The 72,089-nt window shown below is 38.6% G+C and overlaps 2 protein-coding genes across 9 annotated transcripts in view; one reads left to right on the top strand and one right to left on the bottom strand.

Moving 5' to 3' along the window:
• Positions 1–22,672, bottom strand: part of LOC106093541 (spermine synthase) — a 25,621-nt gene extending 2,949 nt beyond the window's left edge. The window contains exons 1-3 of one of the 2 annotated variants that reach the window (XM_013260604.2): positions 22,252–22,672; positions 8,417–8,528; positions 3,690–3,812 (exon numbers count right to left, since the gene is read on the bottom strand). In XM_013260604.2, the coding sequence (XP_013116058.1) occupies positions 3,690–3,812; positions 8,417–8,528; positions 22,252–22,533 (517 nt within the window). In that variant the 5' untranslated portion in view covers positions 22,534–22,672. Of the gene's footprint in view, positions 1–3,689; positions 3,813–7,258; positions 7,368–8,416; positions 8,529–22,251 lie in introns of both variants that reach the window. The other variant, XM_013260605.2, reaches the window with a different exon arrangement.
• Positions 22,673–24,921: 2,249 nt separating this feature from the next.
• Positions 24,922–64,704, top strand: LOC106093537 (inositol polyphosphate 5-phosphatase E). Of its 7 annotated transcripts, XM_059369682.1 has the most exons (8): positions 24,928–25,370; positions 45,187–45,332; positions 48,876–50,012; positions 53,810–55,237; positions 55,307–55,435; positions 55,507–56,164; positions 58,888–59,141; positions 59,200–64,704. In XM_059369682.1, the coding sequence occupies exons 4-8, from the start codon at positions 53,970–53,972 to the stop codon at positions 59,306–59,308; spliced, it is 2,418 nt and encodes an 805-aa protein (XP_059225665.1). In that variant the 5' UTR covers positions 24,928–25,370; positions 45,187–45,332; positions 48,876–50,012; positions 53,810–53,969; the 3' UTR covers positions 59,309–64,704. The 7 variants fall into 7 exon arrangements, with proteins under 7 accessions (XP_059225669.1, XP_059225673.1, XP_059225665.1 ...); XM_059369686.1 differs by lacking the exon at positions 45,187–45,332 and having other exon boundaries at positions 24,922–24,967; positions 48,883–50,012; XM_059369690.1 differs by lacking the exon at positions 45,187–45,332 and having other exon boundaries at positions 24,922–24,967.
• Positions 64,705–72,089: the final 7,385 nt, after the last annotated feature.

Below are 72,089 nucleotides of genomic sequence, written 5' to 3'. Positions count from 1 at the left end.
AATATGGTACTCACATAAAAGGTATTTAAAATTGGACTAAGAATCTGATATTTGTTTTCATGGCTAAGTGTCTGGGAGACCGCCCCATCTCCAAAACATTCCCCAAACCGGACATATTTACTGATCACGGCAATATGGGGCTCAAATGAAAGGTATTAAAGAGTGCAGTAAGACTCTGTAATGAAATTATTAGGGATTAGAGCATGAATTTGACATCTACATTTGGGCCGAAACTAAAGAGTGCATGTCCCATCCCTAAAAGATCCTCATGGAAATACGGGGTTCTAATAAAGGTTTTAAGGAATGGAGTAGATATTGGGTTGCCCAAAAAGTAATTGCGGATTTAATAAAACTTAGAATGAACTTTAATCAAATATACTTTTTTTATACTTTTTTTCTAAAGCAAGCTAAAAGTAACAGCTGATAACTGACAGAAGAAAGAATGCAATTACAGAGTCACAAGCTGTGAAAAAATTTGTCAATGCCGACTATATGAAAAATCCGCAATTACTTTTTGGGCAACCCAATATAATATTCAAAATTAACTTCTAAGCTGAAAGGACCTAAGCCCTGACCTGAGCTATTAGAACAATAAGAATCATATGATAATTACATTTATGCATTTTGAAATATCCGTCGTACAAAATTTCAGGCAAATCGGATAATAATTGCGACCTCTAGAGGCTCAAGAAGTCAAGATCCCAGATCGGTTTATATGACAGCTATATCAGGTTATGAACCGATTTGAACCATACTTGGCACAGTTGTTGGATATCATAACAAAATACCACGTGCAAAATTTCATTCCAATCGGATAAGAATTGCGCACTCTAGAGGCTCAAGAAGTCAAGACCCAAGATTGGTTTATATGACAGCTAGGGGTAAAGCGCTTATTGACATTTGTCTTAAATCCTTGGATGTCAAAGTGGGTGGGAAAAACATTAACATTCGGGCAAAATAAGAATTCTCTCTATAATGCATTGTGCAGTTCGCTGGCCAATCAATTACAAACGGGTGTGAGTTCCTGGAATGTCTAGTATCCCTGACATACATCCTTACATCAGGAATAAGAAGACTAATATCAGACGAACACACACACCATGAAAATACCGATAGAACAGCGCCAAACAACCCACATTGCGACGATGATGGAGGGAGGCAATAGAGTTGGATACCCCACGCCATCGTTCTCCTCTGTACACGGTCCAGTAGCTCCAGGGATGATTTTGAGGCACCAGCACATACATGTGAGTTGTACTCCATTTTCGGTCTTACGAAGGTGGTGTAGATGTTAAGAAAATCAGAAGTAAGTCTTACATCGTTTAAGAAAGCCTAAACACTTGAATGCGTCTTTCGAATACACGTTTAGAGGCCAACGGACATCACTTTGCATTTTCGTGCCCAGAATATCAAGAGCTTCTGATTGCTCAACATCTACACCGTTGATAGACAAAGATGATCGTAATGGATCAGCGAATCGTTTGTATGACAACAAGCAGCACTGAATCTTCCGTGCATTAAAATCTACTCGATTCATTCGACCCCACTCAGAAATGGGCTCATCCTACTGTAGGTGAGCGAGCTCGTTCCGGTTCAAAGGATCGTGGAAATTGGTTATTTAAAGGCCCCAATAACTTGTCATATCGAGAATCATAGGCACTCAGTATTTGTGCGAGAGAGCCGGTGCCGTCCGGGCTCTCTTTGAGACTCTACGCTCGATACCTCTGATAGTCTGCGATTGCCCTTGCAGCTACTCCGTATGGAGCATTCCACTATCCGCTGTGGACTGTGGACGCGGTAACTCGCAGCTTAGCTGCTTGTGACAGCAATGAACAACACACATATCGGACCTCAATGTTCCGCCCTGTGTGGTGCTCTGACAAAAAAAAAAGCATTTTTGTGTCTTTTAATTACGCAGACCTAAGCCGAACCAACTACAGCGGTCAAAAAAAGTATTCATCATTCAATGTTTTTTTTTTAATAAGTCTACAAAAGACAATTGGAATAAAAACATATTAAACTAATGATGCAGTAGTGCTTGTGGGATATATATGTACACAATTTCATTGTTTTTAAAGAAAAAAATAGTATTTATTTGAACAAAAAGGGCCATTTTACAGCTGAACACAAAAAATTAAACAAAAAAAGTATTCATCATTGCAAAAAAACAAAAAAATAAATAACATAATTTAAAAAAATTAATACTTTGTTATTCGACCACCGCGTCTTATAACTTCTTTTAAACGGTTTGACATCGATTGGACTAATTTAGCGGTTATATTTTGGTCTATATTAGTCCATTCCTCCATTATCACCTGTTGCATTTGACTCTTGCTCGAAAAATTGCGCGTTCTCAATTTGCGTTCGAGATGTTCCCAAAGATGTTCAATTGGGTTCAAGTCGGGACTTTGAGGAGGAGTTTTAATGACTTTGGGGCAGTTATACAGCATCCACATCTTGGTATTTAAAGCAGAATGTTTGGGGTCATTATCTTGATAATATTGAAAGTTATTACCAAGCCCAAGTTTTACAGCACTATCTTTTAAATTCCTCTTTAAAATGTCAATGTAATAATTATGATCCATTACTCCATTAATAATTTCAAGATTTCCCGCTCCTGAAGCCGCCATACACCCCCAAACCATTAAACCACCTCCACCATGTTTTACAGTAGCAACTGTGTTTCGTTCTTCAAGCTCTGTATTTGGTTTTCTGTACACTATGACCTTTCCATCGCACCCAAAAAGATTAAACTTGCTCTCGTCTGCAAAAATTACTGTTTTCCAAAATGATTCGGGCTGTTTTACATACATTTTTGCGAAGTTTAGCCTTTTCGCTCGGTTTATTTTATTTATAAAGGGCTTCTTACGTGCAGTTTTGAGTGTATTTCGAATTGTTTGTGTAGTAACTTCCTTCCCTAAATATTCCATAGTGTTTTTACGAAGAATGGTCGCATTTGTCTTCGGAGTTTTCTGAACTTGCCGCACTAGCCAACGCACATCTCCAACTGAAAGTGCTTTTGGTCGACCAGATCTTGGTTTATTGTCAACAGTTTTCGTTTCTGTCCACTTTCTGATGATAGATTGTATAGTAGATCGTGGTCTATTTAATATTTCACTGATAGTTTTTTGAGTTAAACCATTCCTGTGGTGTTTTATTATCAAAACTTTTACCTCATCAGAAACCTCGTTTTGCTTACGACCCATTTTGACAAAAACTATATTTTCAATGAAATTAAATATTTGCTGTCAAGGGCAAAGCGTCCTTTACTAAATAAAACAGAAAAGGGGGATTCCCAAATAATATTTGAATTTGACTTTGATGATAGCACATCAATGATGAATACTTTTTTTGTTCTGTTTTTGGTGTTATTATATAAAATTGCATTTTTTGCGCTAATTAAATTTATTTTTTGAATTTATTTTAAAACATATTACGAAAAATAAACTATTGCATAAAACTGCATTATTTGTTTACTTTAAATTTTCTTCAATTACCCAAAATAAGTGAATTTATTATCAATTTTGCTAATGATGAATACTTTTTTTGATCGCTGTAGAAAATTAACAACAAAACATTTTAAGAAATAAATTTTTTAAGTCGGATATTATTTTGCAGTTTTCTGCAGTTCAATACGTTAGACAACAACCTTAAAGTTTTTGCTATGATTTTACTCTATTTATACTTACTTTGCAATTCATCCAATATCAACATGTTGCCCAATGTCTTCGAATGCAAGATTTGAATCTTCTGGAATGGTGAACGTGCCTCGTAGACCAAGGAATCAATGTCGTATTCGATAATACGTTCATCTACAATGGCGAAATGGAAACAAGGTAAAATGTCAAAAATCTACATACATATGAACACGTATACATTTTGTATGTCGATATGCTTCAATGTGTGTGTGTGAGAGTGTTTTGTCAACCTTAGGTATTAATGAACTACAATTGTAGGCTTGTTTTCTTATGAGATTTGGATTTATTTACACATATGGAATAAAGGAATCTATTTTTATGAAAGCGAAAATGTTGGGACTGAATGGATTTTCGGCTTTTATGCATGGTGATGATGAGAACGGTTATGAAGACTGTTACAATGGTTCAAAGGTATTCATATTCTGTTAGATGATAGTGGTGGAGTGTCATTTCTCTTTATACACATATACCAACACACTTGTAATTCTTATTGCAATCGTATCCACAAAAGACAAACAGACAGACAGTCAGTCAGACAAATATATGTACATACATGCTATTTTAATTAATCTGTCTTTCAAAGGATTAGTTCAATTAGAAAGCGATTACAGATGCATAAACAAAGCTTAATGTAGGAGCACTTAAAACATGAAAATATACAAAATAAGAGCAAATTTATGCCAATTTTTATTTATTTTTTAATAGAAAATCCGTGACAAAGATAATGGAAATACACGCCATAATTTTTAAGGAGATAAAATATTATTCAACAATTTATAAAAAAAAATAGCGCAAATTATGAGAATAATAAATAAAATTATTAATTATTATTAAAAACATTTGATAAAAAAAAGTGATTAGATCGGTTTTTGAAAACCGGGGTTTCGGTTTTTTGAGCTGAATTGGTTTCTTTCAATTGTTTATACCCACCACCAAAGGATGGGGGTTTATTCATTTTGTTATTTCGTTTGCAACACAACGAAATATCCATTTCCGACACCATAAAGTATATATATTCTTGATCAGCGTAAAAATCTAAGACGATCTAGCCATGTCCTTCTGCCTGTTGAAATCACGCAATTGCAAATTTTGCCATGAACATTCCACTAAGGAACAGGCGCAAACTTCTCACATATCAATGACTGCAGTCCGATTCAAGTTTTAAGCTCAATGATAAGGAGAAATCACGCAATTGCAAATTTTGCCCATGAACATTCCACCAAGGAACAGGGGCAAACTTCTCACATATCAATGAGAGCAGTCCGATTCAAGTTTTAAGCTCAATGATAAGGAACCTTCTTTTCATAGCCGAGTCCGAACGGCGTGCCGCAGTGCGACACCTTCTTTGGAGAGAGGTATTTACATGGCATAGTACCTCACAAATGTTGCCAGCATTAGGAGGGGAAAACCACCGTTGAAAATTTTTTCTGATGGCTTCGTCAGGATTCGAACCCAGGCGTTCAGCGTCATAGGCGGACATGCTTAACCTCTGCGCTACGGTAGCGTTGAAATCACGCTAGTCTTTAAAAAAGGAGATATTGAGCTGAAACTTTGCACAGATTTATTTTTTTGTTCATAAGCAGGTTAAGTTCGAAGATGGACTATATCGGACTATATATTGATATAGCCCCCTTATAGACCGATCCGCCGATTTAAGGTCTTAGGTCCATAAAAGCCACAATTATTGTCCGATTTCGCCAAAATTTGGGACAATGAGTTGTGTTAGGCCCCTCGACAGCCCTCTTCAATTTGGCCCAAATCGGTCCAGATTTGGATATTGCTGCCATATAGACCGATCCTCCGATGTAGGGTCTTAGGCCCATAAAAGCCACAATTATTGTCCGATTTCGACAAAATTTGGGACAATGAGTTGTCTTAGGCCCCTTGACATCCTTCTTCAATTTGGCTCAGATCGGTCCAGATTTTGATATAGCTGCCATATAGACCGATTTCTCGATTTAAGGTCTTGGGTCCATAAAAGGCGCATTTTTTGTCCGATGTCGCCAAAATTTGGGACAGTGAGTTTTGTTAGGCCCTTTGACATCCTTCTTCATTTTGGCTCAGATCGGTCCAGATTTGGATATAGCTGCCATATAGACCGATTCTCCGATGTAGCGTCTAAGGCCCATAAAAGCCACAATTATTGTCCGATTTCGACAAAATTTGGGACAATGAGTTGTCTTAGGCCCCTTGACATCCTTCTTCAATTTGGCTCAGATCGGTTCAGATTTGGATATAGCTGCCATATAGACCGATCTCTAGATTTAAGGTATTGGGCCCATAAAAGCCACAATTATTGTCCGATTTCGCCAAAATTTGGGACAGTGTGTTGTGTTAGGCCCCTCGACAGCCCTCTTCAATTTGGCCCAATCGGGTAATAAGTAAAGCTTTCATGAGCTTCAGACCCTTTATCGGCAGATCGGTCTATAAGACAGCTATATCTAAATATAGTCCGATTTGATCCATATTAAGGACAGATTTCGGTAGGCTTAAAATAACCCATTGTTTCAAATTTCAACTCAATCGGGTAATAAATAAAGCTTTAATGGGATTCAGACCCTTTATCGGCAGATCGCTCTATAAGGCAGCTTTATCTAAATATAGTCCGATTTGAAGCATATTTGGTTAAGATGTCGGGAAGCTCCAAACAATTCACTGCTTCAAATTTCAGCAAAATCGGATAAAAAATGAAGCATTTATAGGCATTATATTCTATACTGGCAGATCGGATAGCAGCTATATCAAAATTTGGTCCGATTTGGGCCGTTCAAGAACTTAACCAGCGTGCATCAAAAAGACGTATCTGTGCCAAATTTCAGCGTTAATTTAACGGACATCGTTAAATAGTCTTAGAATTTTACGACGATCTGAAAGATATATACTTTATAGGGTCGAAAATTGATATTTCGATGTGTTGCAAACGGAATGACAAAATGAATACACACCTATGGTGAGTATATACCCCGGTGTTGGGTATATACCCCGCTGGTGGGTATATACCCTGGTGGTGGGTATATACCCCGGAGGTGGGTATATACCCCGGTGGTGGGTATATACCCCGGTGGTAGGTATATACCCCTGTGGTGGGTATATACCCCAGTGGTGGGTATATACCCCGGTGGTGGGTATATACCCCGGTGGTGGGTATATACCCCGGTGGTGGGTATATACCCCGGTGGTGGGTATATACCCCGGTGGTGGGTATATACCTCGGTGGTGGGTATATACCCCGGTGGTGGGTATAATAAAATGTTCTTTGCCTAAACAGGCAAGAAATTTTTACACTGTTGGAATAACGGATTATTTCATTTTAAGGAAAATTAATTTTAAAACAAAATTTGTTAATAAGGCATTTATAAAACATTTGCATAGACTAAACACAAAAGCAATAACGTACATATTTCAATAATTATTGTATATTATCATCAACAAAATAAAACATATCACATTTTATAAATCAAAATGACAATAAATATAGAAATAGAAGAAGTAGGAGAGAGATAGATAGAGATAGAGAGAGAGAGAAGACAAGATAAATAATAAAAAATGGTTTTCATTACCTGATGATGGGAAATATCTAGCAACGTCGCCACGTTTCAGTGGAGGCAATACTTGTCCAGAATAGACTTTCAATTGCTTGGCAATGTTATTTTCAAGACGTTTTGAAGTCTTTGGTTGGTTCGTTTGTTGGTTGATTGGTTGGTCGGTTGGTTGGTGGTGTTTTAGAGATTTTAGATCGAGCGATGAATATTGAAAATGTTTCAAATCAAATAGTAGTGGTTGAGAGGTGGTGGTGGTCAAAGGTTGTGGTATTTATATATATATTTATCATATTGATTGATTGATTGATTTTTCGATTTGAAAGTGGCAACAATAATGATGATTTGGTTTTGGTTGATTGGTTGATGGTGAGAACAATAGCGAGAATAAAAAAGGATAGAATTCAATTTTTTAAAAAATTTATTTCAAAATAACAAAAACGAATATTTTATATCAAATTATAATTCAATAAAATGTAAAAAAAACACACATTAACAAAAAATTCGCTAAAAATCGTATAGCAAAGTTAAGGGTCTGGGTTGTTGTGAAAAAATGAACTCGTGTGAAACATTAGGCTCTAAACAATTCACTTTCGTTTGATACGAACAAACAAAAACATGCAAATTTGTAGGCAAAAAGCTTTTCAGCATTGTTTTGTTTCCAACTCAAAAAGACATTTTCTAAATGAAAGACCTTTACACAATTTTAAGCTACATAAGAAGACCAATGATGTAGGGGATTAGGGAACGACAAAGTGACGTTCCATCCAATCTAATCAAATCGGCTAGAAGAAGCTTAGGAATATCAATGGATAACTAGCAATAAAACAGCAACAAAAGTAAGGAAGATGTATTGGGGGAGACAGTACATACAAATATAGGTACCAAAGAATACAAGAAATGCTTGAATGGAAACGAATGGGGAAAATAAACTGTAAAAGAATTTTTGTATTGTTTTTTTTCTTTTTCAAAATTTCTGATTTTTCTGCTAATTTGGTGTCGTCTTTAAAGGATAGAGAAGTTGGGACTTCTCTACACGATTTGATGTGACAAATGATGAACAGAATATTTAGAATGAAATCTTGAATTCGTTTGAAAGAATTGAATTAACATCGTTGTGATTAAATACATAGGGGGTGGTGGGTGATTCATTCATTCATATCATATCGCTATGCTAACCTGAAGTTGTCATGTAAATATCAATGTATCCACCACGTTTAATAGGCGGCAAATATTTGGAATTATCAGAATTTAACTTTTGTTGTAATATTAATTCCAAAGCACGCATGGTCTGTAATACATTTGAGACACATACATACATTTATATATATTTTTTTTATTTACAAACAGAAATTTTTTAGATTTGTTTTAATCGAAAATATTGTAGTAGTTAAACAAACCAACAAAGAGAAACAAAAAAGAAAAACAAACAACAATCAACAGTCTAGAAAAGTGTTGTGAAAAATTAAAAAAAAAAAAAAAAAAACAAAATAAAATTAATTGTAACAACAAACGTAATTTCTCATAGCATGTGTTGTGATACATTATTTGTTTTTGGTTTTGTTTTATCATCAAGTTTAAAACACACAGAAACAATCGAAACTGCAGCAGATTATTATGCATTTTATTAATGCAATAAAAAAAATAAATAAGTAATAAATGCAAGGTATGAGTGATGAGACTGACGGATGTACAAAGATTGCACAAAAATAAACTAGGAACCCAAAGGTTCATTATACTTTGGCCGTAGAGCGCATCGTATTATATTTGTAACAAGTAAAAAGCCATAAAGTTCGGCCGGGCCGAACTTTGGATACCCACCAACTCGGGTATATATGTAAAACCCCTTTCGTCACAATCCGGTGAAAATTTGATAACTTAACCATCCAAATTCGGCACGGACATTGAGTACTCTAATGTACATAAGTCACCATTCAATTTTGTAGAACAAAATATTGGTCTTTTTGGCAGCTATATCCAAAAATAAACCCATCTGAACCATATTAAGGTCGAATATCGGGACGCTCAGAACAAATAACTGTATGCAATTTCAGCGAAATTGGGTGATAAATAAAGCTTTAATGGGCTTCAGACTCCCTATCGGCAGATTGGTCTATATGGCAGCTATATCTAAATATAATCCAATCAGAACCATATTTAGGTCAGATGTCGGGATGTTTAAAATAACCGACAGTTTCAAATTTTAGCGAAATCGGGTAATAAATAAAGCTTTTATTGGCTTCAGACGCTTTATCGGTAGATCGGTCTATATGGCAGCTATATCTAAATATAGTCCGATCTGAACCATATGTAGGTCAGATGTCGGGAGGCTTAAAATAACCGACTGTTTCAAATTTCAGCGAAATTGGGTAATAAATAAAGCTTTTATGGGCTTCAGACCCTTTATCGGAAGATCGGTGCATAGGGCAGCTATATCTAAATATAGACCGATGTAATCCATATTAAGGTCAGATGTCGGGAGGCTTAAAATAACCGACTGTTTCAAATTTCAGCGAAATCGGGTAATAAATTAAGCTTTTATGGGCTTCAGACCCTTTATCGGAAGATCGGTGTATATGGCAGCTATATCTAAATATAGACCGATGTAATCCATATTAAGGTCAGATGTCGGGAGGCTTAAAATAACCGACTGTTTCAAATTTCTGCGAAATCGGGTATTAAATAAAGCTTTTATGGGCTTCAGACCCTTTATCGGAAGATCGGTGTATATGGCAGCTATATCTAAATATAGACCGATATAATCCATATTAAGGTCAGATGTCGGGAGGCTTAAAATAACCCACTGTTTCAAATTTCAGCGAAATTGGGTTATAAATAAAGCTTTTTTGCGCTTCAGACCCTTTATCGGGAGATCGGTCTATATGGTAGCTATATCTAAATATAGTCCAATCTGAACCATATTTAGTTCGTATATCAGGAGGCTAAAAATAACAAACTATTCCAAATTTTAGCAAAATCGCTTAAAAAATAAGGCTTTTATGGGCTTCAGACCCTTTATCGGCAGATGGGGCTATATGACAGCTGTATCTAAATATAGTCCGATCTATACACTATTTGGGTCGAATGTTTGGAGGCTTAAAGCTATTCCAAATTTCAGCGAAATTGGTTTATAAATAAAGCTTTTATGGGCTTCAGTTCCCTTATCTTGAGATCGGTCTATATGGCAGCTATATCTAAATATAGTCCGATCTGAACCATGTTTGGGTCAGTTGTTTAGAAGCCTTAAAGTACTCCCTTTTTCAAATTTCTTCAAAATCTGAAGAAAAATAAAGCTTTTATGGGCATTTGACCATTTATCGGAAAATCGGTCTATATAGCAGCATCTGCTACCGTGTCTGCATGAATGTTGTCTAGACCTGCATGATCTAGAGGTTCTCTCTTGTAGCGCTGAACGTTCGAGATCATGTAGATCTACCTTAAGGCTTCTGGCGGTGGATATTTATCCACTAGATGATGATTTGGATGGTCTCTGCGATAACAGCCCAAAAGATATTGCTTAGACAGCATGTATTTATGTCTTCGCACTGGTAGGATCTTTGTCTCCTGATAGAGGTGGTCCACATGAGAACTGAGTAGACAGCCCGGCGGCATTCTGACAGATCTGAACATTATTCCACTGCGTGTCGGCAAAATTGTGTAAGGTTGTTGCTATTTGCATTGTTGGATTTGAATAAGGGAAGTAAGATTTTACTTGTTTTCTATTGCGCTTGTGCATCAAGTCGTCTTAAATAGCCCTGTTCAAAATTAGATGTGTGCTTTGCAACATACTCTAGTTGGGTTGGTATGCAAAGCACCGTGATCCTATTGACAATTTTCTGATGATGATTCTGGCGAATCAGAAATCGCTTTTGAGTAACATCACACATTTTGCCTTACTTTTGAAAGTTCTTTGCTGTATTATTCTTTGAATAAAAAGCATTGAACGAAATGGTCTATAGCCGGACAATATCCTGCAATGGAATCTAAAGAAAACAATCAACTTTGTTTTATTAAAAGATTTATTGATGACAAAAGACGGACGACCGCGAAAACGGATGATAGATAATCAGATAATTTTTTGTAGCGTTGCCAATCTAATGGATATAAATTAGGGTAATTCTACAAAGTGCTGCAGATGGCGCTGCATAGAAAATGCTGCTGCTCGCTGTTGAAGTGACTTCAACATACTCCCCAGCTTGCAAGACTGCAAAGTCATCTTGGAGGTTAATACTGGTTTGTTGTTGTTTATGGCTCGTGAAGCACATATACTATATAGGTAAAAAATGCAAATGCAAATTTTGCCCATGAACATTCCACTAAGGAACAAGGGCAAACTTCTCACATATCAATGAGTGCAGTCCGATTCAAGTTTAAGCTCAATGATAAGGGGCCTTCTTTTTATAGCCGAGTCCGAACGGCCTGACGCAGTGCGACCCTTCTTTGAAGAGAAGTTCTACATGGTATAGTACCTCACAAATGTTGCCAGCATTTGGAGGGGAAAATCACCGATGAAAATTTTTTTCTGATGGTCTCGCCAGGATTAGAACCCAGGCGTTCAGCGTCATAGGCGGACATGCTAACCTCTGTGCCACGGTGGCGTACTATGTAGGGTAAAACATATTATTATTTACTCGAAAAGCTCATTTCCATGTAAGGGTTGGTATTCTATTTTGCTTTCGGGATAGTCGCGGAAATTTTAATTGTTCCGCAAGCGGAATTTGACAACAGTTAAATGTTTTTGTTTCCATACCAAAACACGTTGTTTATCTGCACATTTCGTTTTCTCTATTTAACTTAGTTTTTTCGCAAATAAATAAGGAAAAACGAACCATTGAAACCAATAAAACCTACACAAATGATGCCGGCAATGGTTTATGCAACACATCGAAATATCCATTTCCGACCCTATAAAGTATATATATTCTTGATCAGCGTAAAAATCTAAGACGATCTAGCCATGTCCGTCCGTCTGTCCGTCTGTCTGTTGAAATCACGCTACAGTCTTTAAAAATAGAGATATTGAGCTGAAATTTTGCACAAATTCTTTTTTTGTCCATAAGCAGGTTAAGTTCGAAGATGGGCTATATCGGACTATATCTTGATATAGCCCCCATATAGACCGATCCGCCGATTTAGGGCCTCAGGCCCATAAAAGCCACATTTATTATCCGATTTTGTTGAAATTTGGGACAGTGAGTTGTGTTAGGCCCTTCGACATCCTTTGCCAATTTGGCTCAGATCGGTTCAGATTTGGATATAGCTGCTATATAGACTGATCCTCCGATTTAGGGTCTAAGGCCCATAAAAGCCACATTTATGGTCCGATTTCGCTGAAATTTGGGACAGTGAGTTGTGTTTGGCCCTTCGACATTCTTCGTTAATTTGGTCCAGATCGGTTTCGATTTGGATATAGCTGCCATATAGACCGATCCTCCGGTTTAGGGTCTTAGGCCCACAAAAGCCACATTTATTATCCGATTTTGATGAAATTCGGGGCAGTGAATTGTGTAAGGCCCATCGATATCCTTTGTTAATTTGGCTCAGATCGGTCCAGATTTGGATATAGCTGCCATATAGATCGATCCTCCGATTTATGGTGTAAGGCCCATAATAGCCACATTTATTATCCGATTTTGCTGAAATTTGGGACAGTGAGATGTGTTAGGCCCTTTGATATATTTCTTCAATTTGGTCCAGATCGGTTCAAATTTGGATATAGCTGCCATATAGACCGATTTCTTGATTTATGGTTTTGGGCCCATAAAATGCTCATTTATTGCCCGATGTCCCCGAAATTTAGAACAGTGAGTTAAGTTAAGCCCCTTGACATACATCTGCAATATCGCACAGATCGGTCCAGATTTGGATATAGCTGCCATATAGACCGATATCTAGGTTTTAGGTTTTGGGGCCATAAAAGACGCATTTATTGTCCGATGTCGCTGAAATTTGAGACAGTGAGTTTGGTTAGGCTCTTCGACGTCCTTCTTCAATTTTGCCCAGATCGGTCCAGATTTGAATATAGCTGCCATATAGACCGATCTCTGGATTTAAGGTTTAGGGCCCATAAAAGAGGCATTTATTGTCCGATTTCGCCGAAATTTGGGACAGTGCTTAGTGTTAGGCTCTTCGACATGTTTATGCAACTTGGCCCAAATCGGTCCAGATTTGGATATAGCTGCCATGTAGACCGATTCAAAGTCAAAGTCTTGGCCCCATAAAATGTGCATTTATAATCCGATTTCACTGAAATTTGACACAGTGACTTATGTTCGGCTTTTCGACATCCGTGTCGTATATAGTTCAGATCGGTATGAGGTATATGAGTATAAGGTATGAAATTTTCACCGAATTTTGATGAAAGGTGGTTTACTTATATACCCGAGGTGGTGGGTATCCAAAGTTCGGCCCGGCCGAACTTAACGCCTTTTTACTTGTTTATAAGGAGTTTGAAAGCATTCCGCCTGAAAAGCTGAACAGAATACTCAGCTTTATGGAAGGTTTCAATGATGAATTCAGAAGTGGTTCCTCAAATCATTTAACCAAAGTTTTATTGTTTAATTAAACACTCTCTCTAGTGGTGTTTGAAATGACTCTTAAAGCCTGGTTTCCCATCGATACGATTGGCTCGTATTACTATCACCACGAAGTAGAACTTGTTGATGGAATTTACGATGTATTTTTGCTGAGTAATTGATAAATGCATTCAATTTTAAAAATTCCTTAGATTTTAAATTCCATAGATTTACACTGTTCTTTAAATCTGGATCATCTGGCTCGATCATCTGTTTTCCCGTTATAAAATCAGCTGAGTAGAGCCTCAAATCCGGATTTTTTAGTTCTGTTCGCGTACTTTTCCAGTAAAAATTGACAGTAGAATAAAGGCCAAACAGAATGAGCACGTTGAGCTTTGTTTTTGAGTTTTGCGCTGCAAAAATTTAACTCTGCACCTAAATTCCACAGAAGCAACTCGGAAAATTTAAAAAATGTTCACTTTGACGCTTGAAAGCGAGCGTCATTTTGTATTGCCACACGTGAAGTAGTGGTTTTGGTCGTCAGAATTAAAAATTGTTTAACTTTTGTAAGTGGCTTTTTTAACATTTGTTTGCAGAATTGCATTTTTCAAGGCGACGCTCTTCAACACGCTCATTCTGTTTAAGGTAGAGTTACATACTATGCCACAAAAGCAACGCGCTAAAGTTAAAACGATTTTTATCTTTGGCGCCTAAAAAACACTACTTCACGTATTTCAACACAGAGAGAAGCTCGAGTTTAATGGTAAACGTTGAAAATTCTTTAACTTTTGCGTGTCGTTTTTGTAGGATATGTTTGCAGAGTTGCATTTTTAATGCCTTTAGGCGTTAGAACAGCCTTTACTCTCTTTTGCTATTTATTTAAATTCAACAGCTAGTTTTCATGAAACATCTGTTTGATGCTCCAAATTCCTGCTGGGAGATAACTCTCCAGTAGAAATTTGCAAGCTTTCAATTACCAAACTCTCAAAACTTTGCTATCTTCTGCTGGCAAATAAAGTACGCGAACGAATTCCAGTAACAATTTGTGCTAGTTTGCACAAATTTTTGAGTACACGAACACATTTATATTTAACTAAACGATGTTCGTTATACGTTACAGAATTGCGGTACAGACCGCGAAAACAGATGATAGATCATCATGATTATCAGATGAACATTGTTGTATGCGTTGCCAATCTTATAGATGTAAATTAGGGAAATTCTATAAAATGATGCAGATGGCGCTATATAGATACTGCTGCTGCCTGAAGCTGCTCGCTGTTGAAGCGGCTTATATAGGAATTTTGTCTAAAAAAACTTTTATCAAATTTTTCAATTGAGATTTCAAATAAATTTAGTTTTTTTAAAAAAAATTCTTTAAAATTTAAATAATTTGAAAAAAATTCAAAGTAAATTTGATCAATATTTTATATAACGGACACATTTATATAACATTTTATATAACGGACACTATAACCTAAAATTTCATTGAAATTTTCGTCTGCTAAGATATGAAGATATGAACATTTTTCTTTAATAAAATCTATGTTGTCTCAGAGACTGAATGAAAAAAGGATGTGATGGTCGACTTTTGTCTTTACCTAGGGTAAGTTTATACAAATTTAAAAGGGTTTACTTTTAAAGAAAAATAAACGGTTTTTAAAAATCTCAAAAACTCAAACCTGTTTTTTTTAAGAGCATTTTTCAAATAGTTCGAAAGCTGGTTTTAGGAAAAGTCGATTTATTAATCACTCTATCCTATTTTGTTTTATTACTCTCCCCTCCATCTTGATGGGTTTTTATTTTGTGAAAAATATTTTTTTGACAAATTTCATAACCTTTTCACTACAATTTCCTTATTCACCGTGTCTAATAAATAGGATGTGCACATTTATCCCTAATCTTTAGCGTGAAGTGGATAACATGGTGCAATATGGCCAACATATCATACACACTTTTCTATACTTGTATCAAAAATGGCACGACAAGTGTTTGCTGCTAAAATATTTACATATATGTTTCGCCTATAGTACTTCAATCTACGAGGGCGCACATGTATGAGACACTTTTGCTGTGGTTATGCTATTTCCCTATCAAATTATTTTTAGATCATTTTTGTTTATGACCAGAAATTGTCTGTAAAAGTGAAATTCTTTTATTTCCTTTCAGTTGTTTTTGTTGGCAAAATGGATGATTGTTTTTACATCATAAATAGGCAAATAATCATATATGCCGTTGAACTAGTGAAAGGGAAAGCATACAACATGCAAAGTTGAAAAATGTGTTGATTTTTTGAATGACACTTCAAAAAAATGACACAGCAACCTATTGCCAGCCAGCCTCACAAAGAGATGAATATTAGCATATGGTCTAATAATTAAAATGGTTGTATAAAATTTGTTATTAAATATCGCCATGTGTTATATAAACTTGTAGGTAAACACATTCTAAACAAATCAATTGTTTTCATATGACAAACAGTTTTCTTACAATTTTTTATCATTGTTATTGGGTTGCCCAAAAAGTAATTTCGGATTTTTTAAAAGAAAGTAAATGCATTTTTAATAAAACTTAGAATGAACTTTAATCAAATATACTTTTTTTACACTTTTTTTCTAAAGCAAGCTAAAAGTAACAGCTGATAACTGACAGAAGAAAGAATGCAATTACAGAGTCACAAGCTGTGAAAAAATTTGTCAACGCCGACTATATGAAAAATCCGCAATTACTTTTTGGGCAACCAAATAGAAGTATATGTTAATATAGCAGCAGGCTTTAACTAAGTGCAAGCCTTAACAAGTTGGTAGCTAGCTCAGATTACCAGTGCGAGAAACGGCACGGGATAGCCGTGACCACCATACAAGCTGGAACATTGAGGCCCGATCTGTGTGGTGTGCATTGTTGCCACGAGAAGCTTAGCTGCGAGCCACCGGGAGCGTCAACAGGTTGCGGATAGTCGAATACTCCATACGGAGTAACTGCAGTCGCGTACAATCAGCGGTATCGAGCGGAGAGTCTCAGTGAGCGGCCGGGTGGCAACGGCTCTTGCACAAATGCTGAGTTCCCTACGATGCGGAAAATCAGCGGTATCGAGGGGAGAGTCTCAGGGAGAGGCTGGGTGGCAACGGTTCTGCTGAGTGCCTACGATGTTCGATATGACAAGATAAGTTATTGGCGCCTTTTAATAACCAATGGCCACCCTATTCCCGCGGCGATCGGTTCTTTGGACCGGAACGAGCTTGCTCACCTAACAGAAGTTTGACGAGGATCGCCACCTCCATAAGAAAATGTGATTACAACAACAACCAGTTCGAGAGTCGTGAGCTAAATTTTACCAAAGGCTGTTATTGTTGTAGCAATGTGTTGTACATCGAGGCAGCAGCCTTTGCCGATGAAGGATTCCATCGGGTCAATCGGGTACGTACAACCGGCTGCCATGGGATTGTACCAGAGGCTGTGGTCTATCGCTGCAAAAGTAATATTGGGTTGTCCAAAAAGTAATTGCGGATTTTTCATATAGTCGGCGTTGACAAATTTTTTCACAGCTTGTGACTCTGTAATTGCATTCTTTCTTCTGTCAGTTATCAGCTGTTACTTTTAGCTTGCTTTAGAAAAAAAGTGTTAAAAAAGTATATTTGATTAAAGTTCATTCTAAGTTTTATTAAAAATGCATTTATTTTCTTTTAAAAAATCCGCAATTACTTTTTGGGCAACCCAATAGGTTGTCATCACAATGGAAATTAGTTTCCTAAGTGGGTCTGAATTCAGACGGACACTATAACCTAACCAATATATAGACATTGTTCTACTCTTTAAGACTAACTGCTAACTATACTGATAGCCTTAGATTCCCAGCCTTACGTTTGGCGATCGCCTTGGAATAACTTTTATGCTCAAATGTCTGTCTTGCTTATTCCTTTGGCTGTGTAAATTTGGATGAGAACACATTCTTCAACAACTTTTAATGTAAATATTTTTCAATGGCATACGCAAACGCCGGCCGGTCTATTTTATTTTCATTTTTTTTTTTCAACAAATATAAAAACAAACAAAAACGCAACAGAAGAAGCAAAGTAAGACGAACGCTGTTATCAATGGATTTGTTTCGAACTCAAAATAGCGTCATATACATGTCATGAACATGGAAAAATGCATTTAGAACTTAGAATAATGCGAACTAATCGCCTAAAATATTCACCTCTTTGCACGACAAAGACCTAAAAATACACAATTTCTTAAAGCACGTGAATTGAATGATTTTGAAATAAATATGAGATTATTTTTTTGAAATAGGAGACATCAGCAAATTATGCCAATGGTGTCCATTGTGATGGCACAGTAACGAGAGAGGGCGGAGAGTCTCAGTGAGAATGCCTATGATGCTGAGTGCCTATGATGCTCGATATGACAAGGCGAGCCTGTTCCCGCTTGCTCACCAACAGGAACTTGACGAGGATGACAATATGGCTACAACAACAACGACAAGTCTCTGATGGGAATCGAATCGTAAGGGTATCTGACACGAAGTGTTTCCAATTCAAACGACCACATTTTTATTTTTATGCCCACCACCGAAGGATGGGGGTTAAGTCATTTTGTCTTTCCGTTTGTAACACATCGAAATGTCCATTTCCGACCCTATAAAGTATATATATTCTTGATCAGCGTAAAAATCTAAGACGATCTAGCCATGTCCGTCCTTCTGTCTGTTGAAATCACTCTACTGTCTTTACAAATGGAGATATTGAGCTGAAACTTTGCACAGATTCTTTTTTTTGTCCATAAGTAGGTTAAGTTCGACGATGGGCTTTATTGGACTATATCTTGATATAGCCCCCCATATAGACCGATCCTCCGATTTAGGGTCTTAGGCCCATAAAAGTCACAATTTTTATACGATTTTGCTGAAATTTGGGACAGTGAGTTGTGTTAGGCCCTTCAACACCTTTCTTCAATTAGGCCCTGTTCGGTCCAGATTTGGTTATAGCTGCCATATAAACCCATCCTCCGATTTAGGGTGTTAGGTCCATAAAAGCCAGATTTATTATCCGATTTTTCTGAAATTTGGGACAGTGAGTTGTGTTAGGCCCTTCGACATCTTTCTTTTATTTGGCCCTGATCGGTTCAGATTTGAATATAGCTGCCATATAGACCGATCACTCGATTTAAGGCTTTAGGCCCATAAAATCCAGATTTATTATCCGATTTTGCTGAAATTTGGGAAAGTGAGTTGTGTTAAGCCCCTCGATATCTTTCTTCAATTTGGCCCTGATTGGTCCAGATTTGGATATAGCTGCCATATAGACCGATCCTCCGATTTAGGGACTTGGGCTCATAAAAGCCACATTTATCATCCGATTTTGATGAAATTTGGGATAGTGAGTTATGTTAGGCCCTTCGACAAATTTCGTTAATTTGGCCCAGAACAATTCAGATTTGCTTATAGCTGCCATATAGACCGATCCTACGATTTAGGGTTTTAGGCCCAAAAAAGCCACATTTATCATCCGATTTTGATGAAATTTGGGACAGTGAGTTGTGTTAGGCCCTTCGACATCCTTCTTTAATTTGGCTCAGATCGGACCAGATTTGGATATAGCTGCCATATAGATCGATCCTCCGATTTAGGGTCTTAGGCCTATAAAAGCCACATTTATTATCCGATTTTGATGAAACAGTGAATTTGGTTAGGCTCTTCGACGTCCTTCTTCAATTTGGCACAGATCGGCCCAGATTTGAATATAACCGATCTCGCGATTTAAATTTTTGGGCCCATAAAAGGCGCATTTGTTGTCCGATTTCGCCGAAATTTGGGACAGTGAGTTAAGTTAAGCCCCTTGACATACTTCTGCAATATGCCACAGATCGGTTCAGATTTGAATATAGCTGCCATGTAGATTTATCTCTCGGTTTTAGGTTTTGTGGCCATAAAAGGCGCATTTATTATCCAATTTTTCTGCAATTTGGGACAGTGAGTTTAGTTAGGCTCTTCGACGTCCTTCTTCAATTTGGCCCAGATCGGTCGAGATTTGAATATACCTGCCATATAGACTGATCTCTAGATTTAAGGTTTTGGACCCATAAAAGGCGCATTTATTGTCCGATTTCGACGAAATTTGGCACAGTGCTTTGTGTTAGGCTCTTCTACATTTTTCTGCAACTTGGCCCAAATTGGTCCAGATTTGGTTATAGCTGACATGCAGACCGATATCTCGATTCAAAGTCTTGGCCCAATAAAAGGCGCATTTATAACCCGATTTCACTGAAATTTGACACAGTGAGTTATGTTAGGCTTTTCGACATCCGTGTCGTACATGGTTCAGATCGGTTTATTTTTAGATATAGTTAATGTACTTATTAGTATTTGGTTCAAATCGGAACATATTTCGATATAACTGCTATGGGACATAAGCTATGCAATTTTCATCGGATTTTGATGAAAGGTGGTTTACATATATACCCGAGGTGGTGGGTATCCAAAGTTTGGCCCGGCCGAACTTAAAGCCTTTTTACTTGTTTATAGATTCAAATGCCAAAATATTTGTAAATCTTATTTTAGGATATGACTACCTTTGGCCCTGACTATTGCTTGAGTCGGTCAAAAAACGAATTGTAAGCTGCACGAATTTATTCTACCGGTATTTTGAATAAGTAACACAATTTGCAATACACAAGCAAATTTGCCTCGAAAATCCCCTTAAAGGCAGCGAGAAGACTTCGCTTAAACCAATGAGTGATGTCTGATTAATTAAATTGACGCAAAGGGATCTATATTTCTTAGCTCCTTGCACCACACAGATTGGGACTTTGAGTTTCAATTTTTGTGGCGTCATCGTTATCATGAGAAGCGGGCAATCAGCGATATCGAGTGGAGATTCTCAGTGAGAGACAGGGTGCACCACCGGTTCTTGCTAAACTAGAGAGTGCCTATGTTATTCGATATGGAAAGACGAGTTATTACCACTGTTATGGTACTGAGGCTATTAGTCCTACGGCCCGAAACAAGCTTGCTCACCTGCAGGTTCTTGGCAACAAAAGTCGCTAGTTTCAATAAGATGATATGCACTGCATCAAATTACTTTTTGATGTCAATCCCATGGCAGCCGGTTGTATGTACCAGATTGACCCGATGAATTCCTTCATCGGCAAGGGCTGCCGCCTCAGTGTACCACACACTGCTACTACACCAACAACAACATTTTGGTGTTTTGATCAGGATTCGAACCCGCAATTTCGTGTTATAGGCAAAGGTATTAAAATCTGTGTACGGTGTCCTCCAATTCACATCACTTTCAAAAAAGTAAATTTTATTGTGAATTTCATATGAAAGGATGGGTTAGGCCAAAGTGAATATCAGCAAAAACTCGGGGCTTCAAACAGGTCATATCTTGCAAAAAGACCCATCATCGTGGCTATAAATGATTTAGATTGTAGACTGCCACTATTACCTATCCCAAGCTCTTTCTTAGCAGTTTCCTGTTTTCATTTTAACCCAAACAACACTTGTAGATTTTCCAAACCAGTTCACTATTGTTCCATATTTATATGCAATCATCTTAATAAAGGCCATCAAGTTCAAAAAATTATCTCCATAATCATCTAATCCAAGTCTCTCATTCATTATTAGAAAAAATTATCAAATACGAAAATCTGTAGGAGAGCTTTAGTATTGTTCAGCCAACAAAAATAAACAAATAACGTCATCACAGAGAGGCGTGTACATAGGTTGTAACAAGAGTGTGTGTTTGTAACCCTAACATTGACCATCCCCATACGAGTCCTTGGACGAAAAAAAAAAATTCAATGTGTTTTATTTAAACTATAAATCTAAACAAACCTACGCGTATTGTTACTTTTTGCAACAGCTTCCTGTTGACCTTGGCCAAGTTAACAAATACAACAATACACTGCAAGGCCAACCCCCTTGGTTTCATGGTCTTGCCATGCAACGAAAACAAAATCAATGACCGGCAAGTGTAAAAATGGAAAAAAGCAATCCACATAATCATGTCGCAAGTTGAAGGCAACAACTCATGCTCATCTGCAGGTGGTGTTGAGGGTGGCTCAGGATGATTTAAACTGGGGTGTTAAACCACGACATTGGCAGAGTGTGGTGTACGTTGACACCCTTTCCATAAGCAGCAGCAGCAGCACGACAATGTTGAGAGAAAAAGAGAGAAGTAGAAAGGGATTTAACGAAGCGAAAGACTGACCCCCCACAACACACAAGGAGAAGGCCCATTGAAGGCCAAGCCAACAGCAAAAGGAAGGCGAAAAAAACGACCAATATGAAAAAAAGGAAACCAGACAGCACAAACGAATAGATAGAGGAATAAAAATCAATTTGATTTTTTTTGTTTTTTGATTGTTTGATTGAAAATTGATTTTCGCATAATCAAGAGAAATAGAACTGCATGCATTGATCAAAGAAAACTTAAAAAAATTAAAGAGAACTAAATATAAGCCGACATATAAATACAAAAGACGGCAATTTCTTACATCAAAGGACATGAGCTGTTCCTTGCCATCCTCCAAATAGTATTCCACATTAATGGTGACCAGACCTTGGCCAAAAATTCTCACGGTCACAATGGTTTCCTTATTTTCAGCCAAAACAGCAAAGTATCCATCCACAATATCCATTTGATACTCCACAGATATTTGGGGAAAAATGTGCTCCAACTCATGCCGTAACACTTTGGCGATTTCCTGTCTTTCTTTTGGATCAGAAGTTTTCACAGCGTCCAATGTGAAATCAAATAAAACAGTTTGCGCTGCCATTATGAAATCGTATATTTTGCAAAATTTTCTTCTAAGCACACAAACAGGCTAACAGACTTTTCCCGGCAATAACTAAATTGAATTTTTAACAATATTTAATTCACGAGCTGGCTGGCCGCTGGGGACTAATCGCTGGCTGGCTGGCCACTAGGAACTTGCGACCAATCGATTTATCGACTTTTGGTGGATACAATAATCGATAAGTCGACTCAAGGTAGACTTATAAAAGATAAAGTCACAAGCTCAGCTGATGAAAATTTGCTATTTCAGACTTGCATTTAAATCCCATTAGAATGGTAGTTTGTTTAGATTTTTTAATTTTTTCACATTTTGTTGATTTTTACACCCTCTTTGGTTTTATTTTATAATTCACACATTTATATTCACAAATCGTTTTATCTTGTGTCTACTGCGCATCAAAATGCAAATAAAACCTAAAATAGAAAGATGACAGTTTACAGAAATATGACAGTCTAGTGGGGATTTGCACCACCAGCGTTGTTGTTGTTGGGCTAGTGACTTTACCCAGTATGCACTTACAAGATGGGGTCATGCGAACAGCGGAGCACATTATTTTTATTTTTGTTTTGATTTTGCAGTATAACTAAATGTAAATGATAAATGTGTGGGCTGCAATCGAAAAATTCCCTAAGAGTGCATACTCAGATTTCAGCTCGATTTACAATTCTGCTCAAATTTTAATAATTTTACGCTAAAGCTGAGTATTCTGCTCAGCTTTTTACGTGGAATGCTGTCAAACACCGTATAAAAAAAAACGCCGTCGAAACGCCGGAGGAAAATAGACAGAAAAGTAGTGCTCTGTTTATAGTGAGGAAAAAGCCAAAAAGAAATTTAAGTGGCAACGCTTAATATCATTTTTGTTTTATTGGGTTCGATTTTTATACCCTCCACCATAGAATGGGGGTATACTAATTTCGTCATTCTGTTTGTAACAGCTCGAAATATGCCTGTAAGACCCCATAAAGTATTAATACTCTTGATCGTCATGGCATTTTAAGTCGATCCAGCCATGTCTGTCCGTCTGTTTGTCGAAAGCACCCTAACTTTCGAAGGAATAAAGTTAGGCGCTTGAAATTTTGCACTAATACTTCTTATTAGTGTAGGTCGGTTGGGATTGTTAATAGGCCAAATCGGTTCCTGTTTTGATATAGCTACCATTTAAACCGATCTTGGGTCTTAACTTCTTGAGCCTCTAGAGGGCGCAATTCTTATCCGGTTTGACTGAAATTTGGCATGACGTGTTTCGATAAGACTACCACAGTTGCTAAGTATGGTGGAAATCGGTTCATAACCTGATTTAGTTGTCATATAAACCGATCTGGGGTCTTGACTTCTTGAGCCTCTAGAGTGCGCAATTCTTATCCGATTGGAATGAAATTTCGCACGACTTGTTTTGTCGTGATATCCAACAACTGTGCCAAGTATGGTTCAAATCGCTCCATAACCTGATTTGGCTGTTATATAAACCGATCTGGGGTCTTGACTTCTTGAACCTCTATCCGATTTGACTGAAATTTAGCATGACGTGTTTTGTTACGACTTTCAACAACTGTGCAAAGTATGGGTTAAATCGCTTCATAACCTGATATAGCTGTCATATAAACCGATCTGGGATCTCACGCGATTTGATGTTTAGTTCACACAATAGAATATTTGCCATGTTTCGTTTTAGTTCTATTCAGTGAAAGTCGGTTGTACCGGATAGAGTTCATGATGAAATTTGTTTTGAATTGTTATCGATATCATGCAGATGATTGATGTGTTTTATTTCATTACTATATAGTGGAAATCGTGGGGGCCACCTTAGCTCAGAGGTTGTCATTTCAACCTTTGACACTAAACGCCTAGGCCCAAAAATCGCTGCGAAGATCAAAACATTTTTTTCCCTCCTAGTGTTGGAAACAATTGCTAGGTATTTAATGTAGGTAATCAGCCGTGTAAACTCCCAGACTTAGTGGCATCGCTCTGCGGCTGGCCGTTTGGATTCAGCATCAAAAAGAGGTCCCTTATTATTGAGCTTAAAACTTGTATCGAACAGCACTGCGTGATATGAGAGAAGTATCGCCGCTGTTTCTTAATGGAATGTTCATGGGCAAATTTGCATTTGAGTAATCGTGAATCAAACTCATCACATTTCGAATGCAACTATGTATTTTAGGGCTTTGTTTGAAAAATTTTGTTAACGGCTTTGTTCGAACATTACAAATGTTGCCCATGTGATGCAAGGCCGTGCTAATGTTACCATATTGAGTGGTGGTCGGTGTCTTTGCTAAAGTTTTGCCAATACAGCTGTTTTCGGACATTCTCAGTAGCTGGTGGCATTTGTTTGGGGGTCTGTTTGCTTTGCCATATTAGTTGCGGATAATTCTTCAACGAACAAAGACGGGCCAAACGAAACGAAGACACATTGGTGGTTAGTGATAGTGTGGTAGTTGTTGTAAAGTGACCATTTGGAACAATTAAGAAAAAAACAAACACCAAAATAATTATAATCGAGGAAAAAATATATAATCGAAATTAAATCAAATTAAAAATGCTGCCATTTAAGTGAATTACATAAACAAAAATATACAAATAAAATAAATAATTGAAGAGCGTGCAGAAAGTGTTGAAAAAATCAATATCAATCATCGAAAATGAAAACAACAAAAAAGGGTGTTGAGTTTGTTGTAAAGTAAGCTTAACAACACCACAACAAAAATAAGAGGAAATCTGGAAATCTGCTGCGTTGACAGTCGGTTTGATTATCCGGCTGTCCCTTTGCTTTCGCAGCTGTACACATGAACCTGAACTTGAAGGAAGCAAATAGTTGATGTGTAAGTGCGAGTGTGTGTGCGTGTGACCAACTAAGCCTCTGTGTGTATGTGATTATATGTGTCACACTCTTTCTCTCTCTCTCTCTCTCTCTCTGTGTATCATCATCTGGGGTGAGAAGCTAAACTGTGCGTATGCAAAAATACCCCAAAAAAATTTGTGTGTGGGCGAGCACATAGTGAAAATATGAAAATGCGGTGACAAAAACAAAAGCAGCATTCTTAATGACACAGACCGCGCGCCGAGGCCATAACTACAATTTACATAGAAATAAATAAACGAGAAATGGTGTAGCATATAACGTTTGGACGAAATTGTGTTATGGTTTCAGAAGCGAGCGCACGTATATTGTCCGGCCTGTCAGCTCGTCGGAGGGGCAGGTTCAATGCTTCAATACGCCTTTCATGCCACATTAAATTATTTATTTCTATACGTGCTAGTTTCGATAGGAGCAGATATAGTTAAAAGTGAGAAAAGGGGCGAAAAGTTTAATGACGGAGTTCATATCGATAGACGAGTAGATGTTGACGTCTATCTTGCCCACCCAACCTGGTCATGAGTTGTAGATACCCGCTTAAACCGTTTGACTGCATGACACCCATATTCCCAGTGACCTAACTAACCAAGCTAACCTAAAACCAAACAGGAAAAGCAAAATTTAGTCTGAATCCATTAGAGTTTTATTCCACAAATCAATAACTAAGTATTTCGGAATCATTTTTATGAATTGGAGAAATTTTCATTTTTATTCTTAACATGGGCTAACATATTCTTATTTATCCTATTTATAGATATTTTAAATGATCTTAATAAATAAACGTACATAACGTAGATTATATTTCAAAAAAAAAATTACATTTAAATGACCCACATTAATGTGCAGTTCAAACTCATTTGCTTTGCGTAACAAACAGATGGAAACAAATTGAAAAAAAAAACGCTGATGCCGATACCAAGCTAAAATTTAGATACTGAGAGAGTACTCACATATGTTGTTGCTGATTAACATGCTCCCACGACGAAAGGCCTTTCGATGAGTGCTGTTGATGCTAACATTGGAAGTCAAGAGAGTGATAAAAGTTAAAAGTGATCCGGCGGCAACAATGTTGCTAGGCTTCCGGCAGCGTTTGTTTCTGCAACACAATACGAGTTAGCTGCTGAATTCCAAAAGATACTTGTTTCATTATAAACATGTAACTAGAAGCAGAGTTCGACATTAGGGTGGATTGAAGAAAAAAAATTAAAAAAAAATCACACTAGAAAAATAATATGAAACCCTTGTTTAAATTGACTCACTTCTAGGCATGTTGATAATGAAACCAAATGTGGCAAAACAAAATAGAAATAAAAAGTAAAGCACATTAACATGATTGAATCAAAAGTCTAATTTTAACTTGAATCTTTAAATTTTTTTTGTACATGGTAAATATCAAAATGTTCAATTTATTTAATGAAACGCAGAAAGCAAGAAAATTTTAGGCTTTTGATTCAATTATAGACTAATCACTTAAACACTTAGTACTATATGTTCAACTTAGCTTAAACTTTGACACACTATGACACGTCCATTTCAATCTCCAGAAATTTTAGATGCTTTTGGACACTGCCACGTCAAATGATACAGTTGCCTAGAAACTTTAAAATACACTTGCCGGTTGGAATTTTTCTATTATCGGCCGTTTAATACACCAAGCAAACTTCCTTCAAGACAATTGGATTTTGGGGCACCAGCTTATTTCACTTTAAATTTCTATGGCCACAGTCTTCATTTCTTCCTCTCGGTTCAAATATAATATTCTTTCTTTTCTTGTAATTAAACTCTTGTTATCAAAAGCACATGGCAAATGCCCATTGCGTGGGTGCGATCAACTGAATGCGTATATCAAAATGATGGGAGACGACAACAGGTTTTTTTTTTATTCCTTTTATGCTGTGTGGTGATCGGCCCGCACACCGACTGCAATGGGAGTGGGGACAGCAAAGGCAAGCCAAAGAGCAAATCAAACTCCCCAGTATTTTTATGATCGCCCTTTGATAAAAAAAAATGCGGCTGGGGTGCTGGGTGCCAATCCTAATTGAAACCAAAAACAACAACGCGATTGTTAATATTGTTTCAATGAAATAAGAGATAACAAAACCAAAACTCACCGTTTATATTCGGTGGCACCCAAGCTCGATAATTCAGAAAAAAAAAATGGATGATAATAAATTTGCAATTTCTTCCGATGGTGAAGGTGGATTTGAAATTGCCACAGCACGAAATTTATGTATTCGGCAGTCTCTAAATAAGTTAATTAAATTTTCTTAAAAAAAAACAGTGGAAGGGGATATCCCTGGCACTTAAACTCACCAAAAAAAAAATTGTAAAAAAAAATCAATTTTCGTGGCAGAAAAAAAAAATGCTACTTGCAATCAAAGCCAAATCTTTAATCTTTCCTAGGGTAGGATGAACGACAAAATGGCCGAGTAAGCATAAACTCTAGACTAAGAAGCCTTGGTATCGCCATGTCTCACCTCAAAACTTCCAAACGGTTAGAAAATCCATTAAAAGCCACAGGCAATAAGCGAGAAGCCACAATAAACTAAATAAAAATAACAAGATACTTTCCCTGCATAACCACATACAGATGGCGCTGGCAATACAATGCAGTATTGAAGACTATTTATTCAAAACCAAATGGTTAGAAATCAGATAATGCAAAAATGAATCCCAGTGGCAAGTGCACTTCTTACATTCCCCCCCGCCAAAATCAGACTTCGGGGAGGTAACACATGCCGGAAGCTGATCACACTTGCCAACATGCATTTACGTCAAATACAAAAGGTCTCTATGGTCGAATATCCTTGGCATGATAAGTACCGAGAAAATTGCCTCTTAGGTCTTCCAATTCGTAATATGAATTCCCTAATTTCCTCCTGACTCTAGCCCTAAGGAATGTTGGGGCCAGCTTGGCATTGTACCCTTGCTCGAAACTACTCTGCTTGAAATTCCTTCTGTAAACTTCTTGGCCTACGTGGTAAGAAACTTCCCTAGAGCGCAGGTTATAGGTCTTCTCGTTCCTGCAGAACTGTTTCTGGATATTCTCTGAAGCCTTCCTAGCCATGATATCCCTAGAGTCATTTCGGTCAAATCTAACAGAGCGGTCCTCAAGCATCTCGAGCTGCCTAAGAAGTGAATACGTTCCCCCATTCGTAACCATGTTCTGCCCGAAAGCCAAATAATATGGGGAGGTGCCTATTGCAGAATGCCTCGAAGATCGTAAAGAGCAACATATAGAACTAAGCAACTCGTCCCAGTTCTTCTGGTCGGGCTTGACATAAGATTTTATGGCCGCTATCACGGACCTATTCACCCTCTCCGATGCGTTTGATTGAGGGGAGTGAATAGCCGTATAAACGTGATGTACCCCATACCGTTTCAACAATTGATTAAAAATCAAGGATTTAAATTGGGAGCCATTGTCCGAGACAATGGTTTCTGGCACGCCAAACGTGTGAAACAAATCGCCTTCGAGATATTTTACAACCACCTCTGCAGTAAACTTTTTAACAGGATGAAGAAAGGGAAATTTAGAGAAATGGTCTAGAGCAATAAAAATACCAATATTACCAGATCTAGATCTGGGGTAGGGACCAAGAAAATCGACGTATAGTTTTTGGAAGAATCTGCATGTATCTGGGGTCTTTCCCATTGGGGGTCGCAGTACCGTGTTTGGGTGCTTCATCGATTTGCACACCTCGCAGTTGTTTACATAATTCTTCACGTCCACAGCCAAATTGGGCCAAAAGAAAAACTGACGAATTCGGGCAAGAGTTTTGTTTATTCCACAATGTGATGATAGTGGATGATCATGGGCCTTCCCTAATACATCTGGTATCTGCTCTCGCGGTACCCAAAGTTTCCAGGCCAAGTCATCGTGAATCTGGTCGCCAGTGGCATGCTCTGTCCGTCTATATAAATAACCGTCTACAATTTTAATGTCGGGCAGTTGTTCCAAATTCCTCCCAATCTTGTCCAAAAGTTGTTGGTATTCAACAGACTTAAAATATGTGGAGTTTAGATCCACGAAAAAACCAGTGTCATTTTCAATTTCAGACAGACTATTCAGACCTAGAGCGGACATGTCTTCCGTATTGGCTCTAGAAAGTGTATCCGGGACTATGTTAAGACTACCACGCCTATGCTGAATGTTGAATTTGTATCCCTGCAGTTTTAAAGCCCACCGAGCCAGCCTTGTGCTTAGATCTGTCTGGGACATCAGCCACTTCAATGACGCATGGTCAGTAATAATAGTGAACTCATGTCCTTCGACATAAGGTCTAAACTTTTTAACACTTAACATTGCTGCTAAGCATTCCTGTTCGGTAACTGAATAGTTGCGTTGGGCTTTGTTGAGTTTCTTCGACATAAAGGCGATAGGAACTTCTTCACCCTCCGCATTCTTCTGTACCAATACACTTCCTATACCTGTTGTGCTAGCATCACAGTGTATGAAAAACGGCTGCGAAAAATTCGGGCTGTGCAAAACAGGGGCTGAGCTCAGGTGAGACTTTAAAACCTCAAAAGCTTTTTGGGCTTCTTCGGTCCATACAAATTTCCTCCTTCCTTTCAACAAATCCGTTATAGGGGTAGTAATAGAGGCATAGTCCCTAATAAACTTCCTATACCATCCCGTCATACCTAAAAACCTGCGAACTTGCTTCACCGATCTCGGGGCAGGAAATTCAGTAATGGCGGACACTTTCTCCGGATCGGTTTGAATGACCCCATACCCAACCACATGGCCTAAATACTTAACCTCTGGGACACAAAAATGGCTTTTCTCTACGTTAATAGTCAGTCCAGATTCACGGATCCTTTTCGCCACACACCTCAGAACTTCCAGATGCCTTTCGAAAGATTCAGATATGACGAGAAGATCGTCGAGATAGACAAATACCTCTGCCCTTAATTCCGGAGGTATTACTTTGTCCATTAACCGGGACATTGTTTGGGGGGCGTTACACAACCCAAAGGGCATAACCTTAAAGTGGTACAACGGCCTCCCGGGGACAGTGAAAGCAGTCTTCTCTCGCGATTTCTGGTCTAAAGGAATCTGCCAAAAGGCATCCTTCAGATCCAAACTGGTAATAAATCGAGCCTTGGGTAATCTACTTAAAATGCCGTCAATCTGCGGCAGCGGATAGGCATCACCGACGGTTACAGAATTTAACTTCCTGCTATCCAAGCATAACCTGTTCTTGCCAGGCTTCCTATGAAGCACCACTGGCGAGGACCACGCGCTGTTGCTCTCTTCGATTACATCCAAAGCTATCATACGGTCTAGTTCCTCATAAATTAATTTTTCTATCGCAGGGGACACTGGAAAGTGGCGCTGTTTAATGGGGCGTGCTTCCCCAGTTTCAATGCTATGATATAAAACATCTGTTCTACCTAGGCCCTCTTTGGAGTAAGATGGAAAAATAGATACTACCTGGTTGAGTCTTTGTCTTTCAATCTCCGACAGAGGAATTTGTGGAGAGATTTCATTTATGCCAGAGAGAGGTGACATTCCACTGCTCCAAAGTTCAGCGGGAAGTAAATTAAAAATATTCCAAAAATCTATCCCTAAGAAGAGATCCTTATCTAAACTAGGAATTATAAATATAGTAATGGGCATTTCGCATCCCTTAAACGTAATAAATGTCTCCACAAATCCGATCACGTTTTGTCCCTTTCCATCTGCAGTGTGAACAGTAGACTTCAGGTTCTTAAAAGGCTTCTTCGATGCTATAAAATCGTTGGCGGCCTCAGACCCAATACATGTTATTGAAGCCCCAGTATCTAAAAGGCCAAGCATTTTCTTCCCAAACAGAATTACTTCTGCATAAGGTCTTACATCTGACGGACGATCCAGGATAGAATAGACTAACTTTCTCCTAATACTTCTCATCTTCCCCCAAAATGATTTCATACGAAGTGCGGACCTAGACTTCCGTTTAGGTTCGTCGAAGATCCTTGCACGGGCCAACTCATATTCTTTAATTCTAGTATGAAGGGGTTTAATAGGAAATAAGTTAGCAGGTGTGGTCTTATCAGCAGAGTCTCTAGTTGAGAATCCATTATCATGGTTTTCAAGGTCAGTACTTGCGGATTTACTTGTGTTCTTAATAGTATGGTGTAATAAAGGAATACTAGGGGAAGGGTCTGACAATATCTTCACTACAGTTCCGAAATCGATGTCTTTTCCGAGTTCTGTGCACCCTTCTGTGCACTGGACCTGCCGTTTTTTGAAGCACACTTGCTACAGTTTGGCTTATAAGTATTAGGGGCACCACAGCCATAACAGAAAATGGACCTTTCTTCTAAACAGTCCTGATAGCGGTGTCCACTTTTGGCACAATTCCAGCATACTAGATTAAGGGCCGCTATCTCATCATCAGGCACACAAACATCTGGCGCTTCCTCTCTATTTTCATCTTCTATCTCTGATATTCTTTTGGATAAAGGAACAGATTTAGAAAGGGTTAAGCCTAGCTTTCGGCGCATGTCTTGCATGAAAAATTCGCGTCTCCTACATGTATCCCTCAAACCTTGCAAAGACCCTATCTCCATATTTAAAATCTCATGCTGGATTTCAGGGAGCAAATTCCTACGGAGAATTTCTACCAACATTTCATCTGATAAAGGGGTCTTCAACCTATCGGTCAACGCAACAATGGACTCATAAAAGTTATCAAAAGATTCATTGGGTTTCTGCTTGCGTTCCCGAATCAATTCCCTGATATCTACATCAGTCCTAGAGTCTCTGTACTGTTCACGAAGGGACCTGCACAAATCAAACCATCGGATTGAGCTGACAGAGCGATGATATCGCCAGAACCAGTCACTGGCTTTACCCTCAAATAATGAACTGGCGTTACCACAGAGCAAATCCAAATTCCCCTGAAGGGTCTGAGCGGTCAGAGCTTCCACGCGATAAATAAAGTTGTCGATAGAGAGACCATTTATCCCGCCATTAAACTTCAATTTCCAATTAGACATTATTTGCAATACTTTGTCTGGGCGAGAGTGTAAATCTGAAGAAGACGAATTGCCATGAGAGGAACTGTTCAAAACCGATTGCCCATTAGCCTGAAGTGGTCTATTCTGAGAATCCCTAGATCGACTATTATGTGGTGTAATTCCAAATAACTCCCTAAACGTACGGTCCTCAACAGCAGGAAGAGTCTGCATCGGCTGAGGTGAGGATTGCGAAGGTCGATTCGGTTCAATTTGCGAGTTAGAAGGCATTAACCTAGAAAGACTTGAGGCAATATTCCCTTCGATGAGCTGACTCAATTGAGCAGTTAGAGTAGTCATAAACTGTACCTGTTGGGCTGAAACAATGTTAGTTACTAACTGGGTTATTCTCTCTGTCTGATCAACCACACCGATCGAGGTATTGGAAGCACTATCACCCTGAACTGTATTAGCCGCCGCTGGGGGTGGTGGATTGCCAATCTGTTTAGCTTGAGCCCTAGTTGTTATCTGGGAAGTACCTGTGTCCGTTGAATCAGACGCTACCCTACTATTGCAAATGGGGCAGAATGGCCTAGTCTTAACGCATTTCTCCAAACAGCTCTTGTGGAAAACATGTCCACATGAAATCTTCAGCAACGCCGAAACGGAAACAATAGTTTCACTACAGGCATCGCAAGTAGGATTACCGTTCGATCCCATAGGATTCTTTTCTGCAGTTTTGGTAGCCATAGTTGTGAATGAACAAAATATTGAGATATAATCAAAAGATACTTTCTTTACAATCCCGCTGTATGATCATGTAGCCATTCACGCAAAAAAAAAGTATAAAGATAAAGCTTTTATCCTTTAAAGAACAAGCATGTATATCAAAAATTGAAATAAAAATAGGGTTTGAATAGGTTTTTCCAAAAAAGATAATAATAAGGCTTCTATCACCGCCTTGTGTATAAAAATTAAATTTTAATCCTTTTCCTGAGGTTAGTTACCAACTTCCCAAATTCTATTTTAATTTTCAAAACTTTCTCTGATTTTTTTGTTTTTTTTTTTTTTTTTTTAAGTTTTTTAATGTCTATAATTTCTATAATTGTGTTTTCTGTTTTGTATTTCTGCGGTTTTGCTTAATTATTTAATCATGCGTATTGCTTACTGTTTTACTTTAATATGTATATTTTTTTATTGTTGATAATTCAAAAATTATTTTTCATGATTTATTTTATTTAATTTTTACCTTTACTTCTATCTTTCATTCAAAAAGTTAAAGTTATAGTTCATAAATACGAAATTTGGTAAGAAACAAATATTTCATATTCGAAATTCAAAAAGGAAAAAGGCGTTGTTAAAAATAGAAACTTTCAATTAAAAAAAAATTATAATTTTTTTTTTTTTACAATGTGAATAATATATTTTTTCCCTCGTTTTTAGGTAGTATATATTTATTTTTTTTTTGTCTTTATTTCGTTTTTTTTTTCTTTTGAAATTTTTACCTTTTTGTATATAATATTGGGTTTAAAGAAAAAAAAGGTTTGGAGAACAAAATTTTTTTTTTTAATATTTGATTTTAAGTAAATGAAAAAAAAATTATAGGTATTGAAGCAAAAGTTTTACCCTGTTTGATTTCAATGGTAGCATGCGTTAGGTTTGTCACATTTAATGATATGAAATTGCCAATAAACGAATTCACTATGAAAGGAAAAGGAAATAGAAAGAGAGAAAAGATATCACCAAACCGGATGGAAACTGTTTGGTTCCAAGTATCCAGGTTCTGGTTAGTTCTAAATGTCATGAAGTTGCTTTTGCCTGTGGTCAGATCTAGCAAAATTTGCCAGAGTCTGCATTCCTTCCAGACAAAGAACAAAAACAATGGCACTTTCGATAGAAGCAGTAGGGAGATTATTGTCAAAATAGGTTGGTAAGAAAGAAGTTTGGAACTCTAGATTCTACACAATATCCGCATTTTGGAATAAACTCAAAGAGAAAAATTTGGAAAGATGAAAATTTAGATAGAGACGGTATAGATGAAGTAATAAGGGGAAAATAAACTTTAGGAGCCGAATGAATAAACTTGGGTATCAGTATAGATTGATCCAAAAGGTGGTACAAAAAAAACAGTCACATTCGGGCCCCACGTTGGGCGCCAAAAATAATTTATTATGTAGCATATAACGTTTGGACGAAATTGTGTTATGGTTTCAGAAGCGAGCGCACGTATATTGTCCGGCCTGTCAGCTCGTCGGAGGGGCAGGTTCAATGCTTCAATACGCCTTTCATGCCACATTAAATTATTTATTTCTATACGTGCTAGTTTCGATAGGAGCAGATATAGTTAAAAGTGAGAAAAGGGGCGAAAAGTTTAATGACGGAGTTCATATCGATAGACGAGTAGATGTTGACGTCTATCTTGCCCACCCAACCTGGTCATGAGTTGTAGATACCCGCTTAAACCGTTTGACTGCATGACACCCATATTCCCAGTGACCTAACTAACCAAGCTAACCTAAAACCAAACAGGAAAAGCAAAATTTAGTCTGAATCCATTAGAGTTTTATTCCACAAATCAATAACTAAGTATTTCGGAATCATTTTTATGAATTGGAGAAATTTTCATTTTTATTCTTAACATGGGCTAACATATTCTTATTTATCCTATTTATAGATATTTTAAATGATCTTAATAAATAAACGTACATAACGTAGATTATATTTCAAAAAAAAAATTACATTTAAATGACCCACATTAATGTGCAGTTCAAACTCATTTGCTTTGCGTAACAAACAGATGGAAACAAATTGAAAAAAAAAACGCTGATGCCGATACCAAGCTAAAATTTAGATACTGAGAGAGTACTCACATATGTTGTTGCTGATTAACATGCTCCCACGACGAAAGGCCTTTCGATGAGTGCTGTTGATGCTAACATTGGAAGTCAAGAGAGTGATAAAAGTTAAAAGTGATCCGGCGGCAACAATGTTGCTAGGCTTCCGGCAGCGTTTGTTTCTGCAACACAATACGAGTTAGCTGCTGAATTCCAAAAGATACTTGTTTCATTATAAACATGTAACTAGAAGCAGAGTTCGACATTAGGGTGGATTGAAGAAAAAAAATTAAAAAAAAATCACACTAGAAAAATAATATGAAACCCTTGTTTAAATTGACTCACTTCTAGGCATGTTGATAATGAAACCAAATGTGGCAAAACAAAATAGAAATAAAAAGTAAAGCACATTAACATGATTGAATCAAAAGTCTAATTTTAACTTGAATCTTTAAATTTTTTTTGTACATGGTAAATATCAAAATGTTCAATTTATTTAATGAAACGCAGAAAGCAAGAAAATTTTAGGCTTTTGATTCAATTATAGACTAATCACTTAAACACTTAGTACTATATGTTCAACTTAGCTTAAACTTTGACACACTATGACACGTCCATTTCAATCTCCAGAAATTTTAGATGCTTTTGGACACTGCCACGTCAAATGATACAGTTGCCTAGAAACTTTAAAATACACTTGCCGGTTGGAATTTTTCTATTATCGGCCGTTTAATACACCAAGCAAACTTCCTTCAAGACAATTGGATTTTGGGGCACCAGCTTATTTCACTTTAAATTTCTATGGCCACAGTCTTCATTTCTTCCTCTCGGTTCAAATATAATATTCTTTCTTTTCTTGTAATTAAACTCTTGTTATCAAAAGCACATGGCAAATGCCCATTGCGTGGGTGCGATCAACTGAATGCGTATATCAAAATGATGGGAGACGACAACAGGTTTTTTTTTTATTCCTTTTATGCTGTGTGGTGATCGGCCCGCACACCGACTGCAATGGGAGTGGGGACAGCAAAGGCAAGCCAAAGAGCAAATCAAACTCCCCAGTATTTTTATGATCGCCCTTTGATAAAAAAAAATGCGGCTGGGGTGCTGGGTGCCAATCCTAATTGAAACCAAAAACAACAACGCGATTGTTAATATTGTTTCAATGAAATAAGAGATAACAAAACCAAAACTCACCGTTTATATTCGGTGGCACCCAAGCTCGATAATTCAGAAAAAAAAAATGGATGATAATAAATTTGCAATTTCTTCCGATGGTGAAGGTGGATTTGAAATTGCCACAGCACGAAATTTATGTATTCGGCAGTCTCTAAATAAGTTAATTAAATTTTCTTAAAAAAAAACAGTGGAAGGGGATATCCCTGGCACTTAAACTCACCAAAAAAAAAATTGTAAAAAAAAATCAATTTTCGTGGCAGAAAAAAAAAATGCTACTTGCAATCAAAGCCAAATCTTTAATCTTTCCTAGGGTAGGATGAACGACAAAATGGCCGAGTAAGCATAAACTCTAGACTAAGAAGCCTTGGTATCGCCATGTCTCACCTCAAAACTTCCAAACGGTTAGAAAATCCATTAAAAGCCACAGGCAATAAGCGAGAAGCCACAATAAACTAAATAAAAATAACAAGATACTTTCCCTGCATAACCACATACAGATGGCGCTGGCAATACAATGCAGTATTGAAGACTATTTATTCAAAACCAAATGGTTAGAAATCAGATAATGCAAAAATGAATCCCAGTGGCAAGTGCACTTCTTACAATGGGGAAACTAATGTGTGACCATTAAAACGTGCAAGGCTTAAAAAATTAAATGAAATGAAAAATGTTTAGTCAAAAATGGGCGAAAAGTGGTGGTTTTTTGACAAAAATTAACCTCCCCAAACACAACGATACACAACAGCAGTAATGTCAACAGTGGGGTTGCCGCCGCATGGCTAGCTGATTGTGCAGTTTTATGACAATGTTGGCGCCAATATTTACGATTTCCTTTATGCAAAAAAAACAAAATACCCCTTGGTCGGCCATAATGCCACAAAATCAACCCCCCCTATGTAAATTAGCACGCGTTTATTTGCTACAACAGCAAACAAAAGTCCACATTCATTCATGTGAGTCCACTTTCGACTCGCTCGTTATTATTGTTGTTGTTCTCCTTGGTTGAACAGAAGGAAAGACGCCTGCAATTTAAACTTTGTTCTTCTCCCACAACCACCAGCAAACAGTGGGCTACTTTTTGTCAACAATGGGAATGCTTTTATATCCTCCACCGTATGGAAGGGGTTAAACTTACTACGTTATTCCGTTTGTAGCACCTCGAAATATTTGCCTAAGATCCCATAGGTTCTAAACTGGATTTCTCCTATTAAGTTTTCAATTTCTTCCGCACCGTAATGAGTATTTGCTCTGTGTGTTTGTGAGCCTTTAAGTGTGTTAGTGTACTCAAAAATTTGTGCAAATTTTCACAAATTGTTACTGGAAGTTGTTCGCTGACTTCATTTGGCAGCAAAAGAGAGCGGGAGAATGCGTGAGAGCAAGAAAAATGTTGACAGTTTGGTAATTGAGAGCTTGAACATTTCTACTGGAGGTTTTTTTTCGCAGTAGAAATCTGCAAATTGCAAAGAAAATCTTCGATCATTGAGCTCGTATCGAAATTTAAATGAAATTGAAAATCTTTGCCATAACAGGCAAATAAACTTGAAAATAAACAAGTAAAAGCGTGCTAAGTTCGGCCGGGCCGAATCTTATATACCCTCCATCATGGTTCGAATTTGTCGAGTTCTTTTCCCGGTATCTATGTTATGCTGTTTCAGGCTAAAGACCAATTCAGAACATATTTGGCACGTATGTTCAAGGAATGAGAGAAACCGTTGTACAAAACTTCAGCCACATTGGATAATGACTGCACCCTCTAGAGGCTCAAGAAGTTAAGACCCCAGATTGTTTTATATGACAGCTATGTCAGGTTATGGATCGATTTGAACCATATTTAGCACAGTTGTTGGAAGTCATAAAAAAACATGTCATTCCAAATTTCAGCCAAATAGGATAGGAATTGCGCCCTCTAAAGTCTCAAGAAGTAAAATAGGGAGATCGGTTTATATGGGAGCTGTATCAGGTTATAGACCGATTCGGACCGCATTTGACACGTATGTTGGAGGTCATGAAAGAAGCCGTTGTTCAAAATTTCAGCCAAATCAGATAGGAATTGCGCTCCCTAGAGGCTCAAGAAGTCAAGATCCCAGATCGGTTTATATGACAGCTATATCAGGTTATGAACCGATTTAAACCATACTTTGCACAGTTGTTGGAAGTCATAACAAAACACGTCGTGCGAAATTTAAGCTAAATCGGAAAAGAATTGCTCCCTCTAGTGGCTCAAGAAGTCAAGATTCAAGATCGGTTTATATGGCAGCTATATCCAAATCTGAACCGATCTGTGTCATATTGCATAGATATGTCGAGGGGCTTAACGCAACTTGATGTCCAACTCACTGTTTGGAGAAATCGGATAAGTGCGCCTTTTAGGGGCGCAAGACCTTTAATCGAGAGATCGGTCTATATGGCAGCTGTATCAAAATCTGAACCGATCTGGGCCAAATTGAAGAAATATGTCGAAGGGACCAACGCAACTCACTGTCCCAAATTTTGACCTTAAATCGAGAGATTGGTCTATATGACAGCTATATCCAAATCTGGACCGATCTGTGCCATATTGCAGAAGTACGTCGGGGTGCTTAACGCAACTCACTGTCCCACATTCCGGCGACATCGGTCAATAAATGCGCCTTTTATGGGACCAAAACCTTAAATCGATAGATCAGTCTATATGGGAGCTATATGCAAATCTTGATCGATCTGGGTCAATTTAAAGAAGGATGTCGAGGGGATTAACTTAACTCACTGTCCCAAATTTTGCCAACATCGGACAATAAATGCGCCTTTTATGGGCCCAAAACTTTAAATCGATAGATCGGTCTATATGGCAGCTATATCCAAATCTGGACCGATCTGAGTCAAAATGAAGGAGGATGTCGAAGGGCATAGCACAACTCACTCTGCCAAATTTCGCCGACATCGGTCAATAAATGCGCCTTTTATAGGCCCAAAACCTTAAATCGAGAGATCGGTCTATATGGCAGCTATATGCAAATCTTGATCGATCTGGGCCAATTTGAAGAAGGATGTCGAGGGGCTTAACTTAACTCACTGTCCCAAATTTCGCCAATATCGGACAATAAATGCGCCTTTTATGGCCCCAAAACCTAAAACCTAGATATCGGTCTATATGGCAGCTATATCCAAATCTGGACCGATCTGTGCGATATTGCAAAAGTATGTCTAGCGGCTTAATTTAACTCACTGTCCCAAATTTCGGCGACATCGGACAATAAATGCGCTTTTTATGGGACCAAAACCTTAAATCGATAGATCGGTCTATATGGGAGCTATATCCAAATTTGACCCGATCTGGGCCAAATTTAAGAACGTTGTCGAAGGGCCCAGCAGAACTCACTGTCCCAAATTTCGCCAACATCCGACAATAAATGCACCTTTTATGGGCCCAAAACCTTAAATCGATAGATCGGTCTATATAGCAGCTATATGAAAATCTTGATCTCTGGGCCAATTTGAAGAAGGATGTCGAGGGGCTTAACTTAACTCACTGTCCCACATTTCGGCGACATCGGTCAATAATTGCGCCTTTTATGGGTCTAAATACCTTAAATCGAGAGATCGGTCTATATGACAGTTGTATCCAAATCTGGACCGATCGGGGCCAAATTGAATGGTCACAAAACCTTTAATCGAGAGATTGGTCTATATGGCAGCTATATCCAAATCTGGACCGATCTGGTCCAGAAGGATATCGAAGGGCCTAACATTACTCACTGTCCCAAATTTCAGCAAACTCGGATAATAAATGTGGCTTTTATGGGCCTCCCCAAATCGGAGGATCGGTTTATATGGCAGTTATATCAAAATCTGGACCCATCTGGGCCAAAGTGAAGAAGTATGTCAAAAGGCCTAACACAACTCAATGTCACAAATTTCAGCAAAATCGGATAATAAATGTGGCTTTTATGGGCCTAAGACCCTAAATCGGAGGATCGGCTTATATAGGGGCTATATCAAGATATAGTCCGATATAGCCCATTTTCGTTCTTAACCTGCAAATGTACAAAAAAGGAATCTGTGCCAAGTTTCAGCTCAATATCTCTATTTTTAAAGACTGTAGCGTGATTTCAATAGACAGACGGACGGACATGGCTAGATGGTCTTAGATGTTTACGCTGGTCAAGAATATATATACTTTATAGGGTCGGAAATGGATATTTCGATGTGTTGCAAATGGGTTGACCCCCATACCCTCATCCTTCGGTGGTAGGTATTATAAATAGCAAGAGAAAGAAAGGTCATGTGCGGATATAGTTGATATACAGACCGTTCACAATATGGTTCATATCTGCCATATAGACCGATCTGCCGACTCACTGATTTCACTGAAGTTTAAAGTGGGGGGTTTCAGTAAACCCATCGACATTCGTAGCGGAAATGGTCCATTTCTTAAGCCAACAAAAGGAGCATTTATTATCCTATTTCGCTGAAATTGAGAACAGTGAATTGGACTAGGGTCTAATCGATATCCGAACCGAGTATGGTCCACATCAGATGATATTTAGATCTAGCTGTCATGTGAACTGATCTACCGATTTAAGGTTTTAACCCAATTTATTTCCCGATTTCGCTGAAATGGTGACTTGTATAAGGCTTCTCGGAAACTGAATAAAAAATATGATCCAGATAGGTCAATAATTGGATATTAATACGGATAAGGCGTTTTTTCTTGTTTCAAATAGAAAAGTCCCTGACAAATGTAGCCAGCATTAGGAAGGGCTTACCATAGCTAACATTTTTTTTTAGATGTTCTTGCTAGGATTCAAACCCAGACATATGGCGTCGTAGGCAATCACGCTGACCTCTGTGCCACAGTGGACTCCAATATTATAATTGCTAACAATTCTGTTGCATTATTTCAATAATTCCTCCACTGTGCCTCAATTGAAATACATAGAAGCAATTTGGGAGTACTTCTACATAAATGTTTGCAATGTAGCAATAACCATGGCTGGCTATGACTGTGGATATGGTTGTGATTGTGGCTGATGTTTACCCTCTTTTGTATACACAAAGGAATGGAATTGAAGTTAAATGCTATGTAGAACCCTCGAACGGATATAATGGTCTACATTCATTCTTTCCATGCAGTCATTAGCCAGCAAGTGTGCCACGAGTATAAGCCAAGTTGAGCCAAGTCCTAACCCACACACAATCTCGACGACGTTGGCGTGTTGCAATCACATACATACACATATAAATACATTGAAGAGTGGAAGAATACTTGTGCTAATGCAAGTGTGTATGTCTGTCTGTATGTCCAGCTGAGTTCGATGGTGTTGGCGATGGTGATTCATGCTTTCAGTTTCCTGCTCTCAACAGGGAGATGAAAAAGGATTCGTACAACATTTCGAAATCACACAAAAGCTGTCATTTTCCTTGCTTCTAAGACAATAGGACAATCAGTGGGTGGTATGAGTAATATATTGATGAAGGTTAATTTAAATTACTCATACTCAATAATTTCATGATAATAAAGTGTGCCAAAATGCATATCGACCTTCAATTGTTTGAAGCAAAATGTTCGATGCCATAAGAGATGCGTTGATCAGTCGAATCCGCTTAATTGCAAACAGCATAATAAGGAAAATTTGTTTCAATTAGCCGATATTTTCAATTAAGCGAAGTTGAAAACATTGAAATTTGTTTTTTTTTTCAGCAAAACTTGTATTTGAATAAACGGTGTTCAGTTATCCAGATTCGACTGTGTCCATTGCGAAAATATCGGGGTGACATTGCAATAATTGGAGATTTTTTGACATCATTGCATGAAAGGCAAAGACGCCCGGGTAGCAGAGTTGGTAGCGTAATCGAATTGCCAGTGCGGGGGTCATGGGCTCGACTCCCACTAGAGGCCTTGGTCTGGGCTGCGCAATAATTGGAGATTTTTTCGACATCATTGCATAAGAGGCAAAGACGTCCGGGCAGCAGATTTGGTAGCGTGCTCGAATTTCCAGTGCGGGGGTCATGGGTTCGATTCCCACTAGAGGTCTTGGTCTGTCGCTACCAGGGCTACCGAGTCGGAGTCGAGCAATTTTGCCGGGAGTCGAGATAATTTTCTCGACTCCCGGCAAAGTATTAGGTTGCCCAAAAAGTAATTGCGGATTTTTTAAAAAAAAGTAAATGCATTTTTAATAAAACTTAGAATGAACTTTAATCAAATATACTTTTTTTACACTTTTTTTCTAAAGTAAGCTAAAAGTAACAGCTGATAACTGACAGAAGAAAGAATGCAATTACTGAGTCGCAAGCTGTGAAAAAATTTGTCAACGCCGACTATATGAAAAATCCGCAATTACTTTTTGGGCAACCCAATAGTAAAAAATGCTTCAAAAAAAAAAAAAAAAAATTAATAATAAAAATTTTTTGAATAAAACAAGTAAGAGCGTGCTAAGTTCGGCCTGGCCGAATCTTATATACCCTCCACCATGGATCGCCTTTGTCAAGTTCTTTGCGCGGTATCTCTTTTTAGGCAAACGAAGAATATTAAATACGAACTGTTATGCTATTGCAGCCATATCAAGTTATAGTCCGATTCGGACCATAAATGAGTGCTGAACATTGTACAAGTCATTGTGTAATATTTCAGTCCATTCGGATAAGAATTGCCCCTTTTAGGGGCTCAAGAAGTAAAATAGAGAGATCGATTTATATGAGATCTGTATCAGGCTATAGACCAATTCAGATCTTAATAAACACGTATGTGGATGGTCATGAGGGAAGCCGTTGTACAAAATTTCAGGCAAATCGGATAATAATTGCGACCTCTAGAGTCTGAAGAAGTCAAGTCCCCAGATCGGTTTATATGACAGCTATATCAGGTTATGAACCGAGTTTAACCTTATTTGGCACAGTTGTTGAAAGTCATAGTAAAATACGCCACGCAAAATTTCAGCCAATTCGGATAGGAATTGCGCCCTCTAAAAGCTCAAGAAGTCAAGTCCCCAGATCGGTTTATATGACAGCTATATCAGGTTATGAACCGATTTGAACCACAAAGTTGTTGGATATCATAACAAAATGCTTCGTGCAAAATTTCAGTCAAATCAGACGAGAATTGCGCCCTCTAGAGGCTCAAGAAGTCAAGACCCGAGATCGGTTTATATGGCAGCTATATCAGGTTATGGAACGATTTGAACCATACTTGGCATAGTTGTTGGACATCATAACAAAACACGTTGTGCAAAATTTCAATCCAAGCGGATAAGAATTGCGCCCACTACTAACTGTCCCAAATTCCAGCAAAATCGGGTAGTAAATGTGGCTTTTATGGGCCTAATAGCCTAAATCGGCGGATAGGTTTATATTTGGGCTATATCAAGATATAGTCCGATATAGCCCATCTTCGAACTTAGCCTGGCGATGGACAACAAGTAAAAAGGCGTTAAGTTTTGCCGGGCCGAATTTTGGATACCCACCACCTCGGGTATACATGTAAACCACCTTTCATCAAAATCCGGTGAAAATTGTATATCTTATGTCCAATAGCAGTTATATCGAAATAAGTTCGGATTTGGCCTACATGGGACCTAAATCCAAATCTGGACCGATTTGGGCCAAGTTGCAGAAAAATGTCAAAAAGCTCAACACAACGCACTGTCCTAAATTTCGGCGAAATCGGACAATAAATGCGCCTTTTATGGGCTTAAAACCTTACATCGAAAGATCGGTCTATATGGCAGCTATATTCAAATCTGGATCGCTATATTTAAATCTGCCATACTGCAGAATGATGTCGATGGACATTACTGTCCCAAATTTCAGCAAAATCGGATAATAAATGTGGCTTTTATGGGCCTAAGACCCTAAATCGGAGGATCGGTCTATATGGCAGCTGTATCCAAATCTGGACCGATCTGGGCCAAATTGACGAAGAATGTCGAAGGGCCTAACACAACTCACTGTCCCAAATTTCGGCGACATCGGACAATAAATGTGGCTGCTATGGGCCTAAGACCCTAAATCGGCCGATCGGTCTATATGGGGGCTATATCAAGATATAGTCCGATATAAGTCTTGGCCCATAAAAGGCGCATTTATAATCCGGTTTCACTGAAATTTGACACAGTGACTTATGTTAGACTTTTCGACATCCGTGTCGTATATGGTTCAGATCGGTTTATTTTTAGATATAGCTACTGTACCTTTTAGTATTTGGTCCAAATCGGAACATAATTCGATATAAGGTATGCAATTTTCACCGGATTTTGATGAAATGCAATTTTGCAAATTTTGCCAAGGAACATTCCACTAAGGGAACAGGGGCAAACTTCTCACATATCAATGAGTGCAGTCCGATTCAAGTTAAAGCTTAATGATAAGGGGCCTCCCTTTTATAGCCGTGTCCGAACGGCGTGCCGCAGTGCGACACCTCTTTGGAGAGAAGTTTAACATGGCATAGTACCTCACAAATGTTGCCAGCATTAGGAGGGGAAAACCAACGCTCAAAATTTTTTCTGATGACCTCGTCAGGATTCGAACCCAGGCGTTCAGCGTCATAGGCGGACATGCTAACCTCTGCGCTACGGTGGCCTCCTTTGATGAAATGTGGTTTACATATATATCCGAGGTGGTGGGTATCCCAAGGTCGGCCCGGCCCAACTACACGCCTTTTTACTTTTTCGATTTGCTACACCTTTGCCACAGAAGAATAGAAGGCGTCACGCGCACGGTGTTGCATTTGTTTTATATGTATCACACATACAGATAACAATAACAATAACCATACAACAACAACAACAACAACACTTTTGGCCGTCTATGGTCAGTATTGGTTTATGTCGTTGTCTGTTTCCATTGCAGGTTGTGTTTTTTGCTCTTCTTCATTACAAAGACGTCTCAGATGTGTCATCATAGTAAAAATGCTCTTGGGAACATAAGCAAATCCGTCCGTCCATCTGCTTGCCGGCAATAAAAGAGCCACGAAATGCGAATTTTGTTTATGAAAGGTAGATTTTTGTAGAGGCCATCTCCGTATGGATGATAAACACCAATTATTTTACCCCTGTGAATTTTATCACTTCATTACATTTTTGCTTGAAATTTATGATCGATAAATGAGATTTGGGGTGAAATGACTGAAAACTATTTTGCCAGATGCTGGCCTAGAAGACAGTGACTGAGTGAATGGGATTGGGTTGGGTTGTTGGCCATGTGATTTGGTCAGATGAATAACGTAATAAATTTTAGTTATGCGATAAAAGAAAAGAATGGGGAAACAAATAAAAATAAAATACAAACAAAAACAAACAATAGCTCATAGAAAAAAAAAACAAAAAAAAAAGACTAACGTCATAGATTTGCAAAATGATTGCGACCAAGTGAAACCGTTGCCAACATCTGTTTCGGCCCAGACCCATAGGAAATATCACTGAAATCACAACAGCAACAATAACAACAACAACAGCCTCTGTCACCGTAGCACGGTGGCAAACAATCATAGCATCAGCTCACATGAGCACGAGGGCCTCCCAGTTCACAGACTTGCAAGTGAGACTTCATCACATAACGTGCGCTATATGCTATACGTGTTCTAACATTTAAGTGGAAGCAATATTTAACCAAACACTCAGAAGGCTGTAGATTGGTATGGGTGGCAACAGTGGCTCAAAAAGAAATAAATAATTTGGAAATATAAAAAAAAAATTCATTAATTATAATAATGTAGACGGAGATTAATTATAGATCCCCTTTTTTATACCCCCGACCATAGAAAGGGGTTATACTTTTCTAGTCATTCCGTTTGTAATATCTCGAAATATTGATCTGCGACCTTATAATGTATATAGAGGATTTTCCAATAAGAGGTGTTATTTTGATATTCAAACAAGTAAAAAGGCATTAAGTTCGGCCGGGCCGAACTTTGGATACCCACCACCTCGGGTATATATGTAAACCACCTTTCATCAAAATCCGGTGAAAATTGCATACCTTATGTCCCATAGCAGTTATATCGAAATATGTTCCGATTTGGACCAAATACTATAAGTACAGTAACTATATCTAAAAATAAACCGATCTAAACCATGTACGACACGGATGTCGAAAAGCCTACCATAAGTCACTGTGTCAAATTTCAATGAAATCGGATTATAAATGCACGCTTTATGGGGCCAAGACTTTAAATCGAGATATCGGTCTATATGGCAGTAATATCCAAATCTGGACCAACCTGAGCCAAATTGAAGAAGAATGTTGAAGGGCCCAACACAACTCACTGTCCCAAATTTCAGCAAAATCGGATAATAAATGTGGCTTTTATAGGCCTAAGACCCTAAATTGGAGGATCGGTCTATATGGCAGCTAAATTCAAATATGGACCGATCTGGGTCAAATTAACGAAGGATGAAAGATGCCGAAGGGCCTAACACAACTAACTGTCTCAAATTTCAGCAAAATCGGTTAATAAATGTGGCTTTTATGGGCCTAAGACCCTAAATCGGAGGATCGGTCTATATGGCAGCTTTATCCAAATCTGAACCGATCTAGGCCAAATTGCAGAAATATGTCGATTGGCTTAACTGAACTTACTGTCTTAAATTTCGACGGCATCGGACAATAAATGCGCTTTTTATGGGCCCATAACCTAAAACCGAGAGATCGGTCTTTGTGGCAGCTATATCCAAATCTGGACCGATCTGAGGCAAATTGAAGAAGGTCGTCGAAGAGCCAAATTTCAGCAAAATCGGTTAATAAAAGTGGCTTTTATGGGCCTAAGACCCTAAAACTGCGCGCCCTATTTGCTCAAGAAGTCAAGATCCAAGACCGATTCATATGACACCTATACCAGTTTATGAACCGATTTGGACCATACTTCGCACAAATGTCGGAAGTGATACCAAAACACCACGTTCAAAATTTCAGCCAAATCGGATAAGAATTGCGCCTTCTAAAAGCAAAAGAAGTCAAGACCCAAGATCGGTTTATATGGCCGATTTAAACCATACTTAGCACAGTTGTTGGATATCATTACAAAACACGTCGTGCAAAATTTCATTTCAATCGGATGAGAATTGCGCCCCCTAGCGGCTCAATAAATTAAGATTCAATCGGTTTCATGGGTTTATATGGCACCTATACCAGGTCATGAACCGATTTGGACCATACTTCGCACAAATGTTGGAAGTGATACCAAAACACAAAATTTCAGTCAAATCGGATGAGAATCGTGCCCCCTAATGGCTCAATAAATTAAAATTCAAGATCGGTTTATATGGCACCTATACCAGGTTATGAACCGATTTGAACCATACTTAGCACAGTTGTTGGAAGTGATACCAAAGCACTATGTGCAAAATTTCCGAATTTCAGTCAAATCGGATGAGAATTGCGCCCCCTAGCGGCTCAATAAATAAAGATTCAAGATCGGTTTATATGGCACCTATACCAGGTTATGAACCGATTTGGACCATACTTCTCACAAATGTGGAAGTGATACTAAAACACTACGTGCGAAATTTCAGCCAAAGCGGACGAGAATTGCGCCCTCTAGAGGCTCAAGAAGTCGAGACCCAAGATCGGTTTATATGGCAGCTATATCAGGTTATGAACCGATTTGAACCATACTTAGCACAGTTGCTGGAAGTGATATCAGAACACTACGTGCAAAATTTCAGTCAAATCGGATGGGAATTGCGCCCCCTAGCGGCTCAATAAACTAAGATTCAAGATCGGTTTATATGGCACCTACATTAGGTTATGGACCGATTTGGACCATACTTAGTGCAGTTGTTGGAAGTGATACCAAAACTGCACGTGCAAAATTTCAGTCAAATTGGATAGGAATTGCTAGATAGAGGCTCAAGAAGTCAAGACCCATATCAAAACATGGACCGATTTGGCCCATTGACAATCCCATCCGACCTACACTAATAAAAAGACAGACAGACGGACGGACGGACATGGCTAGATCGCCGTAAAATGACTAGACGATCAGGAATATATATATACTTTATGGGGTCTCAGACGAATATTTCGAGGTGTCACAAACAGAATGAAGAAATTAGTATACCCCCATCCTATGGTGGAGGGTATAATAATTTGTAGTTAAAAGTTGTTAAGTCTTATTGTATTTGGGTTTCCCGCTAAATACCGCTTTTCTACTCTGAAAATGCCCGCTTAATTGCCAAATTGGGATGGACACGTTATCCATACCATACGGTATTGCTTTGTTACCATACGGTAATGCTTTACTTCAATATCGTATGGTATACATTTTTCTCTGGGTGTAAAGGAAGCAATTCTTATTCATATATATAAAAGGAAATCCAAGGGATTCATTGCTTGATCTTTCGTTATCATTATTTAGTTCCATCGATGTAAAGAACTTCACACAAGCGATCCAAGGTGGAGGGTATATAAGATTCGGCACCACCGAAAATTGCGAGTTACTGATTAGTAAATGTCAAATGAATCATTGCCCTACTTTGAGTCACTGTACTTTTGAAATACATATGCATTATTGCCCTTTTTCTTCATATCTTCCCATACAGATGGTAGAACAACACTGGGAACATAAGAAAAAATCTGCAAAGCATTAGGAAACTGCCAAGACGAGTCAGAGTAACGTGCTTAGATAAATGACCAACCAATTATCATAAGAAAACCCTCTGCAACAACAACAACAACGGCAACAAAAGAATACTAGACAACAATAACAATTACATCAGCAACGACGACAACAAATAGAAGCAGCAGCAGCAGCAACAACAATAACAACAACTGCAAATAGCATTCATTTTCAAAATACGACGAAACGGCAAATTATCAACACAAATTGTCACGCAAATCGAGACAGCCAAAAAAACCTACACACAACACACAAAAAAAGAACCCTCAACCCGTATCAACAAAACAACACCGAACAAACAAACAATCAAAAAAAAAAATCTCAACAGACCTCGACATTAGAATATTCAAAATTGTATTCAGTCCATGCGATACTCGGGCACTGAGCATCCAACGCCGCCGTCTAATGTCTTGTCTGTCTCGTTTGGGGCATCATTGTCAACGGTCAACACCATTGCCACCGCTGCCACGGAAAGCAATTCAAACTAAATAAGACGAAAAATAAGCGAAAAAAATGTGAAAACAACTACAACAATAATAGAGAAAAAAAAACAAAAATAATAATAATGCAAAAAATATTAAATTTCATATTACGTCCATCATAGGTGGTTCGGCCTGGTCGATTGTTGCCACAGCATAGAATTGTGACAAAAGTCTCTCTATTCTACTATAAGTGAAGAAATTTAGTCAAATTCAAAAGCATTACATAAAAAATAAATCAAACAAATAAAACAAAAGTGGAATGTACAAATTTAGTGTACATAATAACGTGATATTATTATTACTATTAAACCTACCATATTCTATATTAGAGATAATCTTGTTGTATGACATTCACTGAAGTATACAACAAACAACAAGTGATATAAATATAGAAATCAAATACTCGCTGCATTATTGTGACTACATGAGAGTTGGGAACAAAAAAAAAAAAACTAAAAAATAATTCTAAAGAATAATCCATCATCAATTACGATATAATTATTTGTATTTGGACCGCTACTAAACTAAGCGACGCCTGGAAGTATGCAGTATTATTACAATTGCTTTTAAGCTCTAAGGTATGTACATAGAAAGTTGCTTAAAGACAAGCATAGGTGCAGAGCGGGCATGGGGCGGTCCCACAATTTTTTTATTGGGTTCCAATAAGCGAAATATGAAATATTATTGCAATCGGTTAACGATTACCGGCGAGGAACAAAGTTGGATGTACTACTTTCTATGGAAGCCAGTAAAAGCGCGCCGGGCCGGCCCGAATCTTTTATACCCTCCACCATGGATCGCATTTGTCGAGTTCTTTTCCCGGCATCTCTTCTAAGGCAAAAAAAAGGAAAAAAAATTTGTTCTGCTATTAGAGCGATATCAATATTAGTCCGGTTTGGAACACAATTAAAGTATATGTTGGAGACCTGTGTAAAATGTCAGCCAATTCGAATAAGAATTGCGCCCTTTGGGGGCTCAAGAAGTAAAATAGAGAGATCGATTTATTTGGGAGATGTATCAGGCTATAGACCGATTCAGAACATAACAAACACGTATGTTGATGGTCATGAGAGGATCCGTCGTACAAAATTTAATTCCAATAGGATCAGAATTTTGCTCTCTAGAGGCTCAAGAAGTCAAGATCCCAGATCGGTTTATATGGCACCTATATATGGTTATGAACCGATTTGAACCTTACTTAGCACAGTTGTTGGAAGTGATAGCGGAAAACGTCGTCCAAAATTTCATTCCAATCGGATAAGAATTGCACCCTCTAGAGCCTCAAGAAGTCTAGATCCAAGATCGGTTTATATGGGAGCTAAATCAGGTTATCGACCGACTTGAACCATACTTGGCACAGTTGTTGGAAGTGATAGCGGAAAACGTCGTGCAAAATTTCATTCCAATCGGATAAGAATTGCAGCCTTTAGATGCTCAAGAAGTCAAGACCCAAGATCGGTTTATATGGCAGCTATATCAGATTATGAACCGATTTGAACCTTACTTAGCACAGTTGTTGGAAGTCATAGCGAAAAACGTCGTGCAAAATTTCATTCCAATCGGATAAGAATTGCACCCTCTAGAGGCTCAAGAAGTCAAGACCCACGATCGGTTCATGGGAGCTATATCAGGTTATGAACCGATTTGAATCTTACTTAGCACAGTTCTTGGAAGTCATGGCGAAAAACGTCGTGCAAAATTGCATTCCAATCGGAAAGGAATTGCACCCTCTAGTGGCTCAAGAAGTCTAGATCCAAGATCGGTTTATATGGCAGCTATATCAAAACATGGACCGATATGGTCCATTTACAATCCCAACCGACCTATACTAATAAGAAGTATTTGCGCAAAATTTCAAGCGGCTAGATTTACTCCTTCGAAAGTTAGCGTGCTTTCGACAGACAGACGGACGGACACGGCTAGATCGACATAAAATGTTACGACGGGCAAGAATATATATATTTTATAGGGTCTCAGATGAATATTTCGAGTAGTTACAAACAGAATGACGAAATTAGTATACCCAAGGGCCCAACACAACACACTGTCTCAAATTTCGACGACATCGGAAAATAAATGCGCCTTTTATGGGCCCAAGACCTTAAATCGAGAGATCGGTCTATATGGCAGCTATATCCAAATCTGGACCGATCTGGACAAATTAAAAAAGAAAGTCTAAGGGCCTAACACAGCGCACTGTCCCAAATTTCGGCGAAATCTGACAATAAATGCGCCTTTTATGGGCCCAAAACCTTAAATCGAGAGATCAGTCTATATGGCAGCTATATCCAAATCTGAACCGATCTGGGCCAAATTGAAGGAGGACGTCGAAGGGCCCAACACAACTCACTGTCGCAAATTTCAGCAAAATCGGATAATAAATGTGGCTTTTATGAGCCTAAGACCCTAAATTGGAGGATCGGTCTCTATGGCAGCTATATTCAAGTCTGAACCGAGCTGGGCCAAATTAACGAAGGATGTCGAAGGGCCCAAGACAACTCAGTGTCTCAAATTTTAGCGACATCGGGTAATAAATGTGGCTTTTATGGGCCCAAAACCTTAAATCGAGAGATCAGTCTATATGGCAGCTATATCCAAATCTGAACCGATCTGGACCAAATTGAAGGAGGACGTCGAAGGGCCCAACACAACTCACTGTCCCAAATTTCAGCAAAACCGGTTAATAAATTTGACTTTTATGGGCCTAAGACCCTAGATCTGAGGATCGGTCTATATGGCATTTATATCCAAATCTGAACCGATCTGGGCAAAATTGACAAAGGATGTCGAAAGGCCCAACACAACTCATTGTCCCAAATTTTGACGACATCGGATAATAAATGGGGCTTTTATGGGCCTGGTACCCTAAATCGGCCGATCAGTCTTTATGGGGGCTATATCCGATGTAGCCCATCTTCGAACTTAACCGGCTTATAGACAGAAAAAAAAAGAATCTGTGCAAAGTTTCAGCTCAATATCTCTATTTTGAAAGACAGTATCGTGATTTCAGCAGAAAGACGGACAGACGGACGGACATGTCTAGATCGTCTTAGATTTTTACGCTGATCAAGAATAGGGTCGGAAATGGATATTTCGATGTGTTGCAAACGGAATGACAAAATGAATATACCCCCATCCTTCGGTGGTGGGTACAAAAATCAATCTGAACCAATTTTAAAAGATTTAACAAAAATGTCAACCAACAAACATATCTGTCTGTCCGTCTGTCTGTCGGTCCATGTTAATTTTTGAACAAAGTACACGTCACAATTTTCATCCAAACATCTTTTAAAATTTGGCACAGGCATTTTTATAGCCAAGAGACGAAACCTGATTGATTGGAAATAGTAAAAGCGTGCTAGGTTCGGCCGGGCCGAATCTTGGGAACCCACCACCATGGATTCTGCTAAAATATCGGAGCTATATGTTGTTATAGAGCGATTTTGGCCGAAGTTGGCACAGTTTCAGCCAAATCGGATAAAAATTGCGGCTTGTAAGGGCTCAAGAAGTCAAATCGGGCGATTGGTTTGTATGAGAGCTATATCATATTCTTGACCGATTTGAACCGTACTTGTTGGGATTCATACCAGAACACTATGTGCAAAATTTCAGCCAAATCGAATGAAAACTGAGGCATCCGGGGGCTCAAAAAGTCAAAAAGTCAAATCGGGAGATCGGTTTATATGGAAGCTATATCCATATCTGAACTGATATGACCCATTTGCAATCCAAAATTACCTACATCAATATTAAGTATCTGTGCAAAAGCTTTGGCGGGTAGCTTTACGCGTTTGACCGCTATCGTGAATTCGAGAGACGGATGGACGGACATGGTTAGTTCGACTCTGAATGCCGATACGATCAAAAATATGTATACTTTATGGGGTCCTAGATCAATATTTCGAGGTATTACAAACGGAATGTCTAGATTAGTATACCATCATCTTATGGTGGTGGGTATAAAAATCGTGAGGCTCAGAAAAACTCACTGTTTCAAATTTCAGTATTAAAGAACAGCGGCAAACTTCTCATAAGTTTAAGCTTAGTGACAAGGGGCCTTCTTTTTATAGCCGAGTCCGAACGGCGTGCGGCAGTGCGACACCTCTTTGTGGAGAAGTTTTCCATAAATAGGTGAAACAGTCTCATAGTACAAAGACTACAGCCCCTGACCGTTAAGGGTCTCAATTGGGACAATCTGGCTGCCAAGGAACTGGAATAGTTTCTTAAAAATAGATCTCCTGATTTGGCATTATGGGCTCCATAGTCGGCCTCTCCGAACTGAGCTAATTTTTACTTTCTTTCAAATGCTTTTAGTTATCATCTTAGTTTTGTAAAGCCTAGTATGTATATCTAGTTCTCTTTCCTTTTCTTTCAGATTTCATTGTCAATTAGTAATTAAGCACAACTTGTTCCTCAAAAATAAAAAAAAAAACGCAACAAAAATTCTACAGAAATCCAGCCTAAAAGTATGCTCAAATTCTAAATTTTATCAAACCCAAAGGCAAAATAAAACTGTACCCAAAAACTAAAACAAAATGCAACGTGGGAGCAGTGAAGAACGCATAACAAGCTCAAATTCAAGTCCTCGCCACTCAAATAAATCGGCCGGTTCTGGCCTCTTCAGCCTCCTGACGAAGCGTTCAACCAAAGTAGAACCGCATCCCTCGGTGGAGGTGGTGGAACACAACAGCCGTTCAGCCAACAACAATCACCTTAACAGCTCCTATGATAGCTGCAGTAGCCATGACACCTCCTTTGCCAAGTGTACATCGGAGCGCAAATCGCCACTGATGAATGACCCCAGTCAGGTGGGCAACAACTTGAAAAGTCATACCCTACCCAATAATGTTAGCCCTGGTGAAGTGATAAAGGATACGACGAATATTGAGAAGTCACTCAGCAGTGGCATTATTAATCTGCACCGGAAAGTGAAAACGGGGAAAAATAAAAATCATATCCATCGTCACAGCACGGATGGGTCACAGAGCGATGGAGGCGGAGTGGGCGCAAACCCAGAGGTGGTTTTAAGAAAAACTCCCAAACACCGTTCACCCAATCACAATCGTTTTAGCCATCAGTTCAGTCTGTGTTGCAAGGCTGAAAAGAAACCGGTAACCCCACCGGTCACGGTGCGTTACAATTCCATTCCAGATGCCAATCAAATGGTGCGTAAGGACACCATGTCCTTAAGCTGGACGACGGCGGATAATACCTCGTTGTCCCTCAACTCGGCAATTATGAATCCTAATGCCAGCTTGCATCCTCCCGGCAACGGTTTGTCCACCAGCCTAAATCTTTCAGAATGCGCCAGCGCCCCACAGAGTCCGGTAACAGGAAAACCCATGACATTTTCCCCAAATGATAATTCCTATGGTTCACCTTCGAACTCATCGCTACGTAGTAATCTAAGTGATGTACCCAATGCAGCCAGCAGCAACAGTGTGGTGGCAAATGGTCCCATCAGACCCATTGCTGTAACGGCATGTCGTTCAAGGCTAAGGCTAAAGCTTTACCCACCTGGCAAGGAGTTGCCTCCATTTGGCAAGGAATTTCCATCGGCAGAGGATAACAATGCATCGGCCATTAAACGAGCCACTACACCGCAGCACATGTCTTCGCCCAACATTGCCAGTCAGCCGGATGGAGGATTTGCCAATCAGGAAACGGATACACCGACAGTGCGTTTCATGTCCCAGGAGAACATACAACTGCAAAGGCAGGGCTCGAGTTCGGGTTTGGCGCGCCAGGCTTTGATGGCCGCTCAGGTTTTGAGTTTAATACCCACGGAAAAGGTCAGAGAGAGGTAAGTTACTCTTCAGCATAACTGATTATGACAAGAGAGAAGGCTAATTCGTGTTTAACAACTTTTCAGAAGTTTTCTGGATGGCCGCTTAGGTTCCTCCTCGCTCTTTGGCCCCAGTGAACTGAATAGAGTGTTGCCCAACAAAGAGGTGACAATATTTGTAGGCACCTGGAATATGAATGGTCAGAGTCCTCCCAAGTGAGTATTTATCGATAAGGCTGCTGTTGAACTCCTCATTGATAATTCTTCTTCTTCTTTCTTTTTTATAGAGAAATGAATGATTTTGTTCTACCCCCGAATGTGGAACATGTACCCGATATTGTGGCCATTGGCACCCAAGAATCTAGTCCCGACCGTTTCGAATGGGAGGTGACGATACAGGAAACCCTTGGTCCTTCCCATGTTCTATTCCATTCTACGACTTTGGGTACCCTGCATTTGGCCGTGTACATGCGTCGTGATCTCATTTGGTATTGCTCGGCGCCCGAAGATGCCAATATGTCTGTGAGAACGGGCTCAGCATTTCGCACCAAAGGAGCAGTGGCCATATCGTTTTGTCTCTTTGGCACTTCAATGCTGTTCGTAACCTCGCATTTAACCGCCCATCAGCAGAAAGTCAAAGAACGTGTCTCAGATGTGAAACGTATCATACACGCCCTGGATCTACCCAAGAACCTCAATCTGAGACATAAAAATAAAGATGTTACTCAAAACTTTGACAATGTTTTCTGGTGTGGAGATCTAAATTTTCGTTTGGGCGAGCCTAGAGAAAAACTTTTGGAGTGGATACAGAATACCAAATTCCCATTGCCATCGCATTTGCCGCATGGCTATATGCACACGGATCAATTGTCATCGGTGCTGGCTGATGGAGCAGCATTTCGGGGATTTATGGAGGCCAATATAACTTTTCCACCCACCTATAAGGTAATTTCTGTGACATGTGATGCAGTTCACTGAAAAATTCCAGCGGTTGCAGCCAAAACACATCTGCACAGAAACCAGCAAAAAGGCGTTAAGTTCGGTCGGGCCGAACTTTGGATACCAAACACCTCGGGTAAACAGTACAAGTCATTGCTCAATTGCGTAAAACAAAAGATTGGTCTTTTTAGTAGCTATATCTAAAAATAAACCGATCTGATCCATATACGACACGTATGGCGAAAAGTCTAACTTAAGTCACTGTGTCAAATTTCAATGAAATCGGATAATAAATGCGCTTTTATGGGGCCAAGACTTTAAATAGAGATATCGGTCTATATGGCAGCTATATCCAAATCTGGACCGATTTGGGCTAAGTTGCAGAAAAATGTCAAAAAGCTTGGCACAACTCACTGTCTCAAATTTCGGCTAAATAGGACAACAAATGCGAATTTTATGGACCTAAAACCTTAAATCGAGAGATCGGTCTATATGGCAGCTATATCCAAATCAGGACCGATCTGTGCCATATAGCAGAAGTATGTCAAGGGGCTTAACTGAACTCATTGTCCCAAATTACAAAGATATCGGACAATAAATGCTCCTTTAATGGGCCCAAAATCTTAAATCGGGAGATCGGTCTATATGGGAGCTATATCCAAATCTGAACTGATCAGGGCCAAATTGAAAAGAGATGTTGAAGAGCCTTAGACAACTCACTGTCCCAAATTTCAGTAAAATCGGATAATTAATGTGGCTTTTATGGTCCTAAGACCCTAAATCGAAGGATCAGTCTATATGTCAGCTATATCAAAATTTGGACCAATCTGGGCCTATATCCAATTCTGGACCGAGCTGAGCCAAACTGAACTGGGATGTCAACTTACTTAACATAACTCACAGTCCAAAATTTCAGCAAAATCGGATTATAAATGTGGCTTTTATGGGCCTAAGATCCTAAATCAAAAGATCGGTCTACATGGCAGCTATATCCAAATTTGGACCGATCTGTCCCATATTGCAGAATGATGTGCTAGGCCCCTCGCCATATAGACCGATCCTCCGATTCAGGGTTTTAGGCCCATAAAAGCCACATTTATTATCCGATTTTGCTGAAATTTGGGACAGAGAGTAATGTTATACCCTTCGACATCCTTTGTCAATTTGGCTCAGATCGGTCCAGATTTGGTTATAGCTGCCGTATAGGTCGATCCTCCTATTTAGGGTCTTGGGCCCATAAAAGTCACATTTATTATCAGATTTTTCTGAAATTTGAGACAGTGAGTTGTGTTAGGCCCTTCGACATCCTTCGTTAATTTGGTTCAGATCGGTTCAGATTTGAATATAGCTGCCATATAAACCGATCCGCCGATTTAGGGTCTTGGGCCCATAAAAGCCACATTTATTATCCGATTTTTACGATTCAGGGTTTTAGACCCATAAAAGCCACATTTACTATCCGATTTTGCGGAAATTTGGGACAGAGGATAGTGTTAGGCTCTTTAACATTCTTCGTCAATTTGGCCTAGATCGGTCCAGATTTGGTTATAGCTGCCATATAGGTCGATCCTCCGATTTAGGGTCTTAGGCCCATAAAAGCCACATTTATTATAAGATTTTGCAGAAATTTGGGACAGTGAGATGTGTTAGGCCCTTCGACATCCTTCGTCAATTTGTTCCAGATCGGTTCAGATTTGAATATAGCTGCCATAGAGACCGATCCGCCGATTTAGGGTCTTGGGCCCATATAAGTCACATTTATTATCTGATTTTGTCGAAATTTGGGATAGTGAGTTATGTTAGGTCAGACGACATCCCAGTTCAGTTTGGCTCAGATCGGTCCAGATTTTGATATAGCTGCCATATAGACCGATCTCTCGGTTTAAGGTCGTGCGCCCATAAAAGGCGCATTTATTATCCGATTTTGCTGAAATTTTGGACTGTGAGTTGTGTTAAGTCAGTGTGGCTCAGCTCGGTTCAGATTTCGATATATCTGCCATATAGACCGATCCTCCGATTTAGGATCTTAGACCCATAAAAGCCACATTTATTATCCGATTTTACTGAAATTTGGGACAGTGAGTTAGGTTAAGCTCCTCGACATACTTCTGCAATATGGCACAGATCGGTTCAGATTTGGATATAGCTGCCATATAGACCGATCCTCCGATTTAGGGTCTTTGACCCATAAATGCCACATTTATTATCCGATTTTGTTGAAATTTGAGACAGTGAGTTGTGTTAGGCCCTTCGACATCATCCTTCTTAAATTTGACTCAAATCGGTCCAGATTTCGAATATAGCTGCCATATAGACCGATCTCTGTTTTGGGGTCATAAAAGGCATGTTTATTGTCCGATTTCGCCGAAATTTGGGACAGTGCTTTATGTTAGGCTCTTCGACTTTTTTTTTGAAACTTGCCCAAATCGGTCCAGATTTGGATATAGCTGTCATATAGACCGATATCTCAATTTTAAATCTTGGCCCCATAAGAGTCGCAATTGAACAATGACTTGTACTTAAGTATTTGGTCTAAATCGGATCATATGTCTATATATGTGGTCATATAAGGTGGTTTTCATATATACCCGAGGTGGTGGGTATCCAAAGTTCGGCTCGGACGAAGTTAACGCCTTTTTACTTGTTACGATTTTGTGTTTATAGCTGTTCCTGCATCATTGGTGATATTGATTTTTAATCACAATTAATTCGTATTCTTTTAATTGTAGTATGATCCTGGAACACAACATTTTGATACCTCTTCCAAGCAAAGAGCTCCAGCCTACACCGATCGCATTCTCTACAAATTTCGTCAAACTCAGGGTTTAATGATGAGGCGGCAAAGTAATATACCCGGCATGTCTTCGCCCTCGCAACCCCACGTGCAATGCTTGCTGTATGATTCTGTACCGTCCATTATTACCTCGGATCACAAGCCGGTGTGGGCTTTATTTAAGACCCTTATAAGAGCGGGTACAGATTCGTAAGTTGGTTGCTAAAATAATTTCCTTTTAGAATAACTCGATTTTGTTTTTTATTAGCATTCCATTGGCAGCTGGTCTCTTCTGTCGTGAGATTTATCTGGAAGGTATGAAAAGGAGACTAAACAACCAGTATAGTGGCTCATCGGCTGTTTGTTCCATACAGTGAGCGGTCTTTGTCTCTCTCTCTTTCCCATGCTATTCGTCTGTTAAAAGTATTGAGTATTAGCCTTGAATGAGGGTAAATTTAGCACAAATACTAGAGGCTCTACATTGTATTCAAGTAGGCACATTAAATGGGCTCAGTGCAAAGGAAGTAAAATTCAATAGCCGATATGATTTAAAGTAGAAACTTTTGGAATTGGAACCCCAAAAAAAACAAGTAAGACTGAAGATAGCAAATTGGGGGTTTCCACAATGTTTCTTCTCTAAAATCATATCGCTAGGGTTCTTGGAATGAGGGCAAATTTGTGTTTAAAATAATAATAAAAATATTTATCAACTATTGTTAAATAATAGCTTTACTTAGTTGTTTCTTAAGTAGATAATTTCAATTACTTGACCATGTGAATAGATTACTCTTATGCTCAAAGACATAATCATAGAAAAAATTGGTTAAAATCATGAAAAGGACCTCATGGCCTTCACATCGCGTATCATTGTAAGGGAATAGGTTTCATATACACCCTCTCACATACACATTTCAAAAAAACAATTTAAAGTTATATACCTCCCATATTGGTATGAGTTTAATCGCAAAGCTGTCAACTGACAACTTTTCAGATATTCTTAAAAAACAATGTTAAGCCTAAACTTTTAAATCATCTATTGTAGAATATTTAATCGAAGCTAAGCTTGCCTTAAATTAAAAAAAAATTCTTTATCTATTTATAACTCTTGTACATTGTGCCTCCTATAACTAACCACTGGCCTAGCAAAACCAAAATAGAGAAATTAGGATTTTTGTTAAAATCAATCTCGAATCTTATATACCCTCCACCATGGATCGCATTTGTTGATAGCACAGTTGTTGAAAGTCATAACAAAACACCTCATGCAAAATTTCAGCTAAATCGGATAATAATTGCGCTCTCTAGCGGCTGAAGAAGTGAAGACCCCATATCGGTTTATATGACACCTATATCAGGTTATGAACCGATTTCAACCATACGCAGCACAGTTGTTGGAAGTCATAATAAAACACCTCATGCAAAATTTCAGACAAATTGGATAAGAATTGTGCCCTCTAGCGGCTCAAGATGTCAAGATCCCAGATCGGTTTATATGGCAGCTATATCAGGTTATGGACCGATTTGAACTATTCTTAGCACAGTTGTTGAAAGTTATAACAAAACACGTCGTGCAAAATTTCAACCAAATCGGATAGGAATTGCGCACTCTAGACGCTCAAGAAGTCAAGACCCCATATCGGTTTATATGACACCTATATCAGGTTATGAACCGATTTCAACCATACGCAGCACAGTTGTTGGAAGTCATAATAAAACACCTCATGCAAAATTTCAGACAAATTGGATAAGAATTGTGCCCTCTAGCGGCTCAAGATGTCAAGATCCCAGATCGGTTTATATGGCAGCTATATCAGGTTATGGACCGATTTGAACTATTCTTAGCACAGTTGTTGAAAGTTATAACAAAACACGTCGTGCAAAATTTCAACCAAATCGGATAGGAATTGCGCACTCTAGACGCTCAAAAATTCAAGACCCCAGATAGGTTTATATGACAGCTATATCAGGTTATGGACCTATTTCAACCATACTCAGCACAGTTGTTGGAAGTCATAATAAAACACCTCATGCAAAATTATAGCCAAATCGGATAAGAATTGTGCCCTCTAGCGGCACAAGAAGTCAAGATCCCAGATCGGTTTATATGGCAGCTATATCAAAACGTGGACCGATATAGCACATTTAGAATCCCAACCGACCTACACTAATAAGAAGTATTTGTGCAAAATTTCAAGCGGATAGCTTTCCACCTTCGTAAGTTAGAGTGCTTTCGACAGACAGACAGACGGACGGACATGGCTAGTTCAACTTAAAATATCTTGACGATCAAGAATATATATACTTTATGGGGTCTTGGACGAATATTTCGAGGAGTTACAAACAGAATGACGAAATTAGTGTACCCCCATCCTATGGTGGAGGGTGTTTGTAACACCTTGAAATATGCGTCTAAGACCCCATAAAGTATATATATTCTTGATCGTCAAGATATTTTAAGTCGAACTAGACATATCCGTCCGTTCGTCTGTCTGTCGAAAACACGATAACTTTCGAAGGAGTAAAGCTAGCCGCTTGAAATTTTCCACAAATACTTTTTGTTAGTGTAGGTCGGTTGGAATTGTAAATGGGCCAAATCGGTCAATGTTTTGATGTAGCTGCCATATAAACCGATTTTGGGTCTTGACTTCTTGAGCCTCTAGAGGGCGCAATTCTTGTCCCATTTGACTGAAATTTGGCACTTGGTGTTTTGGTATCACTTCTAACAACTGCGCTAAGTATGGTTCAAATCGGTCCAAGTTTTGATATAGCTGCCATATAAACCGATCTTGGGTCTTGACTTCTTAAGCCTCTAGAGGGCGCAATTCTTGTCCCATTTGACTTAAATTTTCCACGTGGTGTTTTGGAGTCACTTCCAACAACTGCGCAAAGTATAGTTTAAATGGGTCCATGTTTTGATATAGCTGCCATATAAACCGATATTGGGACTTGACTTCTTGAGCCTCTAGAGGGCGTAATTCTTGTCCCATTTGACTGATATTGGCACGTGGTATATTTGTATTACTTCCAACAACTGCGCTTAGTATGGTTTAAATCGGTTTAAGTTTTGACATAGCTGCCATATAAACCGATCTTGGGTCTTGACTTCTTGAGCCTCTAGAGGAAGCAATTCTTGTCCCATTTGACTGAAATTTGGCACGTAGTGTTTTGGTATTACTTCCAACAACTGCGCTAAGTATGGTTGAAATCGGTCCATGTTTTTATATAGCTGCCATATAAACCGATCTTGGGTCTTGACTTCTTGAGCCTCTAGAGGGGTCTTGGGTCTTGACTTTTTGAGCCTCTAGAGGGCGCAATTCTTGCCCCATTTGACTGAAATTTGGCACGTGGTGTTTTGGTATCACTTCCAACAACTGCGCTATGTATGGTTCAAATCGGTTTTAGTTTTGACATAGCTGCCATATAAACCGATCTTGGGTCTTGACTCCTTGAGCCACTAGAGGGCACAATTCTTGTCCCATTTGACTGAAATTTAGCGCGTAGTGTTTTGGTATTACTTCCAACAACTGCGCTAAGTATGCTTCAAATCGGTCCAAATTTTGATATAGCTGTCATATAAACCGATCTTGGGTCTTGACTTCTTGAGCCACTAGAGGGCGCAATTCTTGTCCCATTTGACTGACCAACAATTGCGCTAAGTATGGTTTAAATCGGTCCATGTTTTGATATAGCTGCCACATAAACCGATCTTGGGTCTTGACTTCTTGAGCCTTTAAAAGGCGCAATTTTTGTCCGAGTTGACTGAAATTTAGCACGTAGTGTTTTGGTATCTTTTGCAATAACTGTGTAAAGTATGACTCAAATCGGTTCATAATCTGGTATAGCTGTCATATAACCCATCTTGGATCTTGTCTTCTTGAGCCCCTAGATGGCACAATTCTCATCCGATTTGGCTGAATTTTTGCATGAGGTGTTTTGGTTTGACTTTCAATAACTGTGCGAAGTATGGCGCAAATCGGTACATAACCTGATATAGCTGCCATAAAATCCGATCTGGGATCTTGACTTCTTGAGCCGCTAGAGGGCGCACCTCTCATCCGATTTGACAGAAATTTTGTACAACGGCTTCTCTCATAACCTTTAACATTCGTTTTCAATATGGTCTGAATCGATCGGTTATATCAAAATCTGATCCGATCTGAGCCAAATTGAAGAAAGATGTCGAGTGGTCTAACACAAATCACTTTCCCAAATTTCAGAAAAATCGGATAATAAATGTGGGTTTTATGGGCCGAAGATCCTAAATCGGAGGATCGGTCTATATGGCAGCTATATCCAAATCTGGACCGATCTGAGCCAAATCAACAAATGATGTCGAACGGCCTAACATTACTCACTGTCCCAAATTTCAGAAAAATCGGATGATAAATGTGGCCCTAAATCGGCGGATCGGTCTATATGGGGGCTATATCAAGATGTAGTCCGATATAGCCCATCATCGAACTTAACCTGCTTATGGACAAAAAAAGGATCTGTGCAAAGTTTCAGCTTAATATCTCCGATATTGCTATAATTTGGGACAGTGAGTTATGTTTGACAACTCGACATCTTTTTTCAATTGGTCCAGATCGGTCCAGATTTGGATATAGCTGCCATATAGACCGATCTCTCGATTTAAGGTTTTGGGGCCATAAAAGGCGCATTTATTGTCCGATGTCGATGCAATTTGGGACAGTGAGTTTTGTTAGGCCCTTCGACATCTTTCTTCAATTTGGCTCAGATCGGTCCAGATTTGGATATAGCTGCCATATAGACCGATTTCTCGATTTAAGGTTTTGGCCACATAAAAGGCGCATTTATTGTCCGATTTCGCCGAAATTTGGGACAGTGAGTTGTGTTGGGCTTACTTTTTACTTGTTTTAGGTAAATTTTGTACATTCAACTAATGAACCCCGATTGATGTACTAATCGGCTGTTTCAACATGAGGTACCATTTTAACAAAAGTCTTAATTTCTTGCTATCAATGTCACTGGAATATCACTTAACGAACCACCCATTAAAGTAAACCAATGCATCATCTACTGTAATAACCACTTGCCTTACATTAATACCGAAAAATATCAACTTGTCTCACAATTTTCAAATAGCTTTTCTATAATCATAGAATTTTCGAAACCAAACAAAATCTTATACGAACAAAGAATTAACTAAACCAAATTCAAAAAAAAGTCTATAAATAATTATAATGGAAGAAAGACATAGCTTTTAGGATTTAAAATGATACTAAGTAGGAATAACATTTTAAATTAATTTTATATAGCCTATATAGAGTAAATAGATAAATTAATAGCGCCCAATTAAAGATAATCTTTAATAAAAATTAGTAGAATTACAACACATGTTCTATATCCGTTTCCGGCTTTAGGATCCGTTGAGAAAATGTTAATATCAACATAAAAATTCAAATGCCATAAAAAGAGAATAAGAAAACATGATATTTCGCCATAGTATTCAATTGAAATGCAATAAACAATAAAAACTCGTATAAGAAAGCAAATAATTACACTTTAAGTTTTTGTTCTCTCCGTTATAGACATACAGACAATGATTATATATTTAGCTTTTGAAATGATATATTTTGTGTGGTTTATTTGTTTATTAGCATGTCCCGCTATTCGTTATTCTGTTTACACTTTACTCAGTCAGTGGCTGCAAGTTTTAAATTGTTATCATTTGTGATTGTTTATTTTTTATAACATATTGATGAATAAATTTCTATATGATATACAAATATTTTGTATATAAAGTATGCAATTCGAATTGTTTTATTTTATTGGGGGGAAATAATTGGCAATACAGCTTTATTATCTTACGTTGTTTTTGGGAAATAAACCGATCTGAACCATATCACGGATGTCGAAAAGCCTAACATAAGTCAAAAAAAATGCGCCTTTTATGGGGCCAAGACTTTAAATCGATAGATCGGTCTATATGTCAGCTATATACAAATCGGGGCCGATCTGGACGAAATTGAAAAAGGATGTCAAAGGGCCTGACACAACTCACTGTCCTAAATTTCGGCATCATCGGACAATAAATGCGTCTTTCATGGCCCCAAAACCTTAAATCGAGAGATTGATCTATATGGCAGCTATATCCAAATCCAAACCGATTTGGGCCAAATTGACGAAGGATGTCGAAGGACCTAAGATAACTTACTGTCCCAAATTTTAGCAAAATTGGACGATAAATCTGGCTTCTATGGGCCAAAGACCCTAAATCGGAGGAACGGTCTATATCGCAGCTATATCCAAACCTGGACCGATCTGTGCCATATTGCAGAAGTATGTCGAAGGGCTCAACTTAACTCACTGTCCCAAATTTCGGCGAAATCGGACAACAAATGCGCCTTTTGTTGGCCCAACGCCTCAAATTGAGTGATCGGTCTATATGGCAGCTACATCCAAATCCAAACCGATTTGGGCCAAATTGACGAAGGATGTCGAAAGGCCTAAGATAACTCACTGTATAAAATGTCAGCAAAATCGGATAATAAATGTGGCTTTTATGGGCCTAAGACCCTAAATCGGAGAAACGGTCTATATGGCAGCTATACCCAAATCTGGACCGATCGAGGCCAAATTGACGAAGGATGTCGAAGGGCTTAAGATAACTCACTGCCCGAAATTTCAGCAAAATCTGATAATAAATGTGGCTTTTTTGGGCCTAAGACCCTAAATCGGAGGATCGGTCTATATGGCAGCTATATCCAAATCTAAACCGATTTGGGCCAAATTAACGAAAGATGTCGAAGGGCCTAAGATAACTCATTGTCCCAAATTTCAGCGACATCGGACAATGAATGCGCCTTTTATGGCCCCAAAACCTAAAACCGAGAGATCGGTTTATAGGGCAGCTATATGCAAAACTGGACCAACCTAGGCCAAATTGAAGAAGGATTTCGAAAGGCCTAAACCAACTCATTGACCCAAAATTTCAGCAAAATTGGATGATAAATGTGGCTTTTAGGGGTCTAAGACCCAATATAGGATAATAAATCGGCGGATCGGTCTATATGGCAGCTATATCCAAATCCAAACCGATTTGGGCCAAATTGACGAAGGATTTCGAAGGGCTTAAGAGAAGCCACTGTCCCAAATTTCAGCAAAATTGGATGATAAATGTGGCTTTTATGGGCCTAAGACCCTAAATCGGGGGATCGGTCTATATGGCAGCTATATCCAAATCCAAACCGATTTGGGCCAAATTGACGAAGGATTTCGAAGGGCATAAGAGAAGCCACTGTCCCAAATTTCAGCAAAATTGGATGATAAATGTGGCTTTTATGGGCCTAAGACCCTAAATCGGAGAATCGGTCTAAATGGCAGCTATATCCAAATCCAAACCGATATGGGCCAAATTGACAAAGGATTTCGCAGGGCCTAAGACAAGCCACTGTCCCAAATTTCAGCAAGATTGGATGACAAATGTGGCTTTTATGGGCCGAAGACCCTAAATCGGAGAATCGGTCTATATGGCAGCTATATCCAAATCTAAGCCGATCTGGGCCAAATTGAAGAAAGATGTCGAAGGGCCTGAGATAACTCACTGTCCCAAATTTCAGCAAAATCGGACAAAAAAAGCGCCATTTATAGGCGCCGGACCTTAAATCGAAAGATCGGTCAATATGGAAGCTATATCCAAATCTGAACCGATCTGGGCCAAATTGGCGAAGGATGTTGAAAGGCTTAACACAACTCAGTGTCCAAAATTTCAGCATAATCAGATAATAAATGTGGCTTTTATGGGCCTAAGACCCTAAATCAGCGATCGGTCTATATGGGGGCTATATCAAGATATAGCAGGTTAAGTTCGAAGATTGGCTACATTCCCCATCTTCGAACCTGCTTATGGACAAAAAAGAATCTGTGCAAAGTTTCAGCACAATATCTCTATTGTTAAAGACTGTATCGTGATTTCAACAGACAGACGGACGGACATGGCTAGATCATCGTAGATTTTTACGCTGATTAAGAATATATATACTTTATAGGGTCGCAAATGGATATTTCGATGTGTTGCAAATGGAATAACAAAATGAATACACCCCCATCCCTCGGTTGTGGGTATAAAAATGGAGCTACATATATATAAATCTGAAACGATTTGAATAAAATTTTGTCACAAATATTGGGACGGCAAATATAGTGCCTCATGCTAAATTTTTCTAAGGTCGTACCAAAATTGTAGCTTTGCACTTTTGAAAGTCCGTATCGGATGGAGGTTATATATCGAAACTATATCTAAATCCGAATTAATGAACTTTTGTACCACATTAGTAATTTAAGGTATTAAAAGAAAGCGATCGGGTACAAGTAACTGGTTAAAAAAAAATTTATGTATATAATTCCACTAAATGGAAATTTTTTTATTCCAAAGATTTTTCTTTTTTTTCAGTGTATGTCTAGCACTGCTCCTTGCCATATCAGGGTAATGTTTTGCGGCCATGCGCATTAAAAACATGTAGGTATTTGTGGTTCAGCGCTATCTGCCGTACGGTAGTTCATTTAAAAGTGCATAACGGTATATACATACATCATAGACAAAGGAAATCTATGGACTAATAATATATTCAAAACGGCATTAACATATAGGAGAAATGTTCGATTCTCAGTCGGTTATATGTGTTCTCCGTTCCATGTTGCCGGGGTTCCTTACGCACTTACATATAAACGACTGATAATTTGACATTTCTCCCATCTGTTAGAGCTTTTCCAACTTATTATTAAGAGTCCATAGTCCTTTGTCTATGCTATGCATGAAATTCGAAAAGTCTGGTTGTTGTCCATACTAAATGGGTTATTTATGATGCATGTGGCAATACTATTTTTTATCCCACTTGTATAACAGCAGCCAATAATACGCAAGCATCTAGGCCAGCCGAGATAATTTGAGCCTTTAATGAAAAGGCTTTAAGCATAAAGTCCGAATCTTATATCCAAATCTCTATTGCATGTCACAAAACTTGTAGGCCTATCAGGACAATATGGGACTTAAATGAAGTCACTTTGAGAGTAGAGTACTTATAAAAATACAAATTTTGTCTAATATTGATACAGGCAAGGCCTGTTGGTATTTGTAAACAAATATATTATTTCAAAAACAAATATGTTGAACAAATAGAGTAACGTAGATCCGAGAAAGACCCATGGCCTTGGACACCAGTTTCATTATAAAAGGTAGATTTATTTAAAAATGGGGGGTTTTTGGGGTAAGGGTACAAGTCAATACAAATTATTGTTCAATTGTGTATAACAAAATATAGGTCTTTTTAGTAGCTATATCTAAAAATAAACCGATCTGAACCATATACGACACGGATGTCGAAAAGCCTAACTTAAGTCACTGTGTCAAATTTCAGTGAAATCGGATAATAAATGCGCCTTTTATGGGGCCAAGACTTTGAATCGAGATATCGGCCTAAATGGCAGCTATATCCAAATATGGACCGATCAGGGCCAAATTGAAGAAAGATATCGAAGGGCCTAACACAACTCACCGACCCAAATTTCAGCAAAATCGGATAATAAATGTGGCTTTTATGGGCCTAAGACCCTAAACCGGAGGAACGGTCTATATGATAGCTATATCCAAATCTGGACCGATCTGAGCTAAATAGACGAAGGATGTTGAAGGGCCAAGGACAACTCACTGCCCCAAATTTCAGCAAAATCTACAATAAATGCGCCTTTTATGGGCCCAAAACCTTAAATCGAGAGATCGGTCTATATGGCAGCTATATCCAAATATGGACCGATCTGTGCCATATTGCAGAACTACGTCGAGTGGCTTAACTTAATTCACCGTCCCAAATTTCAGCAACATCAGACATTAAATGTGGCTTTTATGGGCCTAAGACCCTAAATCGGAGGATCGGTCTATATGGCAGCTATAACCAAATCTGGGCCGATCTGCTCCAAATTGACAAAAGATGTCGAAGGGCCTAAGACAACTCACTGTCCCAAATTTAAGTAAAATCGGATAATAAATGTGGCTTTTATGGGCCTAAGACCCTAAATCGGAGGATCGGTCTATATGGCAGCTAAATCCAAATTCTGACCGATCTGAGCCAAATTGACGAAGGATGTTGAAGGGCCTAAGACAACTCAATTTCCCAATTTTTAGCAAAATCGGGTAATAAAAGTTACGTTCATGGACCAAAGACCGTAAATCGAGGGATCGGTCTATATGGCAGCTATATCCAAATCTGAACCGATCTGTGCCATATTGCAGAACCACGTCGAGTGGCTTAACTTAATTCACCGTCCCAAATTTCAGCAACATCAGACAATAAATGTGGCTTTTATGGGCCTAGGACCCTAAATCGGAGGATCGATCTATATGGCAGCTTTATCCAAATCTGCACCGATCTGAGCCAAATTGACGAAGAATGTTGAAGGGCCTAAGACAACTCAATGTCCCAAATTTCAGCAAAATCAGATAATAAATGTGGCTTTTATTGGCCCAAGACCCTAAATCGGCCGATTGGTCTATATGGGGGCTATATCACAATATAGTCCGATATAGCCCATCTTCGAACTTAACATGCTTATGGACAAAAAAAGAATCTGTGCAAAGTTTCAGCTCAATATATCTATTTTTAAAGACTGTAGCGTGATCTCAACAGACAGACGGACCGACATGTCTAGATCGTCTTCGATTTTTATGCTGATCAGGAATATATATACTTTATAGGGTTGGAAATGGATATTTCGATGTGTTGCAAACGGAATGACAAAATGAATGTACACCCATCCTTCGGTGGTGGGTATAAAAATTATATAGCCTATGTTTCCTTCCCGACCAACCTACACAATCTGTGAAAAGAAAAGAAGAAGAAAGAAAATCGGTTCAGCCAAGTATCATATAGTCATAATGGGTCTAATGAAGTTTTTGAGGATTGGCGTGAACCCCTATACTTCGATCTGATTTTGTATGCCGGATTCGAAATCTACTCCCGAATACCTTTCATTTGAGCCCCAAATTGAAATGAAAGTCCCATATGTCTGTTTGGGGGAGTTTTGGAGTCGTGGCGGCCCGATGGGTACTTAGACTACAATTTTAATACCATATTCGTATTCTTCTCTCCAATACCTTTCTTTTGATACCTATATTGTCCCAATTGGTCCACCTTTGATTTTGGGTGATGTTTTTGGGGTAACGGTGACGGGTCCTCCCTCTTCCGTTATCAATAAATTATAAAGCCTATTCCTACTTCATGACCATATTTGTAATCTACTCCCGAATACCTTTCATTTGAGTCCCATATTGTCATGATCGCCAAATAATCCTATTTTAAGAGGTTTTGAGGCTGGGGCGGCCCCCCCCAGATACTTGGACACAACTTTTATTATGAAATTTGTACTCTACTCTTGAATACCTTTCATTTGAATCCCATATTGTCCCGATCGCACCACTTTTATTTTTTGGTAGTACTTTTGGGGTAAGGGGGAGGGTCCGCCCCCTCCCGATATCAAAAAATTATATAGCCTAGGTTTTGCCCCTGTTCCTTAGTGGAATGTTCATGGGCAAAATTTGCAATTTGCAATGTTTCCTTCCAGACCAACCTAAACAATCTGTGAAAATTTCAAGGTAATTGGTTTAGGCGTTTTTGAGTACGGAGGCCACCGTAGCGCAGAGGTTAGCATGTCCGCCTATGACGCTGAAAGCCTGGGTTCGAATCCTGGCGAGACCATCAGAAAAAATTTTCAGCGATGGTTTTCCCCTCCTAAAGCTGGCGACATTTGTGAGGTACTATGCCATGTAAAACTTCTCTCCAAAGAGGTGTCGCACTGCGGCTCGCCGTTTAGACTCGGCTGTAAAAAGGAGGCCCCTTATCATTGAGCTTAAACTTGAATCGGACTGCACTCATTGATATGTGAGAAGTTTACCCCTGTTCCTTAGTGGAATGTTAATGGGAAAAATTTGCAATTTTGAGTTTTTGAGTCTATGCGAAACAAACACAAATTGAATTTTTTATATAAGAAGAAGATGTGAGCAAATTATTACTAAATATTCATACCATTGCCTTTTGAATTTGACGTTTTTGATTTTATGATGATTTTCAATTACGCAATTTGTGAAATTGTTATATCGAGCATTGTTATCAATTAGCTGCTTTTTTTCGCATTTTCCTGTCCATGTCCGGTATTTTTACCTATGGGCACACCATGTGTCACAAGGCAAAATGCCAACTATGACAGGAATAACAACGATAATGGCAACAACAACAAGGAAAGGTAAAAACAAGTAAAAAGGCGTTAAGTTCGGCCGGGCCGAACTTTGGATACCCACCACCTCGGGTATATATGTAAACCACCTTTCATCAAAATTCGGTGAAAATTTCATACCTTATGACCCATATCAGTTATATCAAAACATGTTCCGATTTGGACCAAATACTAATAAGTACAGTAGCTATATCTAAAAATTAACCGATCTGAACCATATACAACACGGATGTTGAAAAGCCTAACGAAAGTTACTATGTAAAATTTCAGTGAAATTGGATTATAAATGCGCTTTTTATGGGGCAAAAACTTTAAATCGAGAGATCGGTCTACATGGCAGCTATATTCAAATCTGGATCGATCTGGGCAAAATTGAAGAAGGACGTCGAAGAGCCTAACTAAACTCACTGTCTCAAATTTCAGCGACATCGGACAATAAATGCGTCTTTATGGCCCCAAAACCTAAAACCTAGATATCGGTCTATATGGCAGCTATATCTAAATTTGGACCGATCTGTGCGATATCGCAGATGTATGTCAAGGAGCTTAACTTAACTCACTGTCCCAAATTTCGGCGACATGGACAATAAATGAGCATTTTATGGGCCCAAAACCTTAAATCAAGAAATCGGTCTATATAGCAGCTATATCCAAATCTGAACCGATCTGGGCCAAATTGAAGAAAGATGTCGAGGGGCCTAACGCAACTCACTGTCCCAAATTTCAGCAAAATCGGGTAATAAATGTGGCTTTTATGGGCCTAACACCATAAATCGGAGGATCGGTCTATATGGCAGCTATATCCAAATCTAAACCGATCTGGGCCAAATTGACAAAGGATGTCGGAGGGCCTAACATAACTCACTGTCCCGAATTTCAGTCGAATCGGATAAAAGATGTGGCTTTTAT

This window comes from Stomoxys calcitrans, chromosome 1 (assembly GCF_963082655.1).
Source record: "Stomoxys calcitrans chromosome 1, idStoCalc2.1, whole genome shotgun sequence".
Classification (NCBI taxonomy): domain Eukaryota; kingdom Metazoa; phylum Arthropoda; class Insecta; order Diptera; family Muscidae; genus Stomoxys; species Stomoxys calcitrans.
The sequence above is the reverse complement of the archived record's forward strand: the minus strand, read 5'-3'. Positions and strand labels throughout refer to the sequence as shown.

Bases quoted from the DNA above. Each gene is read 5' to 3' on its own strand.
- LOC106093537 (XM_059369686.1), top strand. From the start codon at position 53,970: ATGCAACGTGGGAGCAGTGAAGAACGCATAACAAGCTCAAATTCAAGT. The intron at 55,238-55,306 runs GTAAGTTACTCT...ACAACTTTTCAG, and splicing joins ACGGAAAAGGTCAGAGAGAG to AAGTTTTCTGGATGGCCGCT. The intron at 55,436-55,506 runs GTGAGTATTTAT...TCTTTTTTATAG, and splicing joins AATGGTCAGAGTCCTCCCAA to AGAAATGAATGATTTTGTTC.